Source organism: Protopterus annectens, chromosome 3.part1 (genome assembly GCF_019279795.1).
Source record: "Protopterus annectens isolate FY-2018-M chromosome 3.part1, PAN1.0, whole genome shotgun sequence".
Lineage (NCBI taxonomy): Eukaryota > Metazoa > Chordata > Ceratodontiformes > Protopteridae > Protopterus > Protopterus annectens.
This window is the reverse complement of record NC_056732.1, coordinates 1,371,598,273-1,371,670,361: the sequence shown is the minus strand read 5'-3', so window position 1 is coordinate 1,371,670,361 and position 72,089 is coordinate 1,371,598,273.

The window sequence follows — 72,089 nt, the reverse complement described above, 5'->3', positions numbered from 1 at the left end:
AACAAGAATTTGATCTGAGAGAAACTTGCTGGTTAGAAGTTCAGACCTTTAGACAACATCTCATTAATAAAATTGATTTAATGTCTATAACAGTTAAAGAATCTATTCCAACACTGATTGATTACTTGATATTAAATTTACAACATAAAGTGTCTGATAAAGGTAAACTTTCATACATACATAAAATTATTAGAGAAGAAACGTATTACAATGTAGATACCTATTGGAATTATTTCACTTCCATTAATGGTGAATTACCAAATCAACAAGATAAACAATATATATTGGAATCTGCCTATAAAACTACTTCTTCCATTATCTGAAGACTTTTTACTTGGAAATTTTTGCATAGATCCTTTTATACACCTTTGATGATGAATAAAATAAATAATAAAGACAATCTATGTAAAAGGTGTAATGTAGAAATTAATGCTGATTGGGCACATATGTTTTATGACTGTATAAAATTGAAAGAATATTGGAAGTCAATCAATGATTTTTTACAGGCTCTTTTTACAGATAATTTTATTATTTCTAAATCTCTTATATTATTCAACACTCCTGTACCTCAAAGTGTTAAAAAAGTTAAGCTTCCCTTGTTATGGTCTATTCTAGCAGTGGCTAGAAAAATAATAACCAGAAATTGGATTTCAGATACACCTCCTTCTTTTAATGAATTTAAAAATGTTATGACTGTAGTGTGCCATATGGAATTGATGACTATAAAATCAAGAACTACTAGAAAAACATCTTATTATGTTATATGGGATAACCTACAACATTTGTTAAAAAAATCTTAACTTCAATAGCATGGTATTTTAGTTTAATTAATTGATTTGATTGTAGTGGATGTCTTTGTAAATATTTTGGTTATTTTATTGAATGTTATAACCATTTCTATTTCAATTACTTGTATAAAATTGTTATGATATTTACTTGTATGTTAAAAATAATAAACTTGTTTTAAAAAAAAAAAAATCAATTAATTCAGGGGCGTGGCCAAGATGTGCTCAGAGTAACAGCACTTCTCTTCAGCTCTGTCCATACTAATTTTCTCTGACAGGATTTTCAAAATACATCTATCAGAACTTTGGTTATTTTTTAATCTATTGGTACTTTATACCTCATGCAAGGATAGTATAAAAAATCTTTTTGATAATTTTATTTTTTCCTGTCAAAAGCCATTAGAGATCTTCTGAATTACATCAGTCAACAAAATGAGCTTCAACAAATCTTCTCATCAGGACACAACTTTCAAAAAGGAATTAACTAACATTCAAGAACTAACTAACAAAATGGATAGAATGGATCTGAAACTGGATAGTTTTAAGGAGAGCTGTACTAAACAAATGAACATTATACATGAAGATTTAAAACAACAGAAAGAACAGATTTCACATATTGAAACAGCCTTAAATGACATGGATTCTAGGCTCCAAGAAGGTGAACATAATATAGAATTTATTTTAAAGCAATATACTCACCTTTTGTCTAAAATAGATGATCTAGAAAACAGGTCATTCCGTAATAATATAAGAATCTTTGGCTTACCAGAAAATATAAAAGAAGATAGTATGGAAAAGTTCTTGTCTTCATGGCTACCTGAAATCCTAGAACTACCTGAATCTCTTTCATATGGTATCGAAAGAGTACACAGGTCTATGGTCTCATCTAAAAATAAAAGTAATTCTGAAAAATCTGTGATTGTAAAATTCCTTTCCTCACATGATAAAGAAATTGTCTTAAAGACTGCACTGCATGGGCAAAATCTCCAATTAAAATAAAAGACAATATAGTTCATTTTGATAATGATTATTCTCCTGTGGTAATTACAAAAAGAAAAGTTTTCCTGCTTTGATAAGAGAACTTAAAAAAAATCAAACAAAATCTCATCTACTATTTCCTGCAAGATTGAAAATATTCTACCAGAATACATCTAAAAATATTTGAAGATCTGGATGGTGCACTTACTTTTGTTAAATCTAACCAACTTTTAGACAGAATTGAAGAAATGGATTGGGCCAATGCTAACTTAAAGATATTAGCTGAAAATGGAACCTGGAAAACTTATGAGCATAAGAAGAAGTTAAGAAAATAAAAGTCCTGCTTTTATTTGTCTCTATCTACATTAGATACTTTTTTTTTTATTTTGCTTGTTCTAAACATACTAATGACCCATAAGGTCAGGGAAAGTGAAAACTGGAACAACAAGTAAGATTTTACAATTGTTTATTATAGTTTTTAAAGTTAGTCTTTCCTGTTATATTTGATGCTTATTATGTATAGTTTAGTGGGCCTATATCAGTTGAGTGAAAACCCCTTTACGCAAATACCTAAACATCGAACCCTATACCTCGAACCGCGAAAATCCTGAAATATCGAGCTACATAGTCAGCCAACCTCACCACCCGCTACTTAGTACCTACCCAAACAAAATAAATAAACCTCATACATACATTTAACAAAACCCTTCTTCCAACACTACACTAAACCCCACATATACAACTATCTATGCACTATCCTTAACCCCTCCCTAACCCTAAGGTCCGTAACTACCGCACACTTCCCCTACAGACATACACCCAAACAAAATAAATAACACACATACATACACTTAAAAAACCCTACATCTAACACTACACTAAATCTTGCATACATTGCCTATCTATGCACTTACCTTAACCCACATCCTAACCCTAAAGTCCTATCGCACACTTACCTTACGGAGCTATACTGCAGATGGGCCAACCAAAACAAATTGACATTTTGGAATTCACGGTTTTGGATGTTCGAGGTTTACGTACTTCGTGCAATGCGGTTCGACATATTCGTATTCGCGTAAAAGGGTTTTCGCTCAACTGATATAGATCCTAGTTTAGTTGCTTCTTATTAGATAGGTATGGGTTATTGCTTAAGCATAGTTATTAGTGTAGACCAACTGTTGCCTTTTGTATTGGAGTTTAGATATATTTATGGGATGAAACTTTACTTTGATAAATATCCTTTGTAATAACATGTCTCATTAATTGGGTGCTTTTGCTTAAGTTTGTATTTTATTGATAGTGAGTGATTATATTGACCTTGAGGAGTATCTATAGATATGATTTCGGTTTGTGTATAAAGTTATTTTAAGCATAATATTCCTCTTGATAATGTCTGGAGCTGTTTTAAACATAAATATTGTTGTTGGTAGTGTCCAGAGCTGATATAAGACATAATATGTTACTGTTGACAATGTCTGGACTGAATTTGAATATAAAGGTTGCTGTTAGAAATGTCTGAAGCTGTTTTAAACACAAATGTTGCTGTAGGAAATGTACAGAGCTGTTTTGCACATGGGGTCAATGTTGGTGCTGTTGGTGTCTCCCTCTCTTTGTTATATTTGTTTATGCTTGTTTTTTGTGTTTTTTTTTTCTTCTTTCCTTGTTGACTGATTTGTATCTTTGGTGATGAATTGTTGTGTTGCTCCATTTGTTTGCAGTTGAAATTGGGGTGTTTTGTTGATTACAGTGTTGGCCTCTTGTCTGGAGAGGCCGTTTGGAAGTATTTGTGGATTTGCAATGGCTTTCTTGATTGCTGAACAGACAGGGACCATTGCATCACTAGTTGCAAGCGGCATCGGTGGCTCGAGTTATCCTAAAGTTAAAAGAGTCACTTACTCACTATTTCCTGCTGAAAATTTGAAATCCTGCAGTTAATCAGTTCCAGCTCAAGACCTACATTACGAATGGAGTTCTAATCTGGATGATCTCCCTCTAGTTATAACATGATTGCTGCCATGGAAACCTCAGATCCTTAAATAGGAAGCAAAGCATCAGAGTTTTCAGAACACTCGAACGCTTCAAACAAGAAATGGAGCTTAGGTATTAATGCAAAAAGAGTGTGAAGTGTCATAATTATTTGTGTGTTAACAAAACCCTTTTCTAACTCTAATGGAGTTATGCACACAACAAAGCAGAGCTGTGTCACAGTAGGTTTGACTAAGAAAGTTGAGGAATAATTAAATGTTATGGTTGTAAGTGACATTCATCATTGTTTCAGTGAGCTCCAAAATACTATATTGTGATACAAATCCAGTAGCCTTATTTACATCCTTAGCAAAGGACAGATACTCAATCTTCCATCTAACCTTTCATGGGCTGTAATCATAAAAAGCAAAGATGCTTGGAAGAATATTGAGTAACAGGTAGATTAATCATATGTGAAATCTGAATACTTCAGAGGTTTCAGTGTGAGACTACTTCTTTATGAAAACACAATAGAAGTCACTGAAACTTTTTTTTTCTTCTGCTGTAATTAATCCGACATTATCATTTAACAAATTTCTATAACAGCAATATGGGCTTGGAAGGTCACCGTACAGTGTGTCATTCCTATGTTACACATGTACTATGCAAATTTTACAGCCGCAAACATCTGGTTGCGGAGATAAAACAGCACCAAAAGCAATTTACATGAAACAAATGTTAAATATTTAGAAACACCCTGTTACAAGATCATCAAATATATATTATTTGTTATAGGCCAATAGATATATAGTTAACTAAATATCTGAATGGTTCTATTCTGTTTATTTATTTATTTTTTGAATAGTACTGAACTCTTTTATAGTATGCCTCTCTAAGGATTCATTTTATATATGCTGCATCATACTGATTAAAACTGAGATATCTCCTTACTCAGTTTAATACTACTTCATTCTGTTATAAATTTTACCTTGTTACATATATGCAGTAACTTTTTATTTGTTTTGATTATGAGAATGCTACAAAAATAAGTTTATCTATCTAATTAACAGAAATCTATCTTCTGAAAGGGAGGGAACAAAGAGTAGAAAAGGAATAGGGAGGGCGAGATAGAGAGAGAGAGAGAGAAAAAAAAAACAAAAGAACAACTCAGTACAAATAAAGAGTTCATTACCTAATGCCCTTTAGGATTTAAAGATATAATTTTCCAATATTCAATATGTGAATACTTATTTAACACTACTTCACTAATTGTCATGAGTATTTAAGAGTGTGATTAATGATTATAACTTGTGACAAATTTATTGTGATTGTATTGTATGCAAATATAACTGCCTGTTTAAGTGTTTTAATAAGCAGCCAAATAATAATTTCTCACAGCAACTTAAAAGGATTAATAACATCACAATGGTTTGGATGAACATAGTCAAGTAGAACGATGATGACTATGAACTCAAAATCTAGACAATAAACTGGGACTAAAATGAATAAGGAAAATAAATAGCACATTGAATTGGTGGTTTGAACTGGTGAGAGCAACATTGTCATCAAACTGTTTATGCTATGGATTAAAACTAAATTACTCCTTATATTTTTAGCAATCAATTAGAAATAATTTTATTAACACCTCACTTACTCTTACAAGATCATTATTAATGCATAAATACAATTAAAGTAAATAAAATTGTATAAGTTATTACAAATGAGAATAATCCATGCCTTCACTAGTAGATCATTAGTTATAATTTCTTCCTTTATACCATTAGATTATCATTTTAAGAAACACAAATATGAAAGTTTTAGAATATTAATTTACATGTATTTATGATTTAGTTGTGTATAATTTATCAGTTCCTCACTTATATGAAAATATATTATTTATAAAATGTTTTATCATTATTGTCATTTTGCAATCATATCAACTATATGTTATGGTTACTTGTTATCAATATCTATATTCATAGTGAGACAAATCGAATTTAAACTTACTTCTAGGATAGTTAATGTAATTTTCTCATAGAGACGTAGTAACTACTTAATATAATAATGAAGGTAGATATGTGTATAAAATCTTTTTGGTGATAGTAGTTTCTTTCACTTAAAGGTTATTGAAACAGGAGTATTTACCTATGTTAATAGAAAATATTTAATACTGCTAATCTTCAAAATGATACTTTTTAAAACTATATCATATTTGCCTTTTGCATACTTTTTCTGTTACTAATTCAATGATATTAGATATCTTGATTTTCTATAGAAGACAAGCCTGATTTATTTAGATCGGAAATGTTTTTCTCACACAGATGCTGATCAGAGGTTGTTACTAGACAAGGGGTTAATCTGAGTGATTATATGCCAGTCCAATTAGGAGTATTATACTCCAGCATGCTTAAGGGTGGTTATGATGTTTCTAGCTTATGTTATAATAGTTTCTTACAGCCTTTTTTGACATTCTTCACAATACAAAGTAATGATATAGTAATACACTCAAAATTTTCATCTTTATTAGTATGCAGTCAATCTAAAGTTTTACTTTGTATTCCTTTAATTCTTAACTATAATATATGTTTTTGGTCAAAATATGCCTTTTTCACAAATTTAACTCATTATGACTTCATTAAAGAGTATTTCTATTAATGTTAATGGATTAAATAACTCAAATAAGAGGGGAAGTTTATTCAAATATCTTAAATTACACAAAACCCAATTAATATTTTAACAAGAAACTCATTTGAGATCAGAAGATATGGTTAGATTAGACACTAAATCATATTTAACATAAGTTAGTTCAGAACATCTTCAAAAGAAAAGAGGGGTAGCTATTTTGTAGAATAATACTTTGCCTTGCCCAAAGATTGCCAATACTTATAAAGATAATAAAGGAATGTTTTGTCTTGTCACGGTTGAACTTAATAAGAACATTTATACTTTAGTGAATCTCTATTGGATACCAGGAATAGGTATCAATACAGTAAAACAAAACCTTGATCTTATAGTACAACATTCTAAGGGGTCCTTAATAATAGCGGGGATTTTAATTGTATTTTAGATAATAAAGAATCAACAACCCATAATAAAAGAAGGATTACAGCTTTTGCCAAATCATTAAAAGATTTTCTATAAACATACCTTTTGAAAGATATTCATTCCTTTGCGGATTCGGATTTTTTTAACTATACATTTTCCCCATAGACAGAACACCTACTCAAAATAAATAGAGTTTTATTTTCAAATGACTTATTAGGCTATTTGGTCTACACCAAGGTTATTTCTTGTCCAATATCAGACCATAATTCAATAATATTTGAAATTTCAGTTAATTCAAGCTACAACACACAGATAAGAAGAATACCTGCTTATATCACAAATTTAAAAGATTTTAATTTTTTTTTAACTTTGGAAACATAAAATTTTATAGAACTAAATAAAAATAATAACTTCTCAGAAATCTTTGTGTGGGACACCTTAAAAGCATATTTATATGGTAGAATTATTAATTGGTACCATATAAAAAGGAAAAGTTGTGATAAACAGTTATTAGAAATTCAACTTAAATTAGATTCATTGAAACATAATCAAGTGATGGATATAAATAAAAATGACAAGAAAAGTGAAATAAATTATTTGAATAATAAATATATTGAAATCCTAAATCATAAAAACATGATTATTTTAGAGAAATATATATTTTTTAATTTTCTACTAATCCAAAATCTTTAAATGTATTAGCAAACAAAACCAAAATATTAAATAAACTGAATCATATAAATGAAAATGTTTCCCCTAGAAAGAACAAGATGGTTTCAGACATACAAAATATTCTAACTGAATTCAGAGAATGTTTTATTACTATTAATCAACAACCAAAAATAATAGATTCTAACTAAATTAAAATGTTTATTAATAGATTTACTAAAAAAGACTCATAAATGGACAAGCTAATTCTATAATTAAACCTATTTCCTTTAAAGATACTCAAACACAGATTAATAATTAAAAATTCAATAAGGCTCCAGGAAATGATGGAATCGTTTCAAAAATATTACCAAGTAATGCTATAAAATTACTTCAAAAAGTATATAATTTATCCCAAAATAATAAGTTAACACCCCCCTCATGGAAGTATACTTTTATCTCTCCTATTCTTAAATCTAATAAAGAGCCAGTTAACTGTTCATCCTATAAACCTATCTATTTACTAAATATTGATTATAAAATGCTTATTTCAATATTTGCAGAAAGACTAAAAAAATTATTTCTCTATCTTAGTTGAAGATGACCAAACGGGATTCATAATTAATACAAATACTTATGATAACATTAAAAGAACATTAACTTTAATAGAATCAGTCAAATATTTAAATAATAATCTAACATTAATTAGTTTAGATATAAATTGTGCTTTTGATTTAGTTAATTGGGACTATTTATATTACTGGAAGAATTAAACTTTTCAAATAGCTTTATAAATTTAATCACTCAATTATATCAGGGTAGTCAATCATATATTAAAATAGGTACTAATATTTCCCAAAATATTCCTATTATTAAAGGAACAAAGCTAGGTTCTCCCTTATCTTCCTTATTATTTACTCTTATTATGAAACCGTGGGCCAGTTTGATAAGAGATAATAAAAATATTCAAGAATTTAATTTAAATTCCAATAAATCTTCCAAAATACAAATGTTCACAGATGGCATTCTTATTACTCTTGGTGATAATGATGTGTCTATTCATGCTCTCTTTAGAGATATTGATTTTTTTCAAAAGAAATCAGGTTTATTGTTCAACAATAAAACTCAGATCTTATTAATTGGTCATAAAAGATTTGAATTACAAGGAATTTATAGTAAATATTTGGCAAAATCTGATGAACTACTTTAATTGGGTATTATAATTACAAAAACATAAAATATATCATTAAAATAAACTACAATAAGTTTATTGGCAATAGAAAATCTTATTAGAAATTAAATAAAATTAATTTTTCCATGGATGAAAAGCTTTTAATAATAAAGATGATTTTGTTACCTAAAATATTATATATTATACAATCCATCTCATTACATCCTCCTAATCAGATTATTAAAAAATGTAATTCCTTGATACGTGCATCTATTCATGCTCTCTTTAGAGAGATTGATTTTTTTCAAAAGAAATCAGGTTTTTTGTTCAACAATAAAACTCAAATATTAATAAAAAACAAGTGGAAAAAGATTGTAGAAACAAAACCACTAATCTAATAAAACGATCATGTCAGCACACAGGTTGCAAGTCCATAAAACATTTACTGTATAAATTCCACAAGCGCTTTCACCCTAACTCAATTGTAGGGATTTTTCAAGTGTAAAAACAGTGTAACTGTTCAATCAGCCATCTTTAAATAACTTCATTTTAAAAAAAGGTGCCAACACCAGTCTGACCTAAATTTTAAAGTAACCACACACATTTTTACAACTGTCAAGTTTAAAAACACAAATAAATTCACTTTGTTTACCAAACATTAGTAAACTTGATAAAACTTTGAATCAAAGTAATATAAAATAACAGTTCTATCTAAAAAAGAAGAAGAAAAGGATGACAAAAATTTTAAATACTTTAAAATTATGTTAATACAATCAAAATGTTACTTTAATAATTGTTTCAGTGGTTGTTTTAAGTAATTATTTAGATAAATCTTCTGCTTTTTTAATCAAATAAGGCTTAATAGAAATATGCTCATTTAGTCCCGGGGGGTGGGTGGCATTCAATATAATTTTCCAATAGGTCTCCCTACAGCATAGCCAATTCTCCCAATCTCCCCCTTTAGGGTCAATAGGTACTTGTTCAAGAATCCCAAAATGAAAGCCAGTGTGTTTAGGCTCCATTTGTAAATGTTTACTTAATGCATTATTAATATTCCCTTTTTTATGTTATATAAATGTTTATAAATTTGTTTGTTCAATGCTCTCTCTCTGACTTCCCTATGTAGAAACTAGGACAGTCTCTACACAGGACTAAGTACACAATACCCTTAGTATGACAGTTACCCTTCTTTAAGTAAATCCTACTGTTGCCATAATTTTTAAGGTGATGGGTACTTCATCCAAAATGTATCTACAATACCCACACCTACCACACCTACTAGTTCCCTTGTCCAAAGTAGTTGTACATCTATAATTGTTACTTTCGAATACCCTTTTCAGATTTGTTCCTGTTTTATAAACAAAGTTAGGATGATCACCTACTTTGTGTACTAAGTCCTTATTGTGATGTAACATCTTCCAATTTCTCTGAATGAGGTCCTTAACTTCCCTTGTAATTGATTGTATTGTTTAACATAATTTTAAAGTATTTTAAATTTTTGTCATCCTTTTCTTCTTTTTTTTTTAGATAGAACTGTTATTTTATATTACTTTGATTCAAAGTTTTATCAAGTTTATTAATGTTTGGTAAACAAAGTGAATTTATTTGTGTTTTTAAACTTGACAGTTGTAAAAATGTGCGTGGTTACTTTAAATTTAGGTCAGACTGGTTTTGGCGCCTTTTTTAAAATGAAGTTATTTAAAGATGGCTGATTGAACAGTTACACTGTTTTTACACTTGAAAAAGCCCTACAATTGAGTTAGGGTGAAAGCACTTGTAAAACTCAAATCTTATTAATTGGTCATAAAAAAATTTGAATTATAAGGAATTTATAGTAAATATCTGACAAAATCTGATGAACTACTTTAATTGGGTATTATAATTACAAAAAACATAAAATATATCATTAAAATAAACTACAATAAGAGTTTATTGGCAATAAAAAATCTTATTAGAAATGAAATAAAATTAATTTCTACATGGATGAAAAACTTTTAATAATAAAGATGATTTTGTTACCTAAAATATTATATATTATACAATCCATCTCATTACATCCTCCTAATCAGATTATTAAAAAATGTAATTCCTTGATACATACATTTTTATGGTCCCTGATTAAACCTAGAATAGCTTTATCTAATCATATGAAAAATTTGGAAAATGGCAGTATAGCTATGCCTAATTTGGAAATCTATTCTGTTTCCTCAATGGCCAAAAACTATTTACCATCTTATAGATAATAATTACACAGCAAATTGGAAAAATACTTTAGAAATCTTAATTAATAATTCTATAAATAACAACAAATCTCAGAAGTTAGCTGTATTAAGTAACACCTTTATTTGGGTTCTAAAAGAATATATCTTATCTTATTCCTCTCAAAAATTTAACACCAATTATATAACTCTTCTTTTGAAATCTTTTAGAAATTATATGTATAAATTCAATATTTATAAGGAATGGATATATATTATTTTTCCTATAGCTTTCACACAAGGTATCATCTTTTCATCAGATTATAAAAAATGCTTTCTTTTCAACAGAAAAACAATATTTTGGTTTCAGTTTATGTCTAATGATCTGAAATCTATACATCCATTAAAAAACTAATATGAATATGATACATTCTCATGGTTAGATTTACAGGAAGCTAGGAAATATGTTCTAAACAAATTGGGATTATATATCTTTAACAACAAAAAATTCAATACCTAAATTATTTCAATATATGATAATAGCTTTACAACATAATTCTACATCTAAAATATTTTATCTCATTTATATAAAGCAATTGAATTTGATTTAAATAATCCTTCAGAAAGTTATTGGAACTATTTTACTTTAATAAATAATTATCTCTCTACAGACTCTGACAAATTAAATATTTTACAGTCAGCAAGTGTTACCACTTCACTTAAATGGACAATTTTTACATGGAGGTATTTGCATAGGTCTTTTATTACCCACATTTTCTTTAAGTAAATTTAATAAAAAAAATACCAATTGTTGGAGATATAACAAAGTAGTTAATGCGGATTGGGCACATATGATGTTTGATTGTATAGAATTAAATACATTTTGGATAGATGTTAATACTTTTTTACAAGCTATTTTTACAGATAATTTTTATCTTTCTAAATCACTTGTTTTATTTAACACTCCTGTTCCTAATTGTATTAGAGAATCTAATCAACCTCTTATCTGGTCGATTTTATCCATTGCCAGAAAAATCATTACAAGAAACTGGAAGTCTAATACTTCACCCTCAATATCTGAATTCACAAATTTACTTTTTGAAGTCTGTAACTTAGAAATTTTGACCAATACTGCAAGATCTTCTAGGAATACTAATTCATGTAATATGTGAAAAAAAAGTATATGATTTATTTAACAAGTAATGTAAATCTTTTTACAATCCTTATATTTCAATGCACATGTTTATTAATAATTGATTCTTGTGGAGAATGTCATTGTATATAGTTTAAAATGTTTTTGTTATGTTATTTATATTGAAAAATGTACGTATTTCTAGATAATGTTTATTTGTCAATATTTATCTCAATAAAGTTGTTTTTAATAAAAAAAAAATCAATTAATTCTAAAAGATTTCAAATCAGCATTAAAATAACACCAAGCAACTGAAGATTCTTGGAGTTACTTTAGAGATTCTGGTTAACAGAATACTGGTTGCAAACTCCATCAACTGCATTATGCAGCCTCTAAAACAGTGTTTATTGCATTGTTCCTGACCTATATTTTAACCATGAACAAAAATACTTAATGCATATAAATACAGCAGAAAAGAAAAGTACTTAATATTTTTAAATCCTGTGACTCATACCTCTCAACTGTTCAGATTTTTGCAAAATGTTCATATTTTTGATTCATACTTTTGGTCTGTTCATCATAAAATTTATGTTTTTATGGCAATTCACAGAAGATTGAGGTCACTAAGTAATGTTATAGATTACAGTTTCAGACTTCATATCCTTCAGAAAATATGCTACTTATTTTCATATTACTACCACCAGGCCCCCAACTATGTGACATCCATCATTTCATCCTTGGCGTAGCAAGATCTTGTCCAGTTGCCCCCAGGTCTTGCACCTTTGCCCCAGCTTTAGTTGTGGCCATTTTAAACCCCAACCCCTAGCCACCTGTCACATACCCTAGTTCACCATGCAAACTTTGTTCTCCTTGTAGACATGTTTGCAAGCTTTTCATATAAGAATAACTCAGTATTCATGCTTTCTGTTGAGCTTGTTGTCTTGGTTCTGCAGTATAAAAGACAACAGTATTATGTATGATATAACAGGTTATTTTTCAGCAATCTTTATAAGCACTGGACTTCCATCTTCCTAATTTTTTGATGTTCTCCCATGATGCCGTTGTCCATTGTATATGAGAAATGGCCACTATGCTAGATGAGTGTGGAATGTAACTGAACATGGGGTATATCTCTGGGGTCCAAGCTGCATCACTCCACTGTTTTCTTCAGTACAGTCCTTACCTGAAGCTGAGTAAGCAGGGTATCCTTCTCATGCCAGAAAACGTAGCCTTCCTAAGTACCAGTCTATGATGACATTGTGTGAGTGGACTTCTGTGTTGAGGGCACAGTGTTTGGTAGTGTTGTAGAAATTGTAGTACATTCCATTCTGTGGCCCCCTGGGGATGAAGCCACCTACCAGTTCTCCACATTTTGATTGTTCATAGATTGTTCCAATTTATCACTGAAATGCATTTATACTGACCAACTAAATGTTCTGCATAGGGCTGTTAAACAACAGGCTATGAAAAACAATTTCTTGTATTACGGATGACATACCCTTAGAAGTTTGTCTCATAAGGCTCGCACTGCCACCCCATGACTTTGTGCAGCCAGCTGATAGCTGGCCAAGTCTAATGCTGCCTTTGACTTGCTTTAATCTGTCTCCAGCATTAGCAGGATGTGTGCCCTTCATTGTTTTCTGCTATGAGCCATATCACTGGCCAACCTTGCACCTTCCTAGTGTCGCCAAATTGCTGTAATACCCTTAATCCACCAAATTACCTTTATTGAGGGTGTTGTTTATTAGCTGTAATTCTCATATGTCTACCAATACTGTGAATGAATCTGGACCTGCACTGGTACTGGTGCTGATTCCAGTGCCACTCTCTAGAACTGATCCCACTGCCAATACAGCCAATTATTCTATGCCTCACCCTTTTTGCTGATTGTTGCTTGCCTGAATTATACCCATGTTGTCCAGTCTGAGTTTGGAATACTTTGTTTGCCTTCTGTTTCTATCTCCAGGAAGAACTCCAACTCTGTAAGGGCAAATTGATGTCTACTGCTAATTACTTTTGTCCACCTGATTCTGAGCTTGCCTCCTCTGAAGTAGCCCCCCCTTTCCAAATCGTATATCTCTTATTGTATTTTAATTGTCTATAAGGATATGGCAACAGGTATCCAGAAGAAAAATCAATGCAACTGCAGACTGTGCCAATACGCAAGTAAAATTATCATCTCTAAAAAGTTAGATGACTGAAGGCAAGAATACTCTATCTGAGTCACCCCATTAATAGCTTTGTCAACTGGCATATTAGAAATAGAAAGGACTGATACTTATAAAACTATCAATAAAGGGTCAGTAACATGGATGCTGTTAGGAGTGGTTATACTGTCACCTTAATCAAAATCCCTCCTGTATGCCAGTGTATGTGTGTGCAAATGCAAGTATGTATACACCCACCAACACGCATATGGGTGTATGTACATCTGTGTACATACACACAGATTTATATAGATTCTCACACATATTTTATGTGCGTATGCAGACATACAAACATATGTGGACCTGTAACAGCATAAAGATATATAGCAAATACATTTTAAACAACCAATGCACTATAAATGATAAACACATAGTGGCATACTCATTTATTTATTTATTTCTATCTTGATAATGGGGTTAAGAGATCTAGTCAACACAGCCATCTCAACAGCAACAGAGTCCCCTTAGAGGAAATGATGAGAATTCCAATAGTAACAGTGAAGTACAAACCTAAAACAAATATGTGCACTGCATTTGTAGTTTTTTTTAATATAAAACACATTATCACATAGTCATAGACAAATTTGACAGACATTCAGGACTGCCTTGAACTGAAGGCCTGTCAGTAAGGCATACCAAGGCCATGGTTTTACAACCACAATAATATAAATAGAGATTATAATTTGTATATGTACATGGGAAAATACGGGGAAATATATGGACTATATTTGCTTCAAATTTAAAATGAATCAGTGTAACTCTACTGCAGTCAAATATTCAGGAAAGGAGTGAAAGCTCCAAATAGTTTGTTACAATGCAGGGTAGAAAAACAAAAATAAATTAAGGTGGATGGAATTAGTATTATACAAACAGTTGTTGTGTGATTTCTGAAGGGCATCAGCTAATGGGAAAGTACTTTTAGTACAGTAATAAGATTCAGTTTCAACGTTGCTTGACATTTGTATTGAAAAGTTGCAAAAAAATGTATCCTTCAAGACTATCAGGACATTTGCAACTCAACAGGTTTGTTTGCAAGACACAACTGTCCAAAAAGTAATGTTGTCCTGTGAAATGAGGGAAACTCTTTGTGATTATAAAGTTGTATCTACATGAGTACATGCACTAAGAAATACTAATGCAGACCATATGAAAAATAATTACAAGAAAAAAGCACGTAGCAACAAGTATGAAACAAAAACACATAAAAGAAAATATAGTTGTCTATGCTTGGATAAACATTCCTCCCAGTCAAAAAATAAGCACATACTAAAGAAGATGTAGTTTCACTGCTGACGAGGCTGCAGACCTGAGTGTGACTAGATAACATCTCAGGCTGAGTGAAAGCTAGTCATTCAACTAATCTAATAGCCCATGGGTGGGAGAAGGAAAATACAAAAGGATAAAGTGTAAACTCTTATTACTTCCTTTAACAACCCACCCCTCTGATGTCTGTGAAATCTGGCCTGCAGTATGCTAATGAGCTTCTCTGAAAACCTGCCTCTGTATGAACATTTATTTTATTTATTTATTTATTTATTTTATTTGACATTTGTTAACCAGAATAGTCCAACTGGGTAAAGATTACCCATTTTCAGCAGAGGTCTGGGGAGGAAAGCTCCACACAAATTATACACAAGACATAACATTGGGAAGAAAATAAACTTCTCTACAGATTATTAAAATACAGAGTTGATACAAGAATATTTACAAAGCAGTAAAGTGTACATCTTTAGATATAAATATAAAAGCAGCAAGAAAAAATTAAAAATAATATACTTTATGGAAATTGCAAGTGGTAGAGAATACATGATTAGATACAGGGTTAAAGGACTTAAGAGAGCACTTCTTCTTGTGGTTAAGGAGAGTACAAGGTGAGAACAAGAATTCATGAAAGAATGCAAGGAGTTACTCTATATATATATATATATATATATATATATATATATATATATATATATATATATCATCATCATCATCTTCTTTCGGCTGTTCCCGCTAGGGGGTCGCCACAGCAGATCATCTGTTTCCATTTCTTCCTGCCCTCTGCATCATGCTCTTCCACACCAACCGCTTGCATGTCCTCTCTCACCACATCCATAAACCTCATCTTAGGCCTTCCTCTTTTCCTCTTACCTGGCAGCTCCATCCTTAGCATCCTTTTCCCAATATACCCAGCATCCTTCTTCAGCACATGTCCAAACCAACGCAATCTCGCCTCTCTTGCTTTGTCTCCAAATTGCCCAACCTGAGCTGGCCCTCTAATATACTGATTCCTAATCCTGTCCATCCTAGTCACACCCAGTGCAAATCTTAACATCTTTAACTCTGCCACATCCAGCTCTGACTCCTGCCTTTTCGACAATGCTATCATCTCCAACCCATATAACATAGCTGGTCTCAGTACCCTCTTGTAGACCTTCCCTTTCACTCTTATTGGTACCCGTCTGTCACAAATCACTCCTGACACTCTTCTCCACCCATTCCACCCTGCCTGTACTCTCTTCTTCACCTCTCTTCCACACTCACCATTACTCTGAACTGTTGATCCCAAGTACTTAAACTCATCCACCTTTACCAACTCTACTCCCTGCATCCTCACCATTCCTCTACCCTCCCTCTCATTTACACACATATATTCTGTTTTAGCCCTGCTGACCTTCATTCCTCTCCTCTCTAAAGCATATCTCCACCTCTCCAGGGTCTCCTCAACCTGGTCCCTACTCTCACTACATATCACAATGTCATCTGCAAACATCATATTCCACGGGGCCTCCTGTCTAATCTCATCTGTCAACCTGTCCATCACCACTGCAAATAAGAAAGGGCTCAGAGCTGATCCTTGATGTAAACCCACCTCCACCTTAAACGTATCTGTCACTCCCACCGCAGTTCTCATCAATGTCACACTACCCTTGTACATATCCTGTACCACTCTTACATACTTCTCTGCCACTCCCGACTTCCTCATACAATACCACAACTCCTCTCTAGGCACCCTGTCATATGCTTTCTCCAAGTCCACAAAGACACAATGCAACTCCTTCTGACCTTCTCTGTATTTCTCCAACAACACTCTCAGAGCAAATATTGCATCTGTAGTGCTCTTTCCTGGCATGAAACCATACTGCTGATCACTAATCATCACCTCCCTTCTTACCCTAGCTTCCATTACTCTTTCCCATAACTTCAAGCTGTGACTGATCAATTTTATCCCTCTGTAGTTACTGCAGCTCTGCACATCACCCTTATTCTTAAAGATAGGTACCAAAACACTTTTTCTCCATTCCTCAGGCATCCTCTGACTTTCCAAAATTTCATTAAACAATCTGGTTAAAAATTCCACTGCCATTTCTCCTAAGCACCTCCATGCTTCCACTGGTATGTCATCTGGGCTAGCAGCCTTTCCATTCTTCATCCTCTTCATAGCTGTCCTTACTTCCTCCTTGCTAATCTGCTTCACTTCCTGATTCACTATCCCCACATCATCCAACCTTCTCTCTCTCTCATTCTCTTCATTCATCAGCCCTTCAAAGTACTCTTTCCATCTACTCAACACACTCTCCTCACTTGTGAGTACGTTTCCCTCACTGTCCTTTATCACCCTTACCTGCTGCACATCTTTCCCAGCTCTGTCCCTCTGTCTAGCCAATTGGTACAGGTCCTTTTCTCCCTCTTTAGTGTCCAATCTCTCATACAACTCTCTATATGCCTTATCCTTAGCCTTTGCCACCTCTCTCTTTGCCATGCGCCTCATCTCCTTATACTCATGTCTACTTTCTTCATCTCTTTGACAATCCCACTTCTTCTTTGCCAGCCTCTTCCTCTGTATACTCTCCTGTACTTCCTTATTCCACCACCATGTCTTCTTGTCCTCCTTCCTCTGTCCCGATGTCACATCAAGCACCTTCCTAGCAGTCTCCCTTACTAGCTCTGCTGTAGTTACCTATTGGGTACATGGGGAACAAGAGCGTAATCAAGATTTGGAAAGATGTTCCTAAAACAGGGACTTGAAATTTTGGTAGTGAGGGACTTAACAAATAGTAGGTGCCAAGTTATTACAAGATTTGGCTATGCAGTAAGAATAGAGACTCTGGCCACTGGATTTTATTGGTTTATGAATAGACAGAAGATAAGATCAAATCTCCCGATCAGGAAGACAGTGTTTTAAGATGGAGGAGATGGTTGGAGTAGCTGGTCCATGTGTAGTTGCTGTGGAAGCTCAAGCAAGTTAAGTTGTTTAAGCGATAAGCAGTGATGAGATTTATGAGGTTGGCAGTGACAAATTTTGCTATTTTGTTGTAATATTGTTCAAATTTGGTTTTCATTGTGGTGCTAAGGATGGTTAGAATAGGTGAGGTATAAAGAAAGGAAGGTAAGAGGTATGTTTTGGCAAGTTTGGCTCTGGAGGAGTTTGTTAGGAATGATTTAGCCCTATATAACATATCAAGTTTTTGATGAGTTGTTTTGATAGTATTATTTATATGCAGGTCAAATTTGAGATTGTCATCAGTAGTGCCATCTACTTTGGTACGACGAACAACATCTATTACTGTATTGTTTAAAGAAGAGATTCTGAAAGATAGCTTGCCAACAGAGTGTTGTTTAGGAAAGAATAAGAGGAGTTTGGTCTTCTTGAGATTAAACAACAGCTGGTTGTTGGTATGTCAGGCTTCAATTGAGTTAAAGGAGTTTTGTTTCAATGTTTGTAGTTTTGTAAGATTGTTAGAGGAGCATACTAGAGTAAAGTCATCTGTGTACTGTACTCACGTTGTGTGTTTAGATCCGGATGAAATATTGTTGATAAAGACAGGAAAGGGCCTCGGATAGAGCCCTGAGGGACACCAGTGATGACTGGTAGATAGGGACTTAACACAGCACTAAAATGTAAATAAAGTCCAATACCAAGAATCTGATTTTTAGAAATCCTATAGTGAAATCCTATAGTGCCCCTTTACTAGCTGCAGTGGTGGTGCTGCTGTAGCATTGTCGGCTCACAGTAAGACGTTGTCCTGTTCGATTCTCAGCTAAAGCGTCTTCTGTGTGGAGACATGCATGAATGGGTGTACCTTCATTGAAGGTTGTGCGTCAGGCCTGGCAAGTCAGTACGTAAAAATCTACTGCCAATCATTAGCGTACCGGAGTTCCGCTGTGGTGATCCCTAACCGGGAAAAGCCGAAAGATACAACAACATACAACTATAGTGCCCCTTTAAAGCAACCACTGTTTTTTTTTTTTTTTATTGAGCAAAGCTGTTGCTGCCATCTGAAATTATTGTAATGGGGTTGTGTATAGGTTTGAGATGAATGCATGAAGTTGCCACTTTGCTCTATTACTAGCACTTTTTCCACAGGCTGTTACATTTTTGTGTATGGAGGATGTTAGCTAAGCATATTAATCTGATTTAGAAACCACTCTTGATGTACATTGCACAGTCATGTTAACAAAAAAAATCAACTCATTCATAATTAACCTAAATGTTTGTTACAAGTCTAGGTAAGATTTGTAGTAAGTCTCATCATGAATTAACTATTTTTTTATTTTAATGTTTTATAGCATTACAAGAGAGCCCTTAAAAAGTGGAATGCATTTAGCTGTTATTTGTATTTGATACTAATGTACAGTTAGCCTGCTCAGCAGAATGACTTAAATAATGGCTCATTGTCCTGACTCAGATTTTGCAATGTAATGTAACTCAGCATTATAGAACACATAACAAATAACAGCAATGTGTAACATTTTTGTCTACCTTCCTAAATGCATATTTATAAGGCAATGTATTGATATTCTAAATCATAAAGTAACATTAATAATGCTTGTTTCCCAGAAATGTATCACAGTACAGAAAAATAATAGTAAATGCTGTTCACAGTATGAAAATATTAGTAGAGTTTGACAGGACTCATTACTCGAGAACAGTTCTCTCTTTAATGCAGTTATTAAATTTTTAAAGCATAATAAAAAATTGTATATGCTGTTATTATGCATGCAGTTAAAACTGTCTGGTGTTGTCTCGGTGGTGTTATTTTATATTGTTGGTCAACATCATTCTGTTTTCTTGCATGTTTGTTTCCCAGGTTCTTTATGTTATTCACCCTGTAGGCAGTAAATGAATGCTTCTTCATTTGGTTTCTGAAACTTCTTTCCTGCATCACATGTTTCCATATGCAAAAATGATTAAATTTACGAGTACTGAATGCCAACATATGCAGCAGGTACCTTATTTGTAGGTGTGTGCCTTTTGTAACTGAAAACAAAAAACTGAATTATTCTCTCCAGCTGTTTCCTTGTGACCTAGTAAAAATTCTTTAGTTGCAAAGCAGCAAGGGTCATCACCAAAATGCTAGGCTGTATAGAACAAATGGTCACTTTTGACAGCACCACTGAAAAGTAGACAGCATAAGTGGGTAACATATATAGAGGGTGCCATGCCAGCTCTGTAGCACAGAGGGATGAAATCCTGACTACAACCTATATGTTGCAGGATACATTAATGACCTGAACATTAGATGAGCATTTGAGAGACAGTGAGAGTGAATGACCAATGCAACTTTCCTATACTGGGTGAAGGGAGATGGTTTGGTCTGCTGCAATGCCAGTATCTTCTGGTAAAAATGATGCATGGCAGGCAGGAGTGCTCAGTATCAGTCAAAGCTAAGCTTGTTTAGTAGCACCATATGAACCTGCACTCGTCAGATAATATAGTGGGTTGAGCATACCCATCATCAGTGGGAGAGATTATGCTATAAAGCAACAATTCACATACATACATACATCTACGTACACACATACAAATATTTCAGACACAGGCAATAATGCCCTTCTAGCCTGCCAATATGCCAGAACAGTTATTCTCCTAATAAGTGCCTAATTTGTTTTTAAAAATATCTGAACTAGTTCTTACTTAATGTAAATTGGTAGTCTGTGCTACATGCCTATTACTCTGTCATAAAAGCATATGGGACATATTTCATTCCTGTAGCATTTTCTGTACAGGTTGTCTGATGATTTTCTACAACTCTTTCATACCCTAAGCATTCTCATATGTAGTTGTCTCTAAATGCCAAACATACCTGAATAAGGTCTCTTCTTAAATATCTATATGAGAAACTGTACAAGTTCAAATATTTTAATCGTTCACTATAACTTAGCACATTCACATCTATGAATGTCCTTGGCATATTTCTACTGCAGTCTTTCCAGTCTATTCATGCAAGTTTTTATGCGGCTTCCATATTATTATTAGTCTGTACTCTTAGTTTGGGCGTGATGTAACTTTACAGACAGTGATTTAATCATTTCTGATTTCCTAGACTTCATATCATGGATGATAGCCAACCATACTTCAACTTTTATTCTTACAGTCTGAACAAAGATGGGACTACAAGAAAGGTATTCCTCTTTGGAAGGAGAACACTATTCTTACAATGTGATACTAGGGTGGGCTAGGAGACAGACAAAATTTGGAATGAAAGGGTAAATAGTGCATCTGTGAAGAAATTTATGATTAGTCAGGTTCATAGGAAAAAACAGATAAAAGACATGTAGAAAGGCTGGAACAGTATTGCATTACAAACCAAGTCAGCAATGGCAGGAAAGTGACTGTGCTTCTGAGTGTAACAAGTACCAATAGTTATAGCTTTACTGTATATTTGCACCAGCTAAGCCAGCTGAAAATTTACTTAAGGAAATTGTGGAAGGAACTCTGAACCCAAAGCCCCTATTAAAGATTGAAAGTTTTTACTTGCACAATTGCAACCAAAAAGGCAGTAATTCCACATCTGTCTATACTGCTGAGCTTTGTAGATTTGAGAAACAGCTAGCTGTTGAATTCTGTGATGTGTATACATGGCCTGCATACCAACAGCATTCAAATGTAACTGCTCACAGAGAAAGTGTAAAAACAGGCACTGGCTACTGTATTAGAGATAGTTACATCAACAGAAACCATAGCCAAAGGCTTCCTGGAGCTTCAGAGAAAGGCAACACTGGACTGCCATGCAGACATATTTAGCATTAGACATGCACACACAGATGACATAACCATGTCTCAGATGTGGGGAAAATGCACATGATCCTACACACTGCTTTTTTAAGACAGACCTTAAGAGATACAACAAGAGAGTGCACATACAGTATGTCAAATGAACTAGATTTACTAAGTATTGTATTAAACAGGAAGCACAGATAAGTATAAAAGATGCAGGAAACCTGAGTTAGAGGACTGAGACAGAAGCTTTGTTGTGCCCAGAAATGCACTCCTTTAAAAGAATGAATAACATAATTCTGTTAATACCTGCTATGGAAGGTGTTCAAACTGGAAATGAAATTAGATATAGACCATACCTCTCAACCTCTTAGAGCAACAAATCTGGAGAAAGCCTAAAATGATGGGGGGGGGGGGGGGGGGGGGGCAAATAGGGACAGATTTTAAATATTGCACTTGCAAACTTAGAAAGTTGATAGAATAATAGGTTTTGCGTTAGCATGGATTTTCCGAAGGATGTGGAGTCTTAAACTCAAATGTTTGTCATTATTTAATGATTTCAATCCTCATCTATTTGCCAGAAAGGAACAGATTTTAGGAGAACACACCAAAAATATGAGGCAAAAATCTGGGCATTCTGTGAAAACCTGTACAGTTGAGAGGTATGATATAGACTTAGCCATGTTTATCATTTCATACAGACACTACAAAGAGAAATATCATCAGATGGCATTGCAGAGCACCTCAGTGTGACAAAAACCTAGGTAGGAGGGAAAACCTCTCCTTTGGGTGTACCTAAAGAGAACATGAAATTTGAACTTTTGAACTGCACATTGTATTTGTATGTCTTACAAAGAGGAAGGGTACTCCTAGATGGATGTAGGTGACTGAGAAGCATTCTTACTAATTAACACTTCCTGGGCTCTAAAAAATATTGTGGTTACAGATGGGTGTTCATATCAGCTCCAGAAATGATTAGCTTTGAGACAGCTGCCTCTTCCACAAAACATGAACCATTACAAATGTAATTCATAAACTTCATAAAGATACATTGGAACATATTAGAAATGTTTTAGCACTATATTTTGATATCAATATTTATTTTTTCATTTTTCTAGTATATTATCATAATTTTTCAGCTTGAACTCTATTATAGTAGTTATTTTTTGTATGCCCTGCCTGTCCTTGGGTTATATTAATGTCCCAACCTAATAATAATTCCAGTTAGCAGGGGAAGTGAGGTTGCAATTAAACCATTGTAAAGGAAGAAATAATCTTTCAGAGACCACACTGGTAAAATCATAGGATTTCAGGAACTATTGGGCAAATAATTCTGAAGACCATGTACACCTTGACAAATACCACCCTCAAGATGCCCCCCCCCCCCACTTCATGGATGGAAAAATAATCATACCAGGAATGAACTTATGGGTACTCATCAGATCATCAAGGTTAGTCTTGAAGGAGACAAGGATGTCTCTCTGCTTAACATGCAGGGTCAATTTATTCCAGAGATGGGGCCATCACTGGGTAAGGAATCTATCCGTCCAATGTGTTGCATTTATATGTTGGCAGAAGTTCAGATCTTTGCTTCAGGTGTATATTTGTTTGTCTTGTGACAGTATAAGAGATCCATGAAGGAACATACCCTTTCACTTGGCTTAAGTTAAACATGTACTGGTGGGGCTCAGCGAGGGTATATCTGGTGCTTTTAATAAGGCACAGAGGTAAATTTTCCATTTCATGGAAGTAGTGTTTTTAGTTTTAGAGACTATAACCAGGACATGTTCCATGGTAATCTTATGGTGTGGGACTCTGGGAATATGTGGAATTTCAGTGAATGTTTCTCAAGTAAAATCACTCTGAATCTGTGTGCAGGTATGTTAGCGATGTCTTTATCATCAGAGTGGGCGGTATCATTTTAGATTAGCTTGGCACACGGCATGGTGTTACCTCACAGTTTCCTAATTTAAGTAACAAAGGGTGTGTCATTATCTTTATCTTAGACTTCTGATACTAGTTTCAATTCATGCCCTCCTTAGGTCTTTCTGATGGTTGTTTTTAGTTTCTTGATAATTTTTTTTATTAAATATTTACTCTAGGTGGATTTGTTATGGGACTTTCTTGATGTTAGAAGGGCTCCTTCATGATGCAACAGGGAGACTAAGATCTTTCTTCACTTAGCACATATGCAGCTCCAGCCACTCCCCCAGGGGTCTCATATGAGGGACACAAATACAAGGTGAATACCCGGCGCTGGAGTCAGCATATCGCAGTGCAGCCAAATCTGTAACCAAATACGCCTGAATGGTGTCTCCCTGTCTTGCTTTAAGACAACTGGGCTGGATTCCATGCTTTCTGATAGAATTCACAATAAACTAATAAACTTAAGGCAGATTTCCTTTGATCAAAAAATGCTATACTCTACTTATCTGTGCTGTATTTTTTATTTTGCTGATTTGATAACTGAGTAAACTCACTACAATTATTTAACTGACTAGATACAAGTGTTTCTTCTTAGGGATGACTTTAGAGTGCTGTCTAGTTTAGTGAATAAATGATGTAGCTCTATTCCAGTGCTGTGTGTCTATTACTCTGTGATAGGCAGGGGTTATGGGCTTTGACTCCTACATAGCTGCGTTCAATATCTGTGTGACATGGTATCAGTTGTATAGGGTTAGAATCCCACCACTAATGCCCATTAATATGCAATGACATGCAAAAGGCAAATGGCCTTAAGGTTGCACATTTAATCTGCAGTGCTGCCTTTGGTAATGGTCACCACCCACCACACCCACATAAGCTTTTACAATGAAGAATAAGAGATATAATCACTGCTTACAGGTGATTTTTATCACTTCAGACTGAGCCCAGTGCAATCCATAGGGTGTATAGGTACACAGGGGAATACTAAGTTAACTGCCCTGAAGGCTCATTTTAAGCCTAGCCAATAATCTGATATCAGAATCAAACCCTGTACCTTGTATTTATGAGGTGAAGACCTTAATCATCATGCCAAACCCACAAGCCAACTCACATTTGATTTTGTAGCATGCCACACATTAAGAAATGTTATATAAGCCCTCACAAACTATAAAGCTCTAGAGTGTGAGTAAAACAATTACAGTAATGTATAAATGTTTGAATGGAGACATGTAATACTTAACATTATTATTTAGAAAATAAGTAATGCCTGTGAGCAATGAATGACATACTCAGCATTTCATCTTTCCAGATTTGAACACATGGTAGGGCAGACCTTAGATAGATGTGTATCAACCACTGATGCCAGAGAAAGAGACATATTGGTTGTATCACAAAGGACACCCTTGAAGAGATTACATCAGTAATCTATTGTAATGGGTATGGATCCCCTAACTTGGAGTGCGATACCTTAAAAAGGTAGAACTCTTACTGTGCCATAACTACTTTCTTTGCAAAGCCATTCCTGTCTGAAGACAGATGCTATCAGTAAAACCCTTGCAAATCATACTACAGATTCTACAGAGCTTCCAATGCAGTCTTACCAACAGTAATTAAACATGACCAGAATTATTTTGTAAACACATTCACATAATATTTTCCAGAATGAAGTGAGAAATGGTAACTATTCAATAACAATACCCTCCCTTCCCAAGTGTAAGGTACACTGCCACCAATTAGTTAAAACTAACCAAACAAGAACATGCCTTTACTGTTTACACTTAACATAAATCAACTTTTAAATATTTAAATTGTAGCAAATTAGCTCTGAGAAGTCACCTTTAAATGGACTGAGAGCACATTGTCATTGTTTCACTGGTAAAGATAAATAAATTCTTAAGATAATAAATAAACTATCAGCCACAAACATTCAAAGCTGAATAATATAATTATTTATTTGAAATAAATAAAGTGAAAGCATTTTAAAATAAGTATGCAACAGTACAGAAAGTGACAAGGAATTTAAAATAAAACATTTAAGAAGACAAATAATGCCCTGAAAATATATATGCTTAATACCTGAAATAGAAATCATCTGCTTCTGGCTAAAAGATATACTGTGTCCTTACTGTATCTCCTTTTAAGTCCAGAATAGGATTTTCAGAGTCCTTACATACAGTAACATCACGTAGGACTGTCTTCAAGGGTACCCTCCAGCATATAAATTACAGTAACCCCCCCCTTAAATGACTGATTTGAGTTAACAGTTCCTCTCGCTCACTCTCTCTCTCTCTCTATATATATATATATGTATATATATATATATATATATATATATATATATATACATATATATGCAATTATACAGCCAAACTGGAGGCTAAGGTATCTCCACCCAAGACTGGAACAGACAGTCATGAGGAGAAGGTTAACACTTGCACCACACCTCCAGCCTCACATAGACCTACTAAACTAGCACTGGCAAAATATACACATAAATACACAAAATCATACTCGGAGGCTCTAAATAAAAACCTGCAAAAGCATCAGAGAGCTCCAAAGCAGACACCCACAAAACCTGCACCTCCCGTCACAAACCAGACAACACATAAAACACAAAATCAATGTGCCGCACAACCACAGCCCTTAAGGCGAAATAGCATACCTAACACACTAGTAATAGGTGACTCAATAGTCAGGCACACTGATGCCCCACTCACTAGGCTGGACAAGGAGAAGGTTACTGTTAGCTGCCTGTCGGGAGTCAGAATCCGCCACATAACACAAGCACTCAGGTCACTCCAGAACAAATACAAATATGACTCTGTCATTGTTCATGTTGGTGTGAACAACCTGAGCCGTACCTTCCTGGACTACATGAAAAGAGACATGTAAGAGCTTTCTGATCATGTAGCCCAGGTGGGTATGACCCTGACCCTGAGTAGCATCCGGCCCTCACCAAGAATGATACCTCAGTATAAAGAAAAAATGATCAATTTCAACAATTGGCTAAGCTTCTGGTGTCATTCAAAGGGGATCCAGTGCCTGTCAGCCTGGGATGACATGCTCGACAAGCCGCATTGCTTTGCAAGAGATGGCTTGCACCTGTCACCCCTTGGCTTTCGAATACTGGCCAAGGCTCTTGCTGCCCCCATAGTGTCTTTTTTAGGCAAGGCTCAAAATTCAAACCCACCTCCATAAACAGCACAAGTAAAAAACTGAGGGTTATGCTACTCAACGCCAGGAGTTTCAATCTCAAAATGCATACACTCGAAGCACTCCTAAGTATGGAGAACATCGACATCTGTGCAGTAACTGAAACTTGGTTCAAGGCTCCAGAGAGCACTCCAGCACTACTGGGCTACAACTCATACCACATATTTTGGCCACAGAACACGGACCGAAACACAAAAGGAGGGGGTGTATCCATATTCATCAAGGATACCCACATCTCCAGGTTAGTGGTGCAGCATGATACCTCTGAGATCATCCATGTGCAACTAACATCGGGCAAATCTGCAATGCTACAGGTCACCCTCCATGACCCAGGACCACCACTCCGTCTTTCTGGAGACACTGGAAAACATGAAGGTCCTACCAAACACCCTGATCTTGGGAGATTTCAATTACCCTACCATTAACTGGGAAAACTACTTGAGTACAAACTCCCAGGCTCAGTGCTTCCTGGAATTTATCAACTCAAATGCCCTGGATCAGCTGGTAAACTCCCCTACCAGAGGCCACAACATATTGGACCTGGTCATCACCAACATGGGTGACAGGTGCTCCGTACCAGAGGTCAACCCATCACTGGTTAGATCAGACCATAAATTAATCGCCCTGGATGTCCACACCCTACCACCACCCCCAACCAAGGAAACCACAGTGAAAAACTTTTCTAAAGCAAATTTCACCTTACTTAAGTCAGAGGTGGTAGGTTTCACAGCCCCCACGCTAAAGGATAACACTGCCCAAGATGCAGAATCCTTTACAATTGCACTCTATGAGCACCTACAAGGATGCATGGATCATGCCATCCCTAACAAAACCAAGACTCACTCCCCTAAGAGAAGGAAACCAGTCTGGTGGACCCCTGCCATAAACAGGTTATACAACAAAAGGAGGAAACTAGTTCAGAAAAAAAGCAAATCCCAAGAAGGAAAGACATCCCTGATCAGTATCAGTAAGAAATTAAGGTCCCTCATAAAATCATCCAAGGCTAACTTCGAAAGAAAAATAGCCAAGGACTAGAAAGATAACCACAAAGCCTTCTTTAGCTATGTCAAAAATCTAAGTGGCAACTCGCAGATATACTCTGAGATAGTGCAAAATAGCACAAAATATACTGAACCTACTGATATTGCCAACATACTGGCAGATAGATTCAGTGCAAAGTTCACCTCCCTCTCACCTTCAAAAGGGCCCACAACAATACCAGAAAAGTGTAGTGTCCTGGAAATCACAGAAGCACAGGTGAAAACAGCCCTTTCAAAAGCCAAAAACACAGCATCAATGGGGCCAGATGGTGTCCCAGGCTGCATCTTGCACAAACTACAGAACAAACTAACCCCCCACCTAAACACACTGTTCAACCTCAGCCTCTCCACAGGCTACATGCCCATAGAATGGCGCACAGCAATGGTTATTCCGTTCCACAAAGGAGGAGCCACAACTGACCCTGGTAACTATCGCCCCATAAGCCTGACTAGCCTGGTCTGCAAGGCTATGGAGTGTATCATCATGGAACTCATTAACAAAGACATTGGGAACCTCCAAACACTTGACCCGACCCAGTTTGGCTTTGTTAAGGGCAGATCATGCCTACTAAACCTAGTTGACTTCTTTGAGACAGTTACCAAGGCCATAGACAAGGGAAAGGTGATTCACACAGCCTACCTTGATCTCACCAAGGCGTTCGACACCATTCCTCACTCGGGTATTATAGAAAAACTCACCAGCCTGAACATAAACCCCTATGTCACAAGATGGGTTGCCAACTGGCTTACAGACAGATCTCACAATGGTAAGAATAATGGGCTCCAGGTCTGACTCTAAACCAGTCACAAGTGCTGTCCTGCAAGGCTCAGTTCTGGGACCCCTACTGTTCGGCATATATTTCTCAGAAGTACAGGCAAACACAGGAGGACTATGGCTAACCTAGTTCACCGATGACTGCAAACTGGGAGCCATAACTGACTCTCCGGCTGATACGGGCATCCTCCAAAAAGGCCTTACTGAGACAGACACCTGGTGTCAAAGTCATGGCCTCAAGCTAAATGCCAAAAAATGCATAGTCATCCCGTTTGAGAAAAACAAAACACCCACGAATTACCACATAGGCAGCAGCTCCCTTAATACAGAAGAGGTAATAAGAGATCTGGGGACCCAGGTAGATAGTAATCTCTCCTTTGACAATCATATTTCCAAAGTAGTTAGGAAATCCTTCTATGTGGCCCATCTAATTACTAAAGGGTTCGCATCTAGAAATAAATAGGTTATAGTGCCCCTCTACTCGTCACTCATCAGATCCATCATAAAGTACAATGCCCCATTTGGGATGTACCTAACAAGACACTTCCAACAGCTTGAAAGACCACAAAAGCACCTCACCAAGAGGATTACTGGCCTCAAACATATGTCCTATGCAGCCCGACTGAAAAAACTCTGGCTGTACTCAGTGGCATATCGCTTACTCAGAGGTGACCTCTGCCTGACTTACAAAGCCATGTCCAACTCAGAATTGATGGACATGCTCCACATAAAGAAATCCAAGTCACTGCGAGCCACGTGCTCTAGTGAGCTAAACCTCGCCACAACAATAAATAGAACATGCTGGAGGGATAGATTCCTGTCACAGAGACTCCCCATGCTTTGGAACAAAATTCCTAACTACATTAGGCAAAGCCCCTCACTAACACTCTTCAAGAGAAGCCTTGATGAGTGGATGGGTAACAGAAAGTACACCCCTGGGATCACTTCATTGGCTCTGCTTGACAGAGGCTCAGTTAATTAATCAATGGGGCGGCGAAAGCCGACACACTCTGGCTAGGCTTATAAATGCCCTTGGGCAGATAGCCTAGTACCTACCTATGAACCTATGAACCTATATATATATATATATATATATATATATATATATATATATATATATATATATGTATATATGTGTATATAAGTCTCAAAATCAAATCATTTGAATGTTAGAAGATGACTTTCTGTTTTTACAGTTACATGCTTAAGAGGTAAAGAGAAAAAAAAAAAAACAAGAGTCCCAACACAGTACTATCCGAATAAGGCATTATCATGATGTGACCAGAATCTTTTGCAACAGTGCACGCATTAGTAGATCAGTTTAGTTTTACATTTAAACTGTAGTAAATTTTCACAGTGCCGGGTGCAGTTGTATATCATTTTACACATTTTCTTTCCTCTATTACATTTTACTGGAAAGACAAGTAAAATAATGTTTTCTTTACTTTTACCTTTAGAAAATTATTCACTCACATTTTCTTTAGTTTATATAGATCTAATGCAGCCATACTGCTTCTCTGAATTTTCAAAAAAATATAATTTTCTCATTTTTTACAGTTTTTAGATACACCTCCCTCCTTCATAGACTTAAGCAAGTTTTTTTGAGGAACCATGAAGAAACTTGAGGTAAAGTATGCATCATACTTACCCATTATTATTATTATTATTATTTTTTTTTTTTGCTTTGAAAGGCCCTCTGAATTTTTGGTGTCAGATCAGAGGTTATATAACATTTTTACACTGGCGTTTTCTTTTTGTTTTGATACATAATCCTGACCTTTTGAGTGTTTGCTGGGTCCTTGCATTTACATGATCTTCTACCCGATCAGTGCATCCTGCCTTAACGACCTTTGGACACTACCCAGGAGCATTTCACTATGTTTTTATGTCTTTTGTAATGGCTGGTCCAAAAAAATACACAAGGCCTGTCTCTTATGGCCCAGAAAAGGAATATGAGGAGCTGTAGCTAGATGCACCTGATGACAGGCCATTGGGCTACTAACTCCAGCATCATTTCTCCATCTAGCCACCCTTTAGGAGACCACTTTCTCAAAAACAACCCCTTTTGCTAGTCTACTCATGTCCTTTAGGATTATGAGCACCCCTGGCGATCTCTTTCAAGTTTTGTAAACTTGGGGCTGAGAAATGTGGTTTCCTTAGTGCTGTGTTTGAAACTGCCCCGTTCTCCTCCTATTGGAAGTCCAGTGCTTTTTGATAATTATGTCTCAGATTTACATTTATGCTGTCAACTAATTTTCCTTAAAGTAACTCATTCTGGAGGATGTCCAGTACTGTCTGACAGGTAGAGCTCTGGTTCAGGCTTTTTACTACCACCTAGTTTTCTTCCTGAAGTAGCCACATAACAAGCCATTAATTAAATAAAGAAACAGTATTATATATATATAATGTGTTTATAGTGTTTTGTGTTTCTTATATATAATACTGTTTTTTTATTTAATTAATTATGTAATTGAGTGAGTGTTTTTTTAGTATAAAAGTGTGAGTTTGAATGGTAAAAAAATGTTACTCTGTTAAAGGCAAGCTTGCTGAGGCGCTAGAGATTATTTTCTGTATTTTATGTGAGCATCAGTGTTTTATAATAAATCCTTTGCACTCTAAGGAATTGGAACATTTTTGTGGTGAAGAATATTTGCTTCATTTGATATACTGTGGTTATACAAGTTAATGGCCAGTGATTCCTTTTTGGTGTTGCCAAGGATATTTCGGGAAACAGCTATGGAAGGTATGCAGAAGTCTATGGATAGCTTCTTGATAAATTCTAATGGAGCGAATGGCTCATCTACTTCATCAGTTACACAAGGCAGAGAAGAAACACCCAGTTCTGTGGACGGTGTTTCAACAGTGTACAATAAGTGGCAACAAGAAAGAAAATTATGGCAACAGAATCCATTTTCTAAAGTGGGTAAAAAAACAGAACTTTCTGTAACACCAGAAATTAGAGACATGTATGTTAATATTGAAAAATTGCTGTTTAAAGAAACGTCAGTGTTTCTGAATTTACAGAGTTTACAAAGATATGAAGAGCTGGAGATTACACCTTGGGGGTTATGAGCTGTTAAAAATCCTTCCACTCTTTTTGATTTATCTTTAGTGGAAGACAAGCAGTTTCATAACAGATGGGTAGCAGCAGCCCATAGATGCAGCTTGGAATGGGTGCATATATTAATGGAAAGAGATATGGTTAAAAAACAAAAATTAAGAGAAGAAATTAAAGGAGTCTGTAAAGACATTGCAAATAAGGTAACACATGATGAACTGCAGCAATTTCTCATTAAAACCAATGAACAGTTAACAGTGTTTGAAAAAGAGGTTATAGAGCATAAAAAGAATAAATTGTATCGAGATTTACGTTATTATGAGAACAAACGAGCGTTCTTAGTGATGACCAATCCGAAGGCTAAATGTCAGCGGGTTCAGTTTGAACGAAAGAGAAACAACGCCAGAAGAGAAGGACAAGGTTTCACCTTGGGAGAGAGTGGCATGTTGCAGACGGAAGGAGAATTGGATGTAGAAGAGTTTCCCATACTCCCTAAACCAGGGAATGGTGGTGGAATGAATACTTTTCGGGAGGCTCAGACAAATCGTAAACAGAGTTGGAATGGACAGGGACAATACAAAGAGGGTTATACTAACCAGCAAACATTTAAAAGGGGTAAATGGGACTAACATATCTAACGCAAATAGGGAGCAAACAGACTGTAAGTATGTAGTCAATTTATCTGGCTATGAACTATCGGACTGTGAGTTAAATGTGTTGGATAAAGGGTTAAAGTATATACCTACAGTTCTACCCAGACTTTATGAACTGAAAGGTGATATTTTTTGCTTTAGTCGTAAATTAAACTTGATGGATCTTTTTAAAAATAATGAAATGATAAGTATTTTGCAGGATGAAAGTGAAAGTGAAGAATCAATTGGTATGGATGATAGCATGAATGATAGTTTTTATTCATGTTATTCTGATGAATGTGTAAATGCATATTGTGAGTTGGACACTAGTGGAGTAAAAGTAAAAAGTGATGTTATGCCTCCACAAAGGAATGATAATATAAAATATTTTAATAAATCACTTACCCACAATGTGGACAAGGAATTTCAAAAGTTTATTAAAAGTAAAAAGGAAGTTAAATATAATCTCACAAAGGAAGAATGGAAATGTTTGATGAATTTGAGCCAAAAGGCTGAATTAATATTCAAACCATCTGATAAAGGTGGGAAATTGGTTATTTTAGATTATTTACAATATTTAACAATGTGTTACACACATTTAAACATGGAGGATGTTTATGAAAAAATTAGTATGACAGAATATGAGGAAGCACAAAAGGAATATAAGGAATTGATAGATAAAGGATATAGGTTACATTATTTTTCATATAAAGATGTAAAGGAAAAAAATAATATCAAAAATCCTAGAATGCCATGTTTTTATTGTATACCTAAAATACATAAAAGTATGAATAATCCACCAGGGTGTCCCATAGTGTCAGCAAGTAGCATTTTTTTGCAGAATACATCATGTTTTTTTACATGAATATCTGTTACCTACAGTATTTAAACTGCCATCTTACATTAGAGACGTGTTTGATTTATTAGAGAAAATAAAACATATATATTGGGAACATAATATGTATTTTTTGGTTATTGATGTAGTTAGTTTATATACAAACATAAAACATCAAGATGGAATACATGCAATAAAATATTACATGGGAGAGAGTCCACTAGTAGAATTTATAGTGGATTTGATTGGAATGTGCTTAAAGAATAATATGTTTGAATTTAATGGCAGCTTGTATAGACAGCATCAAGGTACAGCAATGGGGGCAGCATTTGCCCTGAGTTATGCGAATATCTTCATGGGTTATTTTGAAAATGTGTTTATATATACTAATCAATTCTTTAAGAAATATGTGTGTAAATACTTTCGTTTTATTGATGATTTGATATTTATTTGTAAAGATGGGCAGGAACAAGTTAAAATGTTTTTAGATCAAATACAAGATAATATGGGAGTCAGATCTGATGGTTTAGAAATATTATGAGAAGTGAATTATTTAGATGTAGTGTTACGAGGACAAGTGGGTGAATATATTAATTCTTGTATATACAGAAAATTTAAAGGTATAGGATCCATCTTGCATGGAGAAAGTTTTCACCCTCCACATACTATCAAGTCTATACCATATACGGAATTTAATAGAATTAAAAGATTGTGTAATGATCCAGTACAAGTAGAATGGGAATTAAGTCAAAGTTATGATAAATTCAGTTCAAGGGGGTATAAGGAAGTGGATTTGAGAGCTAGCCTGAATAAGGTAAAGAAAAATGTGAGACATGGGAAAGTTAAAGGTAGTGTACAGGAAAGTGAATGTATTTATTTTATTTCCACTTATTCTGTATTATTGAAAAAAAATTGTGGAACAAGTAAAACATTGGAATGTGGTAAAAAGTGTGGTGGACTTTTTATATGATAAGATAATGTGTTTCTCTTACAGAAGAGGGAGAAGTATAAAATATTTTATAGTCCATAGTAAATTTAACATGCCAAAAGTGCAAATGGTGAAACAGGTGGAGAAATTGGGAACTGTAGCCTGTGGAAAATGCAGTATTTGTAAATATATAGTAAAGGAATTTGGTAAAATTAATGGGGTCCCATTTCATATAAATGGAACCTTTAATTGTAAAACGGAGAGAGTTATATATAGTTTAAAATGCTTGTGTAATAAATTTTATGTGGGAGAAACTAAGAGAACATTTGCCTGTAGAATAAAAGAGCATATTAGAGATATAAAAAATAATAAACAATCTAGTCCCATAGCGTTGCATTTTAATAAATACCATAATGGTAATCCAGAGGGATTGAAAGTGACAGTGTTAGTGTAAAAGAGAGAGAATATTTGAATGAACAACATATAAAAAATATATTAAGGAAAAAAGAAGCCTGTTTGATTTTAAAATTTAATACATTGAGCCCTATACTGCTAAATCATGAATGTACGTGGAAAAGTTTATTGTAAAAGCTATTTGTTAAATAATGTGTTTATAGTGTTTAGTGTTTCTTATATATAATACTGTTTCTTTGTTTAATTAATTATGTAATTGAGTGAGTTTGAATGGTAAAAAAATCTTACTCTGTTAAAGGCAAGTTTGCCAATGTGTTAGAGATTATATTCTGTATTTTATATGAGCAGCAGTGTTTTATAATAAATCCTTTGCACTCTAAGGAACTGGAACATTTTTGTGGTGAAGAGTATTTGTAAAGTTGTTTGTGTTAAAAATGTATAAATAGCAAGTCCTGCTGGACAGAAAAGAAATATGCATGTATGCCAGGCTGTATTGTTTTGTGATGTCTGGTTAATATCCCACCAGACTGCCACCAATAATATGGGGTCCCCCACTTAAAACCTTGGTCAATAATTAAGGACCTCAATCCTCATTACTTACTCCAGTATGGGAGTGTCACAGAAAGCACCAGAGCACAGAGCACACAAGATTAAAATTCCACAATTTCCCTTAAGAGCACAACAGGAACACGGTCTATTTCCTGGGACTGGACTATATACCTCTGTCTACTGCAAATGTAATCCCTTATTATACACTTTAGAACAATGTGTTCCAGTTTAAGACTTCTGACTCACTCACACTCAAATTAAATTCAAATTTCACACACTCTTAACACTTATGAGAAACCTGACACAGATTTCCATCTGTGTCTCCTCCCCAGTACAAATGGTAAATGCTGCCATGAGAGTCAGGCAGGTCTACATGCCCTTCAAAGGGTGATCAATTATTAAAAATGAAATATCAAAATAAAAGATAGCAATGACCAGAAGCAGTCATGCATTTGAGGTGACCTGGGGAGTATCAAACAGGTATAAGCACTCTCTAATCCCTAAAGAGTACACTGATTGCCCAGCCACAATATACAGTCATGAAAAACATTTAATAATAAGTGGAATTATTAAAAGGATGTAAATCAATAATTTTTAATAAACACCAGAATTCAATCACCAGAAATATAAAATAAATCTATGGGATAGAAGTCCGTCATTATAGAAAGACTATATCTAAATAACTAAACTTTTCTAATCTAATTAGAGAATACTGCCCTGATCTAATCTAAAACATAACAGCAAGGCAAAGGCAGGTTTACAGTTTTTGGTGAGTCCTTTTTTGTGTATCCACTGCACAGCACTGTAACTGACTGCAACTCTTAACTAACTGCCCTTCAACTAACTTCAGCAGTCTTTTTTATATTCCAGGTTAACAGTTTCAAATGTCTTATTTTAAAAATAACAGTCAGCTGTTTGAAAAAGTAAATTTTCCTGTCAGTCATCTGTTCAAATAATTACCTAGCAACCAGGAACATTCTAATGACATCACCTACTGATCAGCTGATTCTCCATAGACAGTTTGTAATTTAGAATCTTCCATACAAATGTGCAATTAGAAATGTATCAAAACACTGACAGATTCTTTAAACGTTTTGTATAAACAGGGAAATACTCAACATTTAAAAAACTTTACATTTTTACAAATAGACATGCTGGCATAAAATACAAGTTAATCTGAGAATAAACCCAAATCTTCTGCCAGACATGCTAACAGAGATGCCAGTATTTCCAGTATTTTAATTTTCTTCACAGTTGTAACTGATAAAATGTATATATTTTAACAGAGGATACTGAAAGGGAAGGGGTTAAGCTCAGCCCCAGCTAACCTTAAAAAAAATAGCCTGAAATTAAATGACTTGGTTTAGGCCATAAAGATTTTATCTCACAGGTCTGAATGCAGCCAGAGATGCAATATCTGTAAAAAGCCCGGGCTGGGATCCTGCTCTATTGTCCTTAGTGGTGAACTAATTGCTACCTTGAGGTGCCTGAGAATGGCTTGTTAGTTTCTGCAGGAAGGGTGGAAGTGTTGGAATTCTTTTACAGTTTCCAGATGCTGTAATAAACTTTAGCTAAAGTTCTATATGTGTATTATGACACATCAGTTCCAGATCTTGGCTCAGTTTCTAGTGAGAGGGTAGTGTGGGAACCACAGAGTCAGGTGACCAGATGTGATATCATTCTGTAGTCTGCACTGAAATTGTATTTGAATACCATTGAGAGATGTGAGGAGTGCACACTGTTTTTCGACATCACTTTTTGATCACTGGCCCACTTTCATCTGCCTTGCTTTAGTAAGTAACTAGGAAACAGTAATTCTTCAGTCAGTTAAAAATATGGTGAGAGTAACTAAATGTTGTTTTCTTCTGTATCTGAGTCTTTCCATCTGTGTTGGCTTTTATATTTCTTGTGATTGAAACTCTGGTGCTTATTGTAAAGAGTTATTCAGTATTTTCATGTTTTCTTTTTTTATTATTTATTATTAAATATATCTATACCTTTCATTGTGGCTAGTCTTTTGGAAAATATTTAACTTTTGAGAGTACTTGCATTTATTTAGTGGCACTGCAGTTCCACTTGGTTAAACACTCATTTGTATAAGTATTAATTTTAATAAGTGTAATTGGGTACCCTGGTAAGATCCTTAAAGTAGCTGGCTTTGGGTGTTATTGTGGCAGCAAATCTACCTTATAGTCTGGATGGAGGCAGCGGAGTAGGCAAGCTGTGCCAGCCTTTCCCAGGTGTGTGTGTGTGTGTGTGTGTGTGTGTGTGTGTGTGTGTGTGTGTGTGTGTGAAAATCAAATCTTGAAGAGACTGTGCATAACAGCTACTTTGAAAAGGGACACTGAGAGCACTGATTTCATAGAGAGGGTGGTGGAGAACTTGGCTTGGGACACTCAGCTAAGGAATCAGCTCTGTAGTGGTCAGTGGGGAGTTTTATTTGGGGCCTGGAGAGGAAGCCCAGCCTCTGAACTGGAGTATGCATTCCATGTGTGCTCTTAAGAGAAATTGTACTTGGTGCAGAAGGCTGCATCTGAAAATACTGTTTGTGAATGTTTTTCTCACAGTGACATTCCCCACAGTTGTTGGTGGTGAGTATTTAGGCTTATTGATCACTGGCCCAGAGGGGGGATATCACAGGCTGTATGATGAGTGACTCCAGATCTCCAAGAAGGCGGTGTGATTTTCTTAGTTCATAGTGGGGGATCTATAGCTAGCAATGATGTGGTAGGGTAATTTGTCGATAGTTAATTGGACATGGTGTAGTTAGAGAGAATCGTATTGTTTGACCAGTCTCAAGGTGTACTTGACTTTAATGAAGATGGATACACCTTCACCTTTAGTTCTTTTATGCTCATTTTGAGTTCTTAACACGTGGAGGGCATTGTAGACTTGCATAGCCAGGATGCTCTCTTGGCCTTGAACCATGTCTCAGTGACTGCACAGATGTCAGCATCTTCCAAAGTGAGGAATGCATCCAGGGAGTGCAGTTTCATGTTTAGACTCCTAGCATTAAGCAGTGGAACCTTGAATTTGTCTCGAGTGGATTTTGTTACATCAGAAATTTCATTGTTTTGACATTGCCTAAAAAGGCACTATGGGTGAGGCAAGTGCCTTTTCCAGTATCCAAAAGCCTATAGGAGACAGGTGTAGACCATCTCCAGTAGAGCAGTGTAGCCTGTCGACCATGTCTTCCCTAGCTGACAGCTACTGTACCCCCCCGGACTGACACCACAAGCTAAACCAATTGTTGAAGTCAATCAGTTTTTTGTTTATAGCATGGCATTATCCTGGGTGAAGGTAGACTACTGCTTAGGGCTAGAGTCATACCTGCTTGGGCATGTAATCTGAGAGTTCATCATGTCTCTCTTCATATAATTCAGAGAGGTATGTCACAGGTCACTCACCACAACATGGACTATGTCATAATGATACTTGTTATTGAGTGACTTGAGTGCATGTGTGATTTGATGGATCCTGGTACTGACAGGCAGCTGACCATAACCTTCTCCTTGTCCAGTCTGGTGAGGGAGACATCTGTGTGTCTCACTATGGAGTCACCTATGACCAAGACATTAGGTTTTGAGGTGTTTTGCCTTAGGGGCTTATTTGCTGAGACACTGGTGTATGTATTATTATGTGTAGTGGTTTCTATTTGCATAGCATAGCAGTGTGTGCAAGTGATTTATGTTTGGGAGGTCTCTGATCTTTTGGTAGGCTTCTAGTGAAGACCTCTGCATATGTGGGTTTATGTGTCATGACCTCATTTTGTGAGACGTGAAGTGTGTGTGCTGACAACCTGTTTGATATCTGCTTTGTTGTTATGTGAGAGAACTGATTCCAATTTCATATTGTAATTACATCTCTCACATAAGGTATTTGTTTTAGGAGTAAGTGTTTGTCAGTATACATGAGTCATTTACTACATTGCCTTAGGAGGCCCATGTCAAGTCAGGTTGGCTGATGAAAAGATGGGAAACTGCCCATCCATTATAGTAGGTTTTTATTATATGTACAATTTGGGAAGAGATTCTACTAGTCTGACCAGTTTTTGTGCTAGGACTAACAAAGGTGCTTGTCCTATTAAGGGCTATGTATAAGTGTGAAAATTATGCTCAGTGTGCCTATAGTGCAGTAGGGAAGCTTGGAAGGGTTCCATTGACAGATGTCTAGGGAAAATTTGAGTTTCAAGGTGTGTGCATCTATATAGGGCACCCCTAACCCTTGTTGTATGGTGCGCACATGAGGCATAAATACAGGCAAAATTAAGACACTTTTAAGCTAATCGACCAATAGGAAAGCACACAATGAACCTCCTTCCAGCAAATCCCAGCTCAGACAAGGCTGGATCCACACTCTTCTGTCACAAGGTGCAGAGGAGCCGTTCTTAATGTAAAATGACTGGTTTAGTGCTCAAGTGTATCAATAACAGGCTAGATTCAGTAGGTCTGAATCTAGGTATCTGAACAGTGCAAATCAAGTGCAGAGAAGTGCAAAAAATACTTAGAGGCCTTTTGCGTGTTTCCCAACTCAAATAGAACAAGTAAATACCTACTGCCATCAGAAAAACAATCCCATTCCTCCCAATGCAAAAGTACAGTAAAGGAGTGTCCGAAGTGAGATGCTACCACAAACAACTTTAAATAGTATGAAATGCTGCCACAAACAAACTTAAAAAAATAGATACACCAGTATACTTTAAACAGCATATAAAAGTGTGGTTATTCAATAAAAACACTTCACTTTGAATAAATGAGCCAAGAGCTGCTGCACTGTACAGAATTTATAAAGGCACTAAAAAACAAGATAAGCCCTCCAGCCAATAAAATTACATTTAGAAATCACAAGTGTTTCCTCAGCCTTAACAGACTAGGCTACCTCCCAGTGCACTAGATGGAAAATCCACTGGCCTCTTGTGTAAAAACAATTGCTTGCTAGAGTGCGAAAATGAACTACTTTAGCCAACAGCTAGGTAGATAATGAAGCCAGATCAGGTAGAACAGACAATGGGAGGCAAAATGCACTTTGTGAATATAAGCACAAGGAAAGGCAAATAAATAATTCAGGATATTAACAGCAGTGTAGAAAGGAAATAATTCAGGGTATCAACAGCAGTGTAGAAAGGGATGAGCTTATTAACCTGAAATTACAGTAGGGGTGGGCAGCTTAAAGTCACCAGGTTTAAAAAGCAAATCAACAAGCAGGTGGGTGGGAATCACAGCAGGGAATCACCAGCAGTGCTGTAGGTTATGCAGGCTACAAATCTTTTCAGACAAAGACAGATGCCCAGAATTTCACTAAGTATTTAAGTATCACTCAAGAGACAATTTAATCAGTGAAAAAAACATGTGAAATGAGCAGCATAGATAATTTCTGTCCACATCTCATGTAGAACAAAAACACCAGGCCAAGCAGATTTCTTAAAACAGGAAACATAAATGGAGCAGGTATCAGAAAGCAGCTCTAAAAGGCCACATAGAAAAGATATAGGTTTTCTTACCCAGCAGGGAATCACCAGCAGTGTTTTAGTTTATGCAGGCTTCAAATCTTTTCAGACAAAGACCTAAATTAATTAACAGGGTGGGAATCAATCTCATACTTATATGGCTCATGGGTTCATAGATTACTACTAAACTAACTGTCCTTGTGAGCTATTTTAAGCCAAGCCAATTACCCTATGTGAGAATCAAACCCTGCACCTTGTGCCTATAAGGTAAAGACCTTAACCATTATGCCAACCTCCACTTTTACAATGGAAAAACAGGGTTCTTCTTTCTGTGAAAATAAATGGGAGTTGATTATTACTGAATGGAAAAAATTTAATTATTTCTTGTTTTTTTATGTGGAAAGGATGGAATATAAATTGGATAAGGTGGAGAAGACGTTCACATGTCATTGCAATCACATCTCTGAGATGGATGCTTCCCTGGCACACATATCACAGTGCATATTAGATGTATAAAAAGGAATGGCATGGTATAGGCAAGGCACTAGGACTAGGAAGACTCTATGAGATGCACCAGTATCCTTCTCATCATCATCTGAAACCTCTGGAAGGTAAAGACTGCATTTATTTAATGACCAATATCTTAGCTGAGTTAATGGGTGAATCTCTTCAGCTAGAGTTGCTCTGAGTTGTGGTTGTGCCATTGACCAAAAATAATACCATAAATGAGCGGATTGGGCTTCCTAAGGAACACATTGCCCTTAAATGAGCTTACTGATAGCTTTTTCCGAATGCCCTGCGGGCACATTCCCCTGGCATATTTTTGTTAGGTTTACAATTTATGCCATAAATGATAAACTCCTGTTATCACTTTGGACTCCAGGGAAAAATTTGCAAGTAAATATCAGAAGCCTACTATGATCATGAATTTTTACACTGAGCTCTGCAAACAAAGGTAAGCATTTCATACATTCATGAGATTAAGGAAAGAGAATGGAAATTTCACTTCCAAATGCCCTGCATGGCTCAAGCTATTATTTTTGGTCAATGGCACAACCACAACTCAGAGCAACTCTAGCTGAAGAGATTCACCCATTAAAACTATGTGATTAACCCCTGCTATGACTACCACTGCCTCTTTTTTTAAGCATTCCCTTTAGTTAGGAAATTATTAATAGATCACCAGCAACTGCAGCGACAAAGAACACACTGCTAACCTCTTCCCAGTAAAGCATTACTGACAACTAGCATTTTTTGTTTTGCAACTTGCATTACTGTTTTATTTGTAGAACTGGATTTTATTGATTTTTATTATATGTTTCACAAGTTAAGTGGCCTCACATTATTATTTGGAACATCGAACATTAAACCTTCTGAGACACTACCTTAAATTTACTGGAGTTGCTATGCTTAGAATGGACGCATTCCCTATTTTATCTTTCACTATTCAGATGGATTCTTCTCAAGACATACCAGTTAAAGTGAGGATTGACCACTTCCTTTTGTAGGTTTTATTTGTTTTTGGTAGCATGTTTTTTTCTTTGTCTCCTTTTATTGCCTGTCAGGTCTTTTGTGAATTGCTTAACTTATAGCTGCTTAAACTGGTTCTGGTGTAGTTTTGTAAATTTGTAACTTACTTCACCTCACAGAAGGTAACATTAGTCTGTGAGAATATCACCGATACAGTGTACTATCAAATGGCTCAGTGTCTGTTAGTATGGCCATTGGATATCTCCAGTTATAGTATTTATGTCACGGAGTTAACTATTATGGTGACTGCTGGGCATTTGGACAAGTTTCCACCCACATCTATCCCAATGGTTCATTTTTGAGCCCTGGGAAATATATTCTTTTACTTGGTCTTTCGTTAGATACTTTACTACTGTGGATGAAACTCAGTATTGGACTGGATCATGGAGAAGGCAGGGCAATGGAGAGCAATGGTTTTCCTAATGATTATTTTTCATTTTTGTACACTGCCTCACCATGAATCACTCCATTATTGGCTGTGATTTTTTTCCTTACTCTCCATCCAAATAGAGGTTACACACCTCTTTAACTAGGAAGATTTTTCCATGGCTCCTGCTATTTGTATTTGAAGTTGTTGATACTTTTCTTATCCAGTCACTATTTTTTTCTCAGCTGTTTAACTGCTTAAGATTCTTCTGGTTTATTTCTGTTTGTTGGTTTTAAATATTAATGATGACTGTTTATCAAGGCAATTGATAAGGGAATTATTACTGTCTATGATATATCTTGTTAGCTTATTTGGTCAGTACTCATATGTTTTGCTCTGATATTATCTTCTGTATAGGTTTACTTGCTGTTTGGGAAAACAGGGTTCTGGGTTTTGTTTCTCTCATTGGAAGCAGTTCTTCGTTATTAATATCTTATCATGGAATATTAACAGAGTTTTTCAATCAATTAAAAGAGTCAAGCTTTTCTTCTACTTTAGAAGACTAAACCCTCCCATAATATTACTGCAGGAGACCCACTTAACTTTTCAGGAGCATTCCAAGTTTGAGAGATAATGATATACATCAGAAGACGGTGCCTGATATCATGAGGGTAGTAGATGGCCAGAGATTATCTAGGTGAAAAATGCTCACCGTTCAGATTTGTCAGAACTAACAACAGATAAATAAAGCAGGTATACTTTAAACAAGACTTGGCTAGAGGGGTCTTTATTCATCTTAATCAACACCTATATTTCCCCTGGTACTCTGACTTGAGGCCTGGCAAGGCTGTTAAAGGACAGGATTCTCATACAGTGGGGGATAGCTCTCTAGACAGAAGACTGGACTATTTCACTATCTGGGAATGAGGTTAATTTTGGTCTTAGAAGATGCACAGAACCTGCCCTTGGCAAAGTTCTAAAAAATGTCACCTAAAAACTGGGGATTAGTGGATTATTTCACAGGATAAGACACCCTCTTCCAGACTACCCTAGCTTTTCCCTGAGACATTGAGCTTATTCAAGAATAGGCACAATATTTGTTCCCCAGGAGCACACACATTAACTTTATCACATGTGGACCCTTCTGATGTCAGTTTCAGACCACTCTCCTTTACTGTGCTCCTTGAGGCCTACGCACTTCGTACAACTGAGACTATGGAGAAGTAACCATTCTCTTCTAAGTACAAAGAAACCCTGGCCCAAGCTTTGCAAGAAGCTCTAGACTTGTCACATCCTATAAATAATTCAGGCAATATTCCTGAACACTCTTCTTGTGTTAGCTTAAAACTCACATTACTTGCTTGATGAAATCCAATTAGAATCTAGAATTAAGGCACAAAGTGCTGCTGACCTATTGCATTCTGTATTAGTGGTGGCAACAAACAATTACTAGTAGGTAAGCACGGTGACTTTGATGAAGGTTAAAATTGCCAGAAAGGCTTTAGACAGCTTTTTACAGTATAAGGCAGATTTTGCAAAACACTTATGTAAGGATAATAAATAGTCTGTTATCAATTTTTCAGTGTAAGATCTGTGCAATCCCCATGCATGGTGTACTTATTATTTCAGGACTGACAGTTCATACAACCATTTTATAATTATATATTTATATAATGTTCAGTAGACTGGAACAGTAATCAGGATACACCACGAGAAGTCCAATGTTGTCAGTAAAATTCTTTTATTCCATAAAAACTGCAGGAGATAAGCGCTTTCACGTGCTTGAACGCACGCTTCTTCAGATCTACTAACATAAGTCTCTAATGCCCTTTTATACAATCAATACAATTCTTAATTATTCCCAATTGAAACCTCATTACATATTTAATCAATCAGGTCTTTAAAGGTACAGCACAATTCTCCTTTATAGACAAAGTGTCATATACTTTAAAGTCCATTAAAAGTTAAAATACTTCATCATTCACATTATAGTTAATATGTATCCTCATATACATTTAGTCCCTATCTCTCATTCAAGAGGTTTAAAACATATTATGCATTGTTTTTCGTCCATTTATTCATTGTTTGCATTCAAATGCTTCACACATCTGAGCTCATATTAATACTTGTGTTGTATTCTAAGAGAGCTCACGTAGAATATATATAAAACAATAAAAATAAACATATCTGTAAAAAATATAAAGATATGTACACATGATCTGGATCCTGTCTATAATTTCTAACATTTACTGTGCGTCATCAGCATGAAGTGCTTAAAATTTAAAATACTTAAAGTTTTAATCGCTATTTCTTGCTTCTTAATTCACATATAAATATAAATACGAGACTGCTTGTGACCAGGCAGAGAAACGCTGAAAGCGTACACTGATATTTGTTCTAGACTTCTCTGCTCAATAGACAGATATCCTCTTAAGGCAGTTTTTCAGGACACTTGAGATGCTTCTTCTTATGCATCTAATCACTACAACTTAATTCAGAAACTTAATATATACTGCACTTCATTTCTCATTCATTTAGTTATTATTTATATTCTGATACTTCAAGCATCAAACATATCTTATGCTTGTACTAAACTCTAATTGAGTTTAGGTGAAATGTATACATAAAGAGTGTGAAAAAAGAGTGTAAAAAATTTATATAATGCTGATAAACTAGTCTCAAGTCAAGCAATCATTGCTTATATTCAGTTATCAATAAGCATGTAAATTCAGTATCACAATCAGCTATCCTAACTAGTCTTATTCCCATGTTTGATTTGGTAGTGCTCATTAACCAAAAACTGTTAAGCACACAAATGAACTACTTACAACACAATTTGAGATCAGTGACACAGCTGTTTATAGTCATGCACTAGACTTCAACTCATCAGACTAAAGCTATTTTTGCCCTGAAACTTCATCAATAACAGTCTGAGAGGTCTATTTGCAAGATACATAGACTAGTTACAAGCTTTGGAAGATTACTACCACCAACTATAAATGGAAAATGAACAGTTTTTTTCTCCTGTCAGAAGAGTATCATTAGATACCTTGAAGGTCTGCATCTACCCAAATAAATAAATTTCAAGCAGCTATACTTATGACCCCATTCACTGTTGAGGAAATAGCTTAAATTTTGAAAACAATCCTAAGGGCAAGGCTCCAGGCCTTGATGGAATCCCACCGGAGATATATCAGGTATATCAACAAAGTTTTATACAGTATTTTTGTTCACTAGTGAACAATATCTTAACAACTAACTATATCCTTCCCTCCGGGAAGGAGGCCAGACTGGCTATCTTCCTTAAAATCAGGCAAGGGCTCCCTGTTAACTAGCTCTCACCACCCTACCTGTATCCTAAATCATGGCTATAAACTGCTTACAGCTATAATAGGCAATAACATTGCCCTGTTTCTCCTTAACCTTGTACACATGGCTTAGACTAGACGTGTTCCTGACAGTGCAACATTTGACATCTTTATTAAACTTCCTTAGTTTTAGACCCTACGACTACTCATTACTGGAGTCTTCCCTTGGTTAGCTTCAGTACAGAAAAGGCCTTCAGTGGGGTAAGATGGCCCATTTTGTTTGCACTTCTTTACAAAATGGGCTTCCCTCCCAATTTGATTTCACTTATAAAAACTTTATATGCAACTCCTCAGAGTAAACATTGTCTCAAGATTGGGTCAGGAGGTAAAGTTGAAAAGAAGTACTAGGCACGGCTTCCTCTTTCTTCCCTGTTGCTTACCCTACATTTATAAACCCTGGTGGCAAGACTCAGATCCATGTTATTAGTTGGTAATGTGCTTAAGAACCATCATTTGCCTTTATCACTATATGCTGATGATTTACTACTCTATCTAATTGATCCAGAAGTAGACCTGACAAAGAGATTTGATGAATTGGAATCTTGTGGCAAACTATTCGAGTATAAAGTCAATCCCTCTAAATCATTAACTGCACACATTTTAATGATCTTCTTAATTAATTTCCATTTTTATCAGCCACAAATCGTATGTATAGCTTAGCTGTTAACCTTGCTGGGTTCTCCTGAAGACTGCACTGCCACACATTTTGAGGCAATAACACATACACAAAATTTCTTTACAGGTGAGGCTGTACTCTTAATTTTCAGCAGAAAGTATCATTTATTTATTATAATTTGTTTACCGGGACAGAGCCTATTTTTAGTGGAGGCCTGGGGAGAAACTCTCCAGAATTAAATGGTTTGTCCTATCCCTCATACATCTTGACGTCCTACATTGGCCTCGCTCCTGAATTTTATTATTACAATAAAATGAATGCCCACCTGTTTCATTTGGGCAGGACAAAAAACAAGAGACTTTCTTGGGACTTGGCTTCTCTTCCCGTGGAGTTTGGAGGACTTTCCTTAGTAGATCATTAACATCATCCTCATCATCTCCCTTTTTCCCAGTTTTTACATGGGGTTGGGCTGTCACATCAACTTATGCCATCTCTCTCAATTCAGTGCCACTCTCCTACCATCTTCTACAGTCATACCTGACTGCAGCAGGTCTTCTCTTATAATCCATCCATCTTTTTGCTAGCTGCCATTGCTTCTTCTTGCCTTTTTCCTGTCTATCCCAAGTCATCTTCACCAGATTGTCTTCTGCTTTCCTGCAAATGTGTCTGAACCATTGTAATCTGCTCTCTTTGACCTTCTCTGCAATTGAAGCTACTTGGGCTTTTGCTCTGACATCCTCAATTCTTTGTCTGTCCCACAGTGTGCATTCTACCACCCATCTCAAACATTTCCTCTCCAACACCTCTAGCTTCCTCAGCTGTTCTGCTTTCACTTCCCAGGTTTCTGTACCACTGTTGTTTTCTACAACTTACTTTTCAGCTTCTTTGACATTCTTCTGTCATACACTACACATGATAGTCTATGCCAGTTGGCTGCAGCCCCTCTGATTCTAGCTCTGACCTCCTCATTCAGACTTCCCTTCTCTTCAAGCACCTCTCCCAGGTACTTGAAGCTGTTAACCTTTTCCACTATTTTCCATTCTATCTCAATTCTCAGCTTCTTCTGAGTCCCCCATTTTCTGCCATTACAACTGTCTTATCTGTACTCATTCTCAGACTTGTGCTTCAGTTTTGCAATCCATTCCCCTATCCTTTGCTGAAGTTCTTATTCAGAGTCTGCTTGTAATGCCACAATATCTGCATACAGCAACTTTGTTGATCTTTCCCTTCCTACCTGTTTGCTAATGTAGTCCATCACCAGCATAAACAGCAGTGGGCTCAGAGTTGAACTCTGAAGCAAACCCACTCCCACTGAAAACCCTTCTGTGAGTCTGAATGCTGTTCATATTTGTGTTATTGGGTCCTTGTCATAGCACATACAAATTTTACCCATGTTTCTGACACTTTAAACCATCAAAGGACTATCCAAATTGTCTTTTTGACACATTGTCAAATGTTTTCTCCAATGCCGAGTTTGAGTGTTTCCTATCTTTAGTTTCTTCTCAACCCTCAGTCCCATTGCAAACATCAGATGTGTTCATAGGTTCATAGGTTTATAGGTAGGTACTAGGCTATCAGACCTCAGACCTATATAAGCCTAGCCATAAAGGTTCCCTGGGTTTTGCCACCCAAGAAAATTGTTGTCCAACATCCTGATCTGAATTTGAACTGCTCATCTGCCATCTTACTTTCTACTAATCTACATATTCATTTATCATCACCCTCAGCAGAATATTCATACAGAGTGACTAGACTTTGATACCGCTATACTGCCCACAGCTGTGAATGTCCCCTTTGTTTTTGCACACTAGCACTAGTGTGCTTATTCTCCAGTTATCTGGGATACGTTGTTTGCACACTAGCACTAGTGTGCTTATTCTCCAGTTATCTGCGATATGTCGTTTGCACACTAGCACTAGTGTGCTTATTCTCCAGTTATCTGGGATACGTCGTTTGCACACTAGCACTAGTGTGCTTATTCTCCAGTTATCTGGGATATGTCGTTTGCACACTAGCACTAGTGTGCTTATTCTCCAGTTATCTGGGATATGTCGTTTGCACACTAGCACTAGTGTGCTTATTCTCCAGTTATCTGGGATATATCGTTTGCACACTAGCACTAGTGTGCTTATTCTCCAGTTATCTGGGATATGTCGTTTGCACACTAGCATTAGTGTGCTTATTCTCCAGTTATCTGGGATATGTCATTTGCACACTAGCATTAGTGTGCTTATTCTCCAGTTATCTGGGATATGTCGTTTGCACACTAGCACTACTGTGCTTATTCTCCAGTTATCTGCGATATGTCGTTTGCACACTAGCATTAGTGTGCTTATTCTCCAGTTATCTGGGATAAGTCTTTCTCTCCATACTGCTATGAATACCCTCAGGAACCATTTCTCTCCTAACTCACCCAACGTATCGATCATATCTGCTATGACTTCATCTGAGCCTGCTGTTTTCCCTGAATTCATTTTCCTTAGCGCTGTTTTTACTTCTTGTAGGGTTGGCTTCTCTTCTTCTTTCAGCCTAGGCTGTGTCTAGGGCAATACAGCTTCTGTGGGGTTTTCTTTATTTAGAATCTGCTGGAAGGATTCTTCCCATCTGCCTTTGATGTCCTGCGGACTGTTGAGCAGGTTGTTGCTGGCATCCCTTATGATCTTCTTTTCTTACCAGACTGGGGCATTTATTCCAAAGCTGCTTAATTAAAGTTGGTGTTCTGTCTCTTCTCTCCCAAAACTCAGACTACTTGGAATTTAATTATTTTGACCATCTGGGAGCTCCATCGCACTTATACAATTCTCTTTCTCCTATTCATGTCCCTTATGTAAACAGGTTTCCAGCTCTTCAGTTTCTTCTTAAAACAGTAACAAGGGTATTTAATTGCACTAAAAGAAACAATTGGCTTGATAGTTTATGCACAGTAAAGATGTGTATCTTATCAAAGCTCAGCAGCTTTGATCATGGGAGGAAAACAGGACACTGTAATAAAATACTATACTGGGATCATTTAGATGGCAGAGACTCCCTGTCTTGGCCTCTTTTGAAAGAAAAAGTTGGCTTGTTAAAGGGGGAAAAGTAAGATTTAAAAGGTTAAAACAGTTAATACAAAACTAGGCAACATAGCTAGAAAGGACTGGTCTTACTGGGTCTTGTAACAGATATATTTCAGGGATGGACTCCTAACTACAAGGGAGACTAGGTCCGACATATATAAGATTCTTCTGAGTCCTAGATTTCACTTGACTGATAGCTACAGATTAATTTGGGAAAATAATCTGAATACTACAATCTCAGAAGAACACTGGACCTTTATTATTCAAATCCTGAGGTATGCTATTAATTCAACAACATATCATTTTTATTTTGTCCTGCAATGAATTTTCAAATATCTTTATACCCCTTAAAAATTAAGCTTAATGTTCCCTGCTATATCTCTAGCTTGTTGGTGATATAACATCAGACAGACTGAGGAAGATGAACACATATTCTGAGATTGCCCAGGAATGTCCAGCTTGAAACACAATGTACAAAGGCTCTGTGACATGCTTTGGTCAGGTAAATCTTTCACCTTCACTTTTTCCCTATTGGTCATGGCCCCACAGTTCGTCTCCTTAGGGGAGACTGTAAACTATTGCTCCTAATAATGTTTATAGCCAAGTCAGTTCTAACAAGATCTTGGAAGATGAGTTATCCCCTGCATAACTCCAGATTTATTATCTATGTTGAGTTAGACAAGAGAGCTTGAAACTCATATTCATAACCCTTCGGCAGGAGCCAAACTAACTGATAAATGGAATATCTGGGGTAAAGCTAACTTATAAATTATGTACTTTAATGATCAGATTCACATTTTTGTAGGAGACACTTTCATTTCTTAAATATGTATACTCTCATGAATTATGTTCATGTGGTTTCATACTCTGCCTTGACTTACTGCTATGCTATATACAAATATTTCTCTCTGCCTTATCAATTATATAACTATTTTAATTGTTATTAAATTTAATGTTTGGGTTGTCTGTTATTATTGGATATTCTTATTATTTCTGTATTAATATTGTTCAATAATGCTGCCTTTTTGGGGATTAATTGCATACCCTTTCAAATGCCCAAATAAAGTTATCAAAGTCATCAACCTCTTTATAGTGAAGAAATAATTTGGTGTCGACTTTGTCATTAAAGGAAGCAATTTGGCCCTGACCTTGGCATTTAGGTTTCAAATTTCACTACCATTTCTCATGGACCTCTGATAAAGGGTCAGCATCTCCTTCTCACGATGGCACTGCCTCTCTCTTTCTTCAGCTTTTGCCTGCCTGTTTGCTCATTCTCACTGTACTTCAAGCTAAATCATTCCCTCAGCTAGTGCAGCCTCTACAAGTGGTATTAATAACCCTGTTTTTCAGTTCTGGTAATATATTAAGGTAATGGTTTTGCTGCATACTCTGTTCCTCAAGCTGCTGATTGGTTATTTCCAATTTCAGTGAACTAAGTTTTGGCTGTTCACAAGAGTGCTATAATGTCCTCCTTGGACATACTGGCATACAAAATTTCCTTGGTTCTGTACCTCTTAATGAGTTGTGACACTGATATGTTTCCATATTCCACAGAGCTCATTTTTTCATCTAACAACTCTGACTAAAAAATAACTGCTGTGCAAGATATACTGCTGTCGATTTACTTCATGTCTGTGAGGGTATAGACACATTTTGGTGACCAAAACTATTTTACACATATTCAGTTTATAAGATCCAACCACTGCCTACCAGTTAATATGTGACAGACAAGAGTTATAGGTTGTAACTCCTATGCCAATGGCATCAATATTTATGTGACGCTGAACCCACCACAGGTATCCAATAATGTAAAAAGGGCAAGATATCAGCCACTTCAAACTGAGCTCAGTGCTTTCCAGTGCAATTGTTTTGCTTACCTGTATACAAACACACATGCACACACACACACACACACACACACACACACACACACACACACACACACACACACACACACACACACACACACACACACGTTTTCCAGAATGAGCAGGTAAACACAGTAACTCCGAAGATTAAGGAACACAGCCACCAGTTAGTCTAAACCAATAAAACAAGAGGACATCTGACACTTGTCCCTCTCTAACATAGATGACAAGCAGGCGGGGTAGTTCATTTAGATGTTTTATTATGTAGAAACACATCAGGATGGATAGCAGCATAAAATATAAACAAACTGATTAACAGACAGACCTTATATACATACATCTCAACAGCTTACTACAAAATGGCAGTGCTCAGTATTTATACACTTGTGCATGCCCTTGGATAGCTTCTTAAAGGTACATACACTCACAATAATCTACATCCTCCCTCTTAAAAAGATTGCCATTAGCAAAACATAATATTGGAGTTAGACTTGCATTATTATAGACATTAGAAACAAACACAATGTTCATGTCCAAGTTGCCCTGCATCTATTACATGGTGTGGAGATGCGACCTGATCTATTAACAACAATCTGGACTAAATTTAACAACAGGAACAGTCTTCAGTGAACAACTTGTATCAAGAACTTCTGGATTCATCACAGGAATGGGAATATTCTCTGGATCTTCCTCAGGAACTGGAACACTGGACAACTCACTCTGAGATAGAGTCTTTCTCAAAGGCTATGTGCTGTGGTATAGGTTCAGACACAAGCATCAAATGTTTCCAGTTCTACCTAAACTCTACTCCTTGTGATTCCACAATGTACGATCTTGGCTGTGGGCAAATATTCTTCATGACTCCAACCCGATCATAACCTTTGGATGTTTGTATCCTTACCACTTCTCCTTCTCGTAATGGATTGAGCGGTTTACTGGTCTTAGCATAGTAAGACTTCTGGGTTAAATGCTTCTTTAACAAATTGGTTTTCACTGACCTGTTGTTCTTGACACATGGAACCAGCAATTGAGTACTGATTGGTAATGTGGTTCTGGTTTGCCTCGACAGAAGTCTCTGAGTCAGTGAACCAAGATGTTTATCACGAGGAGCATTTCAGAGATTCAAGAAAACATCACTATTGTCTAATTTTGCCTTCTCTAGTAACTCTTTTGCACTTTGAACTGCACTTTCTGCCAAACCATTTGATTGTGGATATTCCGGGCTACTAGTGACATGAGTAAAGTCCCATTCTTTGGCAAATCTTTTGAACTGTTGACTTGTAAACTGCATGCCATTGTCTGAAATAACTTTGTGGGACTACCATGGACTGCAAAATGAAACTTCATTTTAGTAATGACAGTACTGGATGCTAGATTAGGAAGTAGGTCAATCTCAAACTAATTAGAGTAAGAGTCTACTAACACCAAATAAAGTTGACCACTCCACTCGAAAATATTGGTGGCTACTGTCATCCAAGGCAGTTCAGAAATCTGGTTTAGCTAAACTGGTTCCTTCTGTTGATGTGGCTTTGTACTATTACACACAGAACAAGATAAAAGCACTCTGTCAATGTCTTGTGACATAGAAGGCCAAAATACTAGACCTCTCGCCCTTCTTTTGATAGAGTTGGTACCTAGGTGACCACGATGCAAGATAGTAATGCACTCCTGTTGCAAGGAATGTGGAAAAATTACTTTTGGACATTTCATAATGATACCATTGTCAGACAAAATCTCATCTCTGTATGGAAAATAAGGTTGTACTTCTTGAGGTAAACTAGATTGCTTTGATGGCCATCCTTGATTGATAAAGTGGTTAAGCCTCTGTAAAACTGAATCTGTGACTGTGTAATCTCTCAGCTCATCAAGACATGTGGAAGAAAAAATTCTCACTTCCATGACTTCAAAATCAAGGTTCTCATTCCCATACTGTTCAGGTGTGTTTCTGTGTGATCTGGACAATGTATCAGCAAGATAAAGAAGTTTTCCTTTCTTGTAAACAAGACTGAAATTATACTTTTACAGTCTCAACATCATGTGTGCAGTCTGGCTGGAGCTGAATGCATAGGCTTTCTCAAGACAGTGACTAGAGGTTCCTGGTCTGTTTTGATCTGGATACATCTGCCATAAACCTAATCATGGAACTTTGAACATGCAAACACATTTACCAAAAGCTCTTTCTTGATCTGAGCATACTGGATTTCAGTTTGGGTAAACATCCTCAATGCATAGGCAACAGGCTGACCCTCTTATAGAATGACTGCACCTAGACCAAATCTCGAAACATCACATGAAAGAGTGACTGGCTTGTGAATATCATAGTATCTGAGAGTAGGTGGACTGGTAATTCTCTGTTTCAGGACATCAAATGCTCTTTGGTGTTGTTCTAACCAAGACCAGGATTCATCTTTACGTGTCAGCTCTCTGAGCAGTGCTGAAAGTTGGCTCAAGTCTGGAATGAACTTGCCTAGATAGTTAACCATGCCAAGAAAACGTTGCGGGACTTGAACATTGTCTGGAGCTGGCATCTCGACAATGGCTATTTGCTTAGAAGGGTCTGGTCGTAGGCCTGACTGGTAAATAAATGGCGAACATAAGTAACCTCTTGTAGCCTGAATTTGCATTTCTGTGGGTTGAGCTTAAGATTCACTTGATGTGCTCTTTCCAGAACTTTTCTGTGGTTTCTGTCATGCTCAGCTTCACCATTACCTCCAACTAGTATGTAGTCTACTATAATAGCACAAGGAAACCCAGAAAAAAGTTGCTCCATTGCACGTTGAAAGATTTCACTTGCAGAATTGATCCCAAATGGCATTCTCAAAAATCTGTACCTTCCAAATGGAGTACTGAAAGTAGTTAGCAATGAGGATTTCTTGTCAAGCTGAATTTGCAAAAATGAACTCTTTGCATCTAAGACAGAAAAAAAAAGAATGGCATTTGGCATCAGAGCTCCAACTTCTTTGTCTGTATGCATTGGATGATGAGGTAGTTTTAGTGCTTTGTTCAAATCATGTGGATCAATACATATTCTGATGTCACCTGAGCTTTTTTGTATGAGCTACCACCATGGAAGATACCCATTCAGTAAGGGTTGATGATCCTACTGGACAAATCTCACCTTTTCGCACCATTTTATCTAACTTGGCTTTGACTCTATCCTGCATAGCTATTGGAACTTTTTGAGCTGGCCTGATAATTGGACTGACATCTGGGTCTAACTTCATGGAGTACACAACTGGAAGCTTCCCTAGTTTGTCTTCGAAAGATCAGAATAGGTAGAAAGAATATACTGTGTCAAATTAGAGTAGTGGCCTTGTAAGCTAACATGATGGACTTCCTTGTTAAATGAAAGCAGTCCCATTTTCAAACTGTCTTTGAGCCCTAATAATGACTGGGTGTGCCTCTTGACCACATAAAATAGCAAGTTGCAACTTCTCCCAGCAGAGTAACATGAAAGCACTACTGAGCCTTCAGTCTGAATTTCTTCACCACCATAAGCATAAAGCTTTGCACACTTTGCCAAATCAAGCCTTTCACCATGACAGACTCTAGCAAATGTTGCTACTAACATAACATTGCACTTGGAACCTGTGTCAGCTTTGAACTCTATGGGTTTGCCATTTATCTGAACAGTACAAAATACTTCATTCTTTGCTATTAAATCTACTGCATTAGCTGTTTCATGAAGCACTGACACACCATCGACATAAAGAGTAGGGTGGCAGCTTTCTAACTGATCAACTTGTTTCTTAAAATGTTCCATTTTAATAAAAGAATTTGGGCCTGCTTTTGATTTACAAAACACTTTGAAATTATTCCATTTATTGAATTTGTGGCATTGCTGATCAAAAGCTAAACATTTCTCCCTTTTAGATTCATGATTTCCACCACAGTTACGACAGCTGGCAATGAAACTGGGTAAGCACGCCCCCTCACCCTTATTCCTTTTTGCTGACTTACTCTTATGCGTCACTGAGACTGTGCGAACTCTGCAACTTGCTGGAAAGCTCTGGGGTTTACCAGTCACATGCTGCAAGGGTTACAGTTGCTGCCATGTGCTAGGGCCTGTTTCTTTTAACCATGTGATGCATACTATCAACATGAGCTCTAGAAGTTACTGGAAGCATGCATCACTCATTCGTAAGCAAATATGTGTGCTTTTCTGTGAGCTCATATAGCTGACAAATCTCAATGACCTTATTCAAAGTTAAATCACTGTCACGAAGCAAAATATTTCTCATGGCATCATCTTTAATGCCACACACAAGACTGTCTTTTATCAACTCATCCCTTAAATCACCAAATCTGCACATTTTAGCTTTGTTTCTCAAGTCAGTTATATATGGTGCAAAAGTTTCACCAGGCTTTTGATCCCTTGTGTAAAATAAGTGCCTTTCCATTGTAAAGTTTGTGTGGGGGTTACACATTTCTCTAAATTTACATTTTAAGTACTCAGGTCCTCCCTTGACTCAGCCGGTACAACTATATGATGGTTTCCCCCCTCTTCTACATAGATAGAATGTGCATGCACAAATGAACGTTCCCTTTCAGTGGCTTCTGACCCAGCTAAATTAAGCAGAATAAACACGTTAGTATGGTCATTTTTATCAGAAAATGCAGCCTGTATGAAAATGTCATACTCTTGCTCAAACACTTTCCATTTCTCAGCAATATTATTGTCAAACACAAGTGCACTGGGTTTTTGAAATCCGTCTGCTATGCCCACAAAGTATGCATGAATACACTGAAAATATGGCCCTTATAATTATGTATGAACAAACTGTTCTGTGAGCTTATAATAACATTTAAATGCACAATAAACTCTTCACAATACTGTACTTTGTGAAATATGCTCTGTAATGGCTGTATCTTGTGAAATAACTTTACTGTAACACTGCATAAAAATGCAAACACTGCATACACTTCCGATAACTCAGATATCTTTAATTAATACGAAAAATACGTGCCTAGCAAAAATGCAGTTGTTTCCCTTTATTTTTTTTATGCAATTCAGACTTTATTTCAAAAATATTCTGTTGTAATTCAAATATTTTTATCAGTATCGGACCTATCAGTTTATTTGAATATCATTTAAAGCATTCTGTATGCCTCATTTTACATTTTGCGAATAAGAAATTATTGAGCAAGTTTTAATATCTGAAATATGTTTCTGACCTGTTTTGCAAATTATACATGCAGTAGGGATTATTCACTGCTGTATATTCCTCCAGTACCAAACCAGTGCCCCTTGTACTTAAATTGAAGAATCTGGCTTCCATTCTGGCCCCGTGTCCTTTTTACACATGCCGCTTCTGACACCATGTCCCTCTCTGACATAGATGACAAGCAGGCGGGGTAGTTCGTTTAGATGATTTATTACATAGAAACATATCAGGATGGATAGCAGCATCATAAAATATAAACAAACTGATTAACAGACAGACCTTACATACATACATGCTTACATCTCAACAGCTTATTACAAAATGGCAGTCAGGCATGCACATGCTCAGTATTAATACACTTATGCAAGCCTTTGGATAGCTTCTTAAAGGTACATACACACACACATTGATCTACACCATCCAATTACTTTATCCTTAAAATAAGCCAACCTTTGACTATTTAAATTGTATCAATTAGCTTTGACTACTTGCCATTCAATGGGCAGACATCACACAGCTACATGTTCATGGCATAAATGCATAAACCTTTAAACTAATAAATAATCCAAAAGCCACAAACATTCAACATTGAATAATGCAATTCTTTACTGGAAATATAGAAGGTAAATCTTGTTTTCAAACAATATGCAAAATAGAGAACTTCCACAAGGAATGTAAAATAAAATATTCAAATAGACAGATAATTCTCAGAAAAAAATAAGATATGAAGTAGAAACTATCTCCACCTTTCCTAAAGATGTACTGTGCCCTATTTTCAGGGACATCGCAGGTAGGAATATAGCTTAAACCCTGTCTCTGTTGCAGCAAGTCCCTTACCTAACTGACTTGAATTAGCAGTCATTCTTTCTCTACGTACAAGTTCCCAAACAAGATGTATTGTGTCTCAGTTTGAATTTTAGAAGATATACATCTGTTTCCACAGTGATATGTCCAACAGGCAAGGGGAAAGAGAGAATCCAACAAGCTACTGTCCAAATAAGGTATCACCTTCCTTTGACCTAGAAAAAAAATGCAAACATCTGCAGAGCAAAGTTTAGTTTTACTTTTAAACTGTACTACATTTTCACAGTAGCAAATGTTATATTACATTTTACACATTTTCTTTTACATATTACATTATGCTGAAATGACAGGTACAATACAACTTTTTATGTTTTAAGCAGTTATTTATGCATATTTTCTTTAATCTGAAACAGCTTTAAAACAGTCAGCTCACTTTTTATATTTTTCTTTAAGAAGGTATGATTTTCCTGTTTATTGCAGTTTGCCTCACATATTCATTAAGAGATTTACTGTGCAATAGTACTGACCTGCTGCAAATGTTTAGAAGCAACAGTAAATTTGTGGATTGTCATTTCTGCATGCTGTCTCTCAGTGACGTCTAGTTCTGTATTCAAAATCTTTGGGATGAATGAGGAAACATACTCCTTCACATACTAATTGCTGTGGTCTGTAGTCATTCAGATTATACCAGTGGAGTAAGCTGACAAATTTTGCACACATTGGGTCACACCTTAGCTACTGTCCGACCAAAATATAGTTTACTTGACACATGACTGAGACATTTCATACTGTCAACTTCTACTCATTTTAAATTTATCTTCACTTTACCTTTCTCCTTCATCCTGTTTCATCTAACTTTATTGCCTTTTTCAACTTCCTCCTCTCCCTAGTCTATTAAAGCATAATATTTATTACATATCTGGTGTAAAGGGTCATTGGTTAGTTATATGCACATATGTTTCTCAGTGTCATTCTTATATTATGATAACAACAAGGACTGGACATGTTCTTCTTCATGCAATATACCCTCTATCATCCACATTTATAATGGAATTATTGTAAATGGTGATTATTAGATAATTACTAGAGTTGCAATCCAGGGGACCAACAAGGGGAATAGCGACAACTGGCAGTTGCACCCAAGCACTGTCATTTATTCAGATCTTTCCTGTGTCTGAGTTGGACACTTGTGACTACAAGACCTTGGATTGTTTCTTAAACCATCTGTGGACATACAAAGCTGATATAAGTATTTTTTGTACTTGTTCTAACTCAGTCTTCTTTAACACTTTTGTGCTGCATTTATTGATTTTGTCGAATTTATCATTATTTTTCAGCCACACTTGTTAAACACCATCTGTTTGTTATGGTATTGATCTTAGGTTGTTTTAACAATATTCTGATATTTCCTAACCACCTCTGATACTGCAAAAGCTATTCTGAATTTGCCAAAGTTCTCCTAAATTTGCCAAAATATTTCTAAGTTTTGCAAAATCTTTGTGTTTGTACATTTTTTCTGTATTTGTGAACATTTCTCAGGGTTTGTAAACTTACTTCCAATGATTCCTGATACTGCAGGAGTTCTGCCTTTTGCTGTAAAGTATTTGCTAGTGTACTTGAGCTCAAAACCAGTTCATTTAACATTAAGATAGTTTTTCTGCACTCTGGTGGGAGCATATGGCTGATTCAACCCATCCAAGTAGGGAACTGCTGGTGGAAGGCTTATTGTGTGCTTATATGATTGATTTGAAGGCTTAATTTTGTAAAAGTTTTTTATCCTGCTGGTATAAGAGCTCTACATTTTTGTGAGACTGTGCTCATTTATTCAGAGCTTCCCTGTGCTTGGCTTGGACATCTGTGACTACAGGACCTTGGATTGCTTCTAAAACCATCTGTGGACCTACAAAGTTGATATAAGTTTTTTCCACGTGATGTAACTATTTCAGTACTATTTAGTACTTCTGTGCTGCTTTTCTTGATTTTGTTGAATTTATCACCGTTTTTCAACCTGCTCTTGTTAAAGAAATGCCATCTGTTTTTTCTTTGTTTGTAGAAGTTCTCCTATGCTTGCACACTTTATTTCTGTATTTGTGAACATTTCTTTGGGTTTGTGAACTTAGTTCCAAGGATTCCTGATACTGCAGGAGTTCTGCCTTTTGTTGCAAAGAATCTGTTACTGCACCTGAGCTCAAAATCAGTTTGTTTTAGATTAACAGTGTTTTTCTACATTTTGTTTGGGGCAGAGGGCTGATTAAATCCATCCAAGTTGGGGATTGCTGGTGGAAGGCTTATTGTGTGTTTATCTGATTGGCCTGAGGCCTTAACTGTGTAAAAGTATTTCATCCTGCTGGTAAAAAAAGTGGTTACATGTGCTTTATATATAAGTAAACCTCTCCAGTTTAAATTCTTCGATACGAAATGCTCTTCATAGCTTGCTGAAAGAGCTGCCAGTTTGCCCACTGCAGGCCATCTAACAGTATACTACTAAACACTCTCATTTAGACCTTTAAGTGACTCTCCCCTCTTCCTTCCCATCTACTAAGGATCTGGTATAATGGATAAGTGTTTCTCTGGCATCTCTGTTTCTGTCCGGGTGGACATGGGCATCCTGAGGCAGTGTAGTAATTGACTCATGTTCACTGACAACCATTCAATTTTAGAGCAGACTAACGCAGTGTGTGAGAGATGTAGATATACAATGTCATTGGAGGCAAACCTGTCACACATACACATGAAAAATGCAAAACAGGGTGTCAGTGTTTCACCCAAAACACTCACAATCAGCACTGAGGAGCAAGCACACAGACCCACATGTGTGGAGGTACTCACTTGTAATCTAACCAAACATCTAAGACCTCCTAAAAGCATTTCAAAGTGGCCCTGTGTACACTCAAAAAGACAGCACCCCACAAACACATAAGTCTGAAAATCATTAGTAGCCCCACTTCCAAGCCCATAAGACAACAAATTGCGCAGCCAAACATTCTAGTTATTGGAGATTCCATTGTTAGACATATTGAGGTCCTCCTTACCAGTCTATTCAAGGAGAAGATCACAGTGAGCTTTTTGTCTGGAGGCAGGATCCACCAGATCACACTTGCAGTTAGATGTTTAAATGACAAGTACTAGTATGTCACAGCCATAGTTCATGTAGGTGTAAATGACCTAAGACATACCTTATTAGACATTATGAAGAGAGACATGATGGAGATCTCTGAATATGTTTCCCAGGTGGGTATGACACTATCTTGAGTAGCATCCTACCTTCATCAATGATGATGCCACAGTACCTGCAAAAAATGATTGACTTCAACAATTGGCTTATTTTCTCGTGTCACAACAAGGGGATCCAATATATGTCAGCCTGGGGAGACATGATCAAAAAACCACAATGCTTTGCCAGAGGTGGTTTGCACTTGTCACCACGTGGCTTCTAGATACTGGCAAAAACTTTATCTATCCCCATAGTGCCAAGTATTTAAACCCTCCAACGTAACAAAATCACTCTCAACTACCTAAAGCTACTGTTGTTTAATGTTAGGAGTTTAAATAAAAACCTGGACTCCTTGGAAGCACTCCTCACCCTGTTGAACCAAGACATATGTGCTGTCATGGAAACGTGGTTCAAAACTATGGAACGCACTCCAGCTATCAGAGGCTACAATGCCTTTTATACATTTTGATTCCCCTCAGCTCAGGATAAAACAAAGGGAGGAAGTGTCTCAGTGTTCATAAAGGACAAGTACACTGCTAGACTGATCCAGCATGAGTCACTTGAGCTGCTTCATGCCTAACTAACCACAGATCCGACCCCCTATCATATTCTTATTAGCTACAGATCCCCTAACATGAGTCTGGAAAACCTCACATCCTACCTAAACCTACTGGAATCTCATAACATTCACCCTAACACCATACTTATGGGTGACTTCAACTACCCCTTCATAAATTGGGAGACATATACAACCCTGAATTCACTTGCTCAAAGGTTTTTGGACTTTGTCAATGCAAACATCCTGGTGCAACTAGTTATTTCCCCAACTAGATGCACAAATATCTAGACCTAGTATTTACAAACATGGGGGGATTCTGCTCCCTCCTGTGCAATAACTCTTCCCTGGTAAGATCTGACCACAAAATGACCACCTTTAGTATTAAAACTAACCTAGACCACCCATCAAACTCCAAACCTGTTAAGAACTTTGCTAAAGCCAATTACCTCAAACTAAGTGACAGCTTATTAAACTTCCAAACCCCTCCGAACCCACATGACAATGAAGCCTACCCTGAGCTTTACACAAGAGCACTTTACAACCTAATTCATAGCTGCATAGAGGAGGCAGTGCCTGCATGAGTCAAACCTATGATTACTATCAAAAATAAAGGACCCTGGTGGACCCGTAGCATAAATAGACTATTCAGCAAAAGTAAAAAAATCCTCTCCAAAGCCAAGAAGGAACAGACAAAACAGTGCAAAAAGATACTTAGCTGTCTAAACAAACAAATTAAAGAGCTGGTCAAATGTGCCAAAGCAAACTTTAAGGAAAAGATAGCCTCCCAGGTGAAAGATAACCATAAGGCATTTTTTATTATGTTTGTAACCTCAGGGGAAATGATCAGTAACGTGCAGAGTTAATCATAAACAGCAACACTTACACCCACCCTGAAACTATAGCAAACCTTCTGGCTGACAAGTTCAGTTCAAACACCTCCCCACATCACCTCTTCTCACACCCAAAGAAATAACCAAAACCATCCCCCTACCAGTCATTACAAGGGAACAGGTCTTTACTGTGCACACTAAAGCCAAATACACGGCCCCCATGGGTCCCAACAACATTCCAGGATGCTTCTTAAATAGCTGAAAACAGAATCTATCAGGGCCAGTAGAAACCCTCTTTAACCACTGACTCTGGACAGGTTTTCTCCCAGAGGAATGGAGGACTGCAACAGTTGTTCCTCTGTACAAGGGCAGCCCATCAACTGACCCAGGGAAATACTGACCCACAAACTTGACCAATCTTATCTGCAAGGCCATGGAGAGAATCATCATGGGCCTGATCAATAATGACATAGGAACTCTGAAAACACTAGACCAGGCTAAATTTGGCTTTGTCAAAGGGAAGGCTTGCCTGCTTAATCAGGAGGACTTCTTTGAGAAAGTCACCAGGGCCATGGATGAGGGTAAAATGGTACACACCACTTATCTAGACCTGGCCAAAGCTTTCAACACAATCCCCCACTCAGGGACCATGGATAAACTTACTGAGTTAGGCATAAACCCCTATGTTGTCAGATGGATAGCCAACTGGCTGACAGGACACATGTTGTCCGGATAAATGAATCCACTTCTGATAAGAAACCTGTTACTAGCAGTGTCCCACAGGACTCAGTGTTGGGACCCCTCTTGTTTGGTATATACTTCTCTGAAGTGAAGCCCAATGTTGGGAGTCTCTGGCTCACCAAGTGCGCTGATGACTGTAAGCTGGGAGAAATCACTGAATACCCAAATGATGTTGACATCCTACAAACAAATAACAAATGACTTGTGGCAAAAACCATGGTCTGAGACTAAATGTTAAAAAATGTGTAATTATACCCTTTGGTAAATCAGATATCCATGCAAATTATAATATTCATAGCACGCCCATAAAATCAGAGCAGTGGTGAAGGATCTAGGAATACAGGCAGATAGTAATCTAAACTTTAACCATCAGGTAGCTACAGTAGTGAGGAAATCCTTCTGTGTGGCTCAACTTATAAGTAAAGACATGGCATCAAGATCAAAGGAAGTCACAGTGCTATTGTACTCAGCCCTCATCAGGCCCATAATCAAGTACAGTGCTCCCTTCTGCATGTACCTAACCAGGCACTTACACCAAATGGAGTGGCCCCAGACTTTTCTCACTAAAAAAATACAAATCTTAAGACACATTTTATGCAGACCAACTAAAAGCCCTATATGCCTTTACTCCATCTTGTATTATTAATTGAGAGGGGACTTATGCCTGACCTACAAGGCATTCTCTGATCCAGCCCTCATGAAAATGCTACATATTCACAAGAAAAATGACATGAGGGTTATGCATTCGATGTGCCTGCACCTTATTTGTGAATCTAACCTTATTTGTGATTCTAACAGAACTTGCTGTAGAGACTGATTCGTATCCCAAAGGCTACCTCGTCTTTGGCATAAACTCCCCATCTGCAAAACAAAGCCCATCCTTCACTCTCTTCAAAAAGAATTTAGATAAATGGATGGGGAATTATAAACCCACTCCTGGGGTACTGCCCATATCCTTTATGGACAGAGGCAGTCTGTAAAATGACTCAGGGCTCCAACATCCCAAACTCCACTACCCTGATACGACCCCATCCCATATCTTGGGAATTAAGATATAATATTGTTATATCCTGGGTATTATTGGCTAATTTAGTTAAATTTTAATTTAACTAGTGAATGTGTTTTTACCAGTGATACTGTTAATTTGATTTGCACGTTCCTGGATTTGATCTTAGAGCATAATGTCTTTATATTTGACCAACAATTGCATCTGCAAAAATGGGGTGTCGCCACGGCCATCCCATGTGCAAATTCATATGCTAACTTAGTTATGCATTTTTGGGAGAACAAGCATCTTTTTTGTGATGAACTTTCAGGCCATATAAAATTTTAAAGACATTTGGTTGATGACGTCTTTTTATTATGGTCGGGGGAAAAGATTTATTGTGTAGGTTTGTTTCTAACTTAGAATCCACCACCAGTTTTTTGAAATTCTCCCTTAAATACTCATATCTAGAAACAGATTTTTTGGATGTTTCCCTTAAAAGATGGTTAAATGGAGGCATTACTGCCTCTTTATATCGCAAAGAATGTTGGAGAAATGGGCTATTAGTCAATGGGAGCATGCATCCCAGGCATGTTTTCCTCAACATTGTCAAAAGTCAACTCCACAGAATATCTTGATTATGTACCAGGGAGGAAGATCGAAAGAGAGAATTATGTACACTTCAAGGGCTATTTTGCAATAGAGGCTATAATGGAAAAATGGTAGATAAGATTCATGATGAAACATTGGTTAATAAGAAGTATCTGTCAGGGATTGCTGACAGTGACACCCAGACTACATTCACTCCCTCCAAGCCCCCTACCAGGCGTAGAATAACTTTTATCACTAAGTACACCAGTGATATAAATACAATACGTACTATTATTAATAATAACTGGCACCTCCTCACGAGAGATCAACAGACTGCTGATATTGTTGGAGGGGTACCCACATTTACCTATAGAAACAACAGAAGCTTAAAGGAGCTATTATGTGATCACAGCCAATGTAAGGAACCCAAGGGGAATAGGATGGGTACTTTCCCTTGCAGAGTCTGTAAAATTTGTAAAGTTATAACTAAGCAACAAGTATTTATTCACCCCAATATGGTCTTCAGGTTTACACAGAGATTTTATGCTGATTGCACCACCACACAAGTGGTTTATTTAGCTACCTGCCATTTCTGCCCTTGCTTTTATGTGGGAAAAACCATTAAAAGATTAAGGGACAGGGTAACTAGGCATCTATATGCGATTAGAACCAAGAATGTTCAGAATGCACTAGCTAAACATATAACTGTGCAACCTGACCATAGTTTTAGATTTAGCATACTACAATGTGTTTTCAGTACTGCTGGGGGGGTGATATCAATAATTGTTTAGAACAAGCTGAGTTACACTGGATTTTGAAACTACAAGCACACAGATATCCAGGCATTAATATTAATGTAAGCATAAAACCTGCCTTGAGTGTGCGTAAACTCAATATGTAAAGAAGGATAGCCACTGTTTCACATGATGCCTTGTGATAGGATGGTTTGTTCTATAAAAAGATGGTGTATTAACACTGTGTTAAGATCTGAAGAAGGGTGCACAAAGTGAAAGTGCTCATCCATTTGTCATTTTATTTTGTTTTACTTTATTTTATTACATTAAAGTGCATTTCTATCATGGCTGCCTTATTGGTTTTTGTTATTTGTTTTTTCCTTGCTTTCTCCAGTTTTGACACTTGGGAGCTGTTTGGTGGTTTTATTTTGCTGGGTATTATTGGCTAGGCTTATAAAGGCCATTAGCCTAGTAATCACCTATGAACCTATGATTTGTTCAGCATTACACAGTAGACAAATAAAGGTTCAGGGAATCAAACCCTTTACCACAGGAACTATAACTCACAGCCTTAACCTTCTATGCTAACAGACAGACTGATCTTGACTTAATTACTTGCTTAATGTTTACTTTAATGTAATTCCATATTGTGATTATCAGTTATAATCCCTTCCTTCTCACTCCACACGGTCTCTTCCTTTCTTCACGGTCTATTAGATCTGAAGAAGCGTACTCAGTACGTGAAAGCGCTCATTTTATCTCAATAAATTTTATCTTATTTTATTTATTCGTGGTGGTCATTTTCCAGTTTGTTTATCTACATTGCTTTTTGGTTTTGGGAAATACGACCTTTGGACTTGAGCAGTGCTTTTGTTTTATTGTTGCCGTCTTATATACTTCTAGCACTGGCCTTTTGTCACATGATGGATGCATCGGTTATAGAATTGGACTATAACCCGGAAAATGGTCTTCTTAACCACAAATGGATTAACATTTTGGACTCACAAGTCAATCCATTATTTAACCTGGAATTACATCCCATGGAGGTCTCAGCGGATACAGGTACCATTGAAAATATGAAGGAGTTTAATCTATTGAGTAGAGAATTGGAGAATGAACTGTATAAGCTGCAACGGTTAATCTGGCAAAGGAGGCATATGGAAGCTAGCCTCCATTTCCACATAGTACCGAGAGGCATGCATATACTATGTATGCCCACCTATGGAGATAGTCACCCAGAACTCCTTAAAAGATGGCAAAAGCTAAATTTAGAACTGAGTTACAGCTATATGGGATTGTTGATTGACTATTTCTCTCCCATTGAAGCAGAGCTACAACACAAAGTAGAAGCTTTGAATAAAGATCTACTAACCCGCTTCAAAGGGAGTGTGTATGAGAAAAGGTTGGACAATCTATATATGCAAGTCATCTCTTATAGAGATAAGTTGCAGCAAACTAAATACCGCAAATTACAGAGAGACTACAAAGATTTCACTGCAGGACAGGTGTTTGTGTGGCCCAGAGGAGTTTACAACCATGAAGAAGCTGCTGTGCCATCCTTAAATGAACGTAGTGGGCATCAAATGACTGATGGTGTTAACAATAGTCGAGTTGTTTCCTCTGATGATATCTCTTTAAATCTTACTCACAGAACTGCGGAGAACGTATTTAATGCACCTGACACACCCCTTACATTAAATCAACAGGATATGGGCCTGGAATTACCTTCCACAACAGCCACACCACCGCCTAATCAACAGGCGTTAGAAGCGAATAAAAAAGACACTATCTTGGGAGCAAAACTGAAAGTTTGGAATAAAAATTTGAAACACTTTTTTCCACTCCCAGTAAAATCAAGGGAAACCTTAAGAACAAGATCCAAGAGTTGTGGCTGAATGAAACAGAAGCTTTCAGGCGAACACCAAGGTATGAGAAACAAAACCAAGAGCTTAATGAATTAGTTTTTAATTTCTCTAATTATAAATTAAGTGCCTCGGACAGTTTACTCAATAAGGGACTATCTTTTATCCCTTCACAATCTAGTAATTTGAGTGAGTTATTGGTGGACTTGAGACTGTTTGGGCGAAATGTAGCGCTTAAATTATTATTTGATTCTAATGAGAAGAATGCGCAAACCACTCAAATATGCAGGAATAGAAGTTTGTTTGTTCCTCTTTTACCAACTAATGTGGACAGTTTCATCAAGTTATGTGAAAATGACTTTTATGCTGATTTCGTGAAATTACAACATAGATGTACCTATTTTAATTTAACTAAGGAACAACAACAGTCATTGCATGATTTAAGTAACAATAGTAAAGTTAAGATAAAACCAGCTAATAAGGGTGGAGGTGTGGTGCTACTAAATGCTGAAGATTATGACAAGGCTATGTTAGATATGTTAAATGAAGTGAATACATATTTGAAAGTTAATCGCAAACGTCTTTTGAATGTGATAAAGAGAGTCCATGATGACATATATGATTTGTTAATGTGTGGACAAATATCTGAAGATTTATATAATTATTTTTTGATACAATATCCTAAGGTCCCTTATATAAAGGGCCTACCTAAAGTACACAAAAACATCTTTCCTCTGCCTATGAGGCCTATAGTGGTAGGCAATGGCTGGGTAACGAAAAAATATCATGTTATATAGATAGCATATTGGGCCCCTTAGTAGGAAAGATTCCAAGTATTCTGAAAGATAGCTACCAATTACTTGAACAATTAGTTGAGTTTAATAATGAAGTGTTGGACTCTGAATACCTACTAGTTACCCTTGATGTTAAAAATGTATTTACTTCTATCCCGAATGATTTTGGGATAGAGGCAATAAGGGAAGTTCTAAACTCAAATCGAAATGTTAATAAAGATACACAAATATTAGTCACCATGTTATTGGACACCATACTCAATAATAATTTATTTATGTATAAAGATGAGTTATATGCACAAAAATGGGGGGTGGCCATGGGCACCCCCTGTGCTAATTCTTATGCAAATATGGTTGTTCATTACTGGGAGAATGAATTTTTATTCAGTAGCAAGTTTTTTTCACAAGTGGCATTCTACAAAAGATTTGTGGATGGTATACTTCTTTTTTGGAGAGGTAGCATTGATGAATTAATGGCTTTTATTAGTCAATTAGAAACTACAACTGAGTTTCTAAGATTTACTCTGGAATATTCATATAACAAGATTGACTTTCTAGATGTTACTATAACCAAGAAGGAAAAGGGTACAGTCTCCACTTCACTATATTGGAAGACTTGTTGGAAGAATACACTTTTGCACTATACTAGCATGCACCCTAGATTTGTTTTCTCTAATGTAGTTAGAGGACAGTTCACTAGGATTATGAGGTTATGTGAGGATACATCAGATATGGAGTTAGAACTGGACAATATGTATAAGTTGTTTTAGACAGGGGTTATAACAGTGGTATGCTGGATAGCAATAAGAATTTTTTTATTTAAGAGGAAGAAACATTTGGTTCCAGAGTGACTTTTGTCACCAGATATACTAATAACAGCAGTATGATAGTCAATACTATCACAAAAAATTGGCATGTGCTAACAATGGATCCTAAAACATGCAAGATAGTAGGATGTATGCCTAGTTTCACTTATAAGAACAGCAAAAACCTTAAGAGGATTCTTTGCGAAGAGCACCATTTTGATACACATGAAATAAATAAGAGAAAACTAGGTACTTTTACTTGCAATAGATGCAAGATGTGTAGATATATAACTAGTGCTCAGTTTTTCATTCACCCAAATATGACTCACAGATTTGAACCTAGGTTCTACGCTAATTGTGACAGTACAAATTTGATTTATCTTGCTACTTGCACAATATGCACAGCCTTCTATGTTGGCATGACCTCTAAAAAATTAAAAGAGAGAATTTATGGCCATGTATATGAGATAAGAAGGAATAACCAATTAAATGCGTTAGCTAAACACATAACAGAATATCCTGATCATCAATTTAAATTCAGGGTACTACAACTTGTTCAATATAACAAGAGAGGAGGGAACAACAAAAATTATTTGGAAACTACTGAGTTATCTTGGATTTTTAAACTAAAAGCCCATTTAGAACCTGGTCTCAATCAAGCAGTTAATATTAAACCTATTCTTGATGCACATCAATGAAGTTAGAGATTTTGTTGTGTCATTAACTTATGAAGACATTTTCTGTTTAAGATGTTATATTTGGCGCTGTCTATTTATCAAATATTTTAATTTTTGATATTATGTTTTTTATACAGAATACAAGAGAAATTCAATATGCATTTTACTTCTGTAATTTTTTACATTTTGTAATTTTTTACATTTTGTGATTGGAATTACAACTTATTATTATCATCATCATATTTATATATTAATTTGAGTTGCTTATACACCTCTAGACTGAATATGATGACAGTTGAAATATAATGACTATTTAAGTATATATGAAAGAATCAAATGAATGGTGGAAAAGAAAAGGTGGAACCAGCTAGTGATGTTTCTTGCTCTGACTTTAATTGTCTTAATTGTTAAACTATGCACTTGATTGGAGAATTTAATTATGTGCTATATAAAGGTGGGAGCTTGAATATATAGTTTATTAGATCTGAAGAAGCGTACTTAGTACATGAAAGTGCTCATTTTATCTCAATAAATTTTATCTTATTTTATTTATTCGTGGTGGTCGTTTTCCAGTTTGTTTATCTGCATTAATATTAATGTAAGCATAAAACCTGCCTTAAGTGTGCATAAACTCAATATGTAAAGAAGGATAGTCTCTGTTTCACATGATGCCTTGTGATAGGATGGTTTGTTCTATAAAAAGATGCTGTATTAACACTATGTTAGGATCTTAAGAAGCATGCACAAAGTGAAAGTGCTCATCCATTTGTCATTTTATTGTGTTTTACTTTATTTTTATTACATTAAAGTACATTTCTATCATGGCTGCCTTACTGGTTTTTGTTATTTGTTTTTTCCTTGCTTTCTCCAGTTTTGACACTTGGGAGCTGTTTGGTGGTTTTATTTTGCTGGGTATTATTGGCTAGGCTTATAAAGGTCATTAGCCTAGTAATCACCTATGAACCTATGATTTGTTCAGCATTACACAGTAGGCAAATGAAGGTTCAGGGAATCAAACCCTTTACCACAGGAACTATAACTCACAGCCTTAACCTTCTATGCTAACAGACAGACTGATCTTGACTTAATTACTTGCTTAATGTTTACTTTAATGTAATTCCATATTATGATTATCAGTTATAATCCCTTCCTTCTCACTCCACACGGTCTCTTCCATTCTCAGCCTGCTGACCTCTGCTCTTCATAGCTGACCCTTCTTAACTGTACTACATTAAATATGTTTTATTTTATTTTAAACCTGCTGTTATTAATATAGTGGTTTACCTTTACAACATCGCAAACAACATGTGCGACTCATCATATATCCAACTCTAAAGGTCGGAAACTGCAGTTTCGAATGCTGAAAACACCGAAAGTGCTAAACAATGAATTCGACATTCCGGGAATTTCAATTTTTTTTGAAACACCTGACATTTCCGGATGTCTCCAAACACCATTATGCAGGAGGGCAAGCCCCCCTGCACCCCCATGTGGGGGGCTGTGCCCCCATACCCCCTGCTAATTTAATATACTAACTCAGAGATCACACTACAGTGAGGGAAGGGGTACATGTTCAGATACCCACTGTAGTGCGGTCTCCACTCAGAATGCCGAATCCACATGAGCAAACACACACTGTTATTCACTCATATGTATTTTTGGCAATTCATAGGTCATTATTACGAACTTTTGAAATTGTACTTTCATACATTTGGCCATCGCAGATGTGCACTTCAACCTTATGAAGGTAAACCAATATAGGAAAGGTCTCAAGTCTACTTGTGGCTGTTTGAGAGCCAAATAATTCATTATGGAATGAGTTTTTATACTATATTATCCTTTTCTGACATTTAGATACATCTGCTTTTATTTATTTATTTATATTTGTTTACTGAGTAGTGCACTGATCACTATTGACCAATTTCAGGCTCAGCCCAGGTACTTATTTTTTTTTTATATGATTTTATGTTACTGCTCTTTCTAAGCATTAACTGGCAATGGACCTGGTCCAGACATACAACTCAGTAATCAAGACATAAATAAATGACACATGTGGCTAGATAGATTGTGAGCTAGATACATGGACAAATAGATTGATAAACACTGGTTACTTATTTTTGACAGCGGAAGCTTACTTATGTTAAAGTAAATTTAGGATACTACTTAATATAGATGCACTCAAAACTAGGAACTATTTAAGCAGTAATCCATGATAGGAATGCACATTATTGTGAGTGTTGTCACTCCTTGGGTGCTTCAAAGCTTCAGGCAAAACTGAATATTTTGCTTTCCTCATGACTGACAGCATTATGTAATAACAGATAGACTTGAAATGCGTTGCTGTTATATTACTGACTCATTTCTATCCATCCATTTCCCCAGAAAATCCATCACATGTAGATTTATAGCAAAGCAATGACCTACAGCTTTGCCACATTCTGGTAATCAGATATAAGATGCATTACCACATCGTTGCCAACTACAGAACTCCTATGTCATCTAGACATCATGAGGCATACATAAAAAAGCCAGACTCCCTCACCATACAGCCTAACACTATTATCCTTGGGGATTTAATTACCCAGCCATAAAT